Here is a 72,089-nt window from a genome sequence, read left to right as displayed (position 1 = left end):
TCCACACGCGAATAGCCTGGGCGCGTGTATTTCAGGGGTGCGCGGGAAGTCCCACACACGAATAGCCTGGGCGCGTATATTTCAGGGGTGTGCGGGAAGTTCCACACGCGAATAGCCTGGGCGCGTGAATTTGAGGGGTGCGCGGGAAGTTCCACACGCGAATAGCCTGGGCGTGTGTATTTCAGGGGTGCGCGGGAAGTTCCACACGCGAATAGCCTGGGCGCGTGTATTTCAGGGGTGCGCGGGGAGTTCCACACGCAAATAGCCTGGGTGCGTGTATTTCAGGGGTGCGCGGGAAGTTCCACACGCGAATAGCCTTGGCGCGTGTATTTCAGGGGTGCGCGGGAAGTTCCACACGCGAATAGCCTGGGCGCGTGTATTTCAGGGGTGCGCGGGAAGTTCCTCACGTGATCGGGCCTGGGGGAGCGGGCTACGTGTATTACAGGGGTTCACGTGAAGTTCCTCACGCGATCGGGCCTGGGGGAGCGTGCTACGTGTATTTCAGGGGTTCGCGTGAAGTTTCACACGCGATCGGGCCTGGGGGAGCGGGCTACGTGTATTACAGGCATTCGCGTGAAGTTCCTCATGCGATCCGGCCTTGGGGGAGCGGGCTACGTGTATTTCAGGGGTTCGCGTGAAGTTCCTCACGCGATCAGGCCTGGGGGAGCGGGCTACGTGAATTACAGGGGTTCGCGTGAAGTTCCTCACGCGATCGTGCCTGGGGGAGCGGGCTACGTGTATTACAGGCGTTCGCGTGAAGTTCCTCATGCGATCCGGCCTTGGGGGAGCGGGCTACGTGTATTTCAGGGGTTCGCGTGAAGTTCCTCACGCGATCGGGCCTGGGGGAGCGGGCTACGTGAATTACAGGGGTTCGCGTGAAGTTCCTCACGCGATCGGGCCTGGGGGAGCGGGCTACGTGTATTACAGGGGTTCGCGTGAAGTTCCTCACGCGATCGGGCCTGGGGGAGCGGGCTACGTGTATTACAGGGGTTCGCGTGAAGTTCCTCACGCGATCGGGCCTGGGGGAGCGGGCTACGTGTATTACAGGGGTTCGCGTGAAGTTCCTCACGCGATCGTGCCTGGGGGAGCGTGCTACGTGTATTTCAGGGGTTCGCGTGAAGTTTCACACGCGATCGGGCCTGGGGGAGCGGGCTACGTGTATTACAGGGGTGCGCGGGAAGTTTCACACGCGAATAGCCTGGGCGCGTGAATTTGAGGGGTGCGCGGGAAGTTCCACACGCGAATAGCCTGGGCGCGTGTATTTCAGGGGTGCGCGGGAAGTCCCACACGCGAATAGCCTGGGCGCGTGTATTTCAGGGGTGCGCGGGAAGTTCCACACGCGAATAGCCTGGGCGCGTGAATTTGAGGGGTGCGCGGGAAGTTCCACACGCGAATAGCCTGGGCATGTGTATTTCAGGGGTGCGCGGGAAGTTCCACACGCGAATAGCCTGGGCGCGTGTATTTCAGGGGTGCGCGGGGAGTTCCACACGCAAATAGCCTGGGTGCGTGTATTTCAGGGGTGCGCGGGAAGTTCCACACGCGAATAGCCTTGGCGCGTGTATTTCAGGGGTGCGCGGGAAGTTCCACACGCGAATAGCCTGGGCGCGTGTATTTCAGGGGTGCGCGGGAAGTTTTACACGCGATTTCTGCACGGTACGTGTATTTCAGGGGTGCCGGGGAGTCCCACATGTGATTTGACAGTGTGGGTCCTCCCAGGTGTACCCTGTACACCCTCCACAGCCCCTGCAGGCAGCCCACACCACAGGGGACTACCCTGCATCCCTGGTCATGTCCCGCAGGCAGCCCACCCAACATGGGCATGCCCCTCAGCAAAGGCACATGTCTCCTTTAACTAATGAACACCAACACATGTCCCCTTGCACCCCCACCCCCCAGCACTGTGGGGCACCTGCCAGCAGGCCCCCACCCATGTCCAACTCATGTCCCCCACCACCCCCACCCCCCAGCACTGTGGGGCACCTGCCAGTAGGCCCCCACCCATGTCCAACTCATGTCTCCCACCACCCCCACCCCCCAGCAGTGCAGGGGCAGCCTCCACCAGGCCCCCACTCATGTCTCCCACCACCCCCACACCCCAGCAGTGCAGGGGCACCCTCCACCAGGCCCCCACTCATGTCACCCACCACCCCCACCCCCCAGCCACCAGGGTCACCCTCCACCAGGCCCCCACTCATGTCTCCCACCACCCCCACACCCCAGCAGTGCAGGGGCACCCTCCACCAGGCCCCACTCATGTCACCCACCACCCCCACCCCCCAGCCACCAGGGTCAGCCTCCACCAGGCCCCCACTCATGTCTCCCACCACCCCCACACCCCAGCAGTGCAGGGGCAGCCTCCACCAGGCCCCCACTCATGTCACCCACCACCCCCACCCCCCAGCCACCAGGGGCACCCTCCACCAGGGCCCCACTCATGTCTCCCACCACCCCCACACCCCAGCAGTGCAGGGGCACCCTCCACCAGGCCCCCACTCATGTCTCCCACCACCCCCACACCCCAGCAGTGCAGGGGCAGCCTCCACCAGGCCCCCACTCATGTCTCCCACCACCCCCACACCCCAGCAGTGCAGGGTCACCCTCCACCTGGCCCCCACTCATGTCTCCCACCACACCCCAGCAGTGCAGGGGCACCCTCCACCAGGCCCCCACTCATGTCCCCTATCACCCCCACCCCCCAGCAACCAGGGTCACCCTCCACCAGGCCCCCACTCATGTCTCCCACCACCCCCACACCCCAGCAGTGCAGGGGCACCCTCCACCAGGCCCCCACTCATGTCTCCCACCACCCCCACCCCCCAGCAGTGCAGGGGCAGCCTCCACCAGGCCCCCACACATGTCACCCACCACCCCCACCCCCCAGCGACCAGGGACACCCTCCACCAGGCCCCCACTCATGTCTCCCACCACCCCCACCCCCCAGCCACCAGGGGCACCCTCCACCAGGCCTCCACCCATGTCCCCTATCACCCCCACCCCCCAGCAGTGCAGGGGCACCCTCCACCAGGCCCCCACTCATGTCTCCCACCACCCCCACCCCCCCAGTCACCAGGGGCAGCCTCCACCAGGCACCCACTCATGTCTCCCACCACCCCCACCCCCCCAGTCACCAGGGGCAGCCTCCACCAGGCCCCCACCCATGTCCCCCTGCCCACAGGTCCTGACGATACACAATCATGGCAGTAATGGGCAGCATACCCAGCACAAACACCCAGGCAAGGATTGCATCCACCCACATAGTGAATGCAATTACATGACACAACCCCAATGGCAAGTATGTAAATGAACACATGTCCGTCACACACACATACACAATGGCTGCAAGTGAATGTCAAAACCCATATCATGACATGTATGAAACCAAAGACAAAATAACACAAGTGGAAGTAAAAATTAAAAATGTATTAAAGATTAAAAATAAGTAAACAAATAAAACATACAACTATGTGGATAACAAAATAAATGGTCCATGTTGGAGAACAAAAGTAAAAATCAAAAAACGAAAAAGGAATACAAAAACAAATGTTGACCAAAGCAATATCAAGTAGAAGCAAAAGAATGAAAAACCATTTCCACATGGTGAACACAATAATGAAAAAAAGAAAATGTTCCTTCAAAAAACAAACTAAATACAGGAATGTACCAGGGTCCATGAGCCCAACACCATAAAGGAAACCTACTACTACCTAATGAAAAAAATATATACAAAAAAGTGGCCATTGTCCGAGTGGTCCAAAATAATAAAAACAAATAAAGGAAACCTAACACTAACTAACTATATAACTATATACAAAGGCAGCGGGCAAGTCCTGCGGCTCACTTGTTGATGTTGCTGGCCAGGGCATCATCGAACTCCATGTCGATGTCCTGGAGGCGGGACTCTGTCCTGGCCCCGAGGTCTCGCAGGGATAACCCCATGTCCAGCTCAAACTCCCTGCGAGCTTCCTCGAGGCACTCAGCCCGCCTCAACGCCTGACGCATGGAGAACTCCGCCCTGACCATGGCGAGCCGCTCCTCTTCCGCCCGCTGCCGCTCCGCACCTATCCGCTGGACCAACTGCTCCCACACGGAAGACACCACCATCCCAGGGTTGCCCTGCCCTCCGGCCGATGCCTGCCCCTCTGATCTTGATGGCCCCGAGCCATGATGCCTCCCACGTCGAGCCCGCTGCTGCCTCCGACGCCACTGCCTCTGCCAGCACGACGGCATCCAGGCTGATGGAAACCACCGACGCCGTCGTGCACGTGCCCTGCCTGATGATGCTGTCACATCTTCCATCTGCTGGGGTCCAGTTGCTGTGTTGTCCACCCCTGCTGGACCTCCGACTCCCAACTGTGGCAGGAATGGGATCCCCACCGAGCTGGCTGCATTGGTCGGGGCAGGTCCACAGGGGGCCATGGTGGCATCTGGGCTGGAAGACGGCAAGGAGAACGACTGGTGGATAGCCTGCACAGAGGAGGAGAGGGCCGCCACATTGGCCAACACATGCAGGAAACCCCCGAACATGGCCGATCCCAATTGGGCCACGTCGGCACGGTGCACTTCGTGATGACGTGCGTGCTCCTCCCGGGAAGCACGCACGGCATCACGAATCACAGCCGTGCGCATCGCGACCCCAATCAGGACCTTCTCCGCACGGCCAGGGGTTCCCACGTCCGCAGGTGGAGGGGAGTCAGGTGACATGGACATCCCCTCTACCTGCGGATGGGCCTAGGACGGGGCATCCCTGCTGGTGCATGGTGGTGCACTCACAGGGTCAGGGACAGCGACATGCACAGGCCCCTCCACGGTGACCTGTGCTGCCTCCTGCCCCTGGCCCTGGACTGCACCACTTGCACCAGCAGGGATGCCCCCACCAGGCCCCATGTGTGCCCCAGTGGCGGCCTCCTCCTCCTCTGTGCAAACCACCAACCTGGATGGCTCCTCACCGTCTCCCACCATAGCAGGCCCCTGTGGGGGCTCACCCACCCCTTCCGCTGCAGCCGTGGGGGCATCCCCGCCGCCTTGCTCCACAGCGCCGTCTCCGCCCTCTTCTTCACTAGCCGCTGCGTAGAGGGAGACAAAGAACACAAGCATCAGGGCACTGTACAATGGTCCCCTAGACAGGAAGCAATAGCAGATGAGCACCACTGTCAAAGTACACTTCCATCATGTCCCTCCACAACACATGGGTCAGTCCAGGCAAAACACACACAGTAACAGGCATGGTGCATGCCATGGACATTTCCATGCATGTCCAATGGACTCTTGAAACATTCAATGATATGTAACTCACATGCATCATGGCTCATGCCTATCACATGCACACACTTCACCTCAGTCACATCCATCTGGCCCCAAACACACCAAACACAGCGGATACAAGGGTAATTTGGCTGCTTCACTGAATCTGTGCATTGTCACACACATGTGTCATGCATCCATGGCATGCACAAGTCACAGACACGCAGGTCAGGCACACAGACATGGCTACCATATATGTACCTGGCATCAGCACCCATCCCTCACCCCCACCCATGTCCAGGTACAGAGACTGGCATGCTCTCATGTTCAAAATCTGCATAGGGGTCCCCATGCGGCATTTGAACACATGCAACAACCATGTGGGTCACACATAACTGGTCGCACATGCATTACCATGATGTCCCTGCACACATACATGCACACATGGCCTAGGGCACACATACAGGCAAGTATCATAGAACCAGCACACCGCAACATGCCCTGTCTCACACAGTAATGCTTGGACACTTACCGCTCAACTCCAGATGGGCCTCCCTCTCAAGGATCTGGGCGTGGAGCGCTGGGCGTACGCGTTCCAGGACCCTCATCTGGATGGAACTCATGCGGCCCCGGCCCCCCTCCACGAGGCGCCGGGCCTTCACAAGGGTCCTGGACCTCAAGTCCTCCCAGCGCTTCTTGATCTTCAGGACGTCGCGGGTTGCCACCCCCTCCGCGTTGATGGCAACCACACAGTCGGCCCAGATCCTCTGCCGTCCTTCCTTGCTGGCGCGGGACGATCCAAAGAGGGCATCATACTGCCCCAGGACATGCTCCACCAGGACACCAACTTCGGTGGCAGTGAAGCTGGTGCCCCTCTGCCCCTCTGGCCTGGGGTTGCAACTGGTGCCAGATGTGGAAGTGCCCGACATGGCAACCCCAGAGGCAGGTGTGGGTGGGCAACTGGGTCCTGGGGCTGGGCTGTGGAGCGATGTAATCCCAGTCGGGAGTCTTGAGTTCCAGCAGGGGTGGACACAGCAACTGGACCCCTGCAGATGGCTGATGTGCAGGCACCAAATGGCAGGGCACAGTGGCAGCAGACAGGCAGGCAGGCAGCAGCAGATGGCACGTGGGAGGCTGCTCGGGGCACTGGGGGGCAGTAACTCGGCCTTCTGGGCAGGAGCGTGGTCTTCCGTGTGTTTTCGCGTGGCCAGCTTGATACGGAGTGATTTGGCACGTGAAAATCCTGCATGTCAGCGTGAAATCCGAGGAAAGGCCCTTAGCGCGTAAGCGCGTCAGCACGCATACGCGATTCTATTGGACCAGAGTCCCTCAGCGCGTAAGCGCGTCTGTGACGTGACCCGCACGGGTGTTCCCCACTCAGTACGTGATGACGGGGCACACATGGAAATACTGCACGTCAGAGTGTCATCGCGTGTAATTGGACAAAAGTGCGCGTACACGCGATTGGCCTATGTACGTGTATTTAATGGGTGCGCGGGCACTTACACACGCAAGTACGTCAGCGAACCTGTATCCCGTGGTGCGTGTGAATTTCCACACGCTATTGGACTGGGAACTGGATTCCAGGGGTGCGCGGGTCACACGCTGTATCCCGTGGTGCGTGTGAATTTCCACACGCTATTGGACTGGGAACTGGATTCCAGGGGTGCGCGGGTCACACGCTGTATCCCGTGGTGCGTGTGAATTTCCACACGCTATTGGACTGGGAACTGGATTCCAGGGGTGCGCGGGTCACACGCTGTATCCCGTGGTGCGTGTGATTTTCCACACGCTATTGGACTGGGAACTGGATTCCAGGGGGGCGCGGGTCACACGCTCGCCTAGAACACGCGCAAAGCATAAATTTGCGGACTTTAACAATAACAAGCTCAGACGCCAGGATGAACATACCGTTCCTAGCAGCAGTGGCAGTGGGCTACCAAAGGAGGAGGAGGAGGATAGTCAGGGCCAGAATATTCACACCCAGAACCAGCCTTTTCGGGATGCCTGATGACCAGGTGTATGGGAGGTACAGGTTTCCACCACACATTATACTGGACCTGGTGAGTGAGTGGGAGGATGACCTCACATCACCCACCCTGTGCTCCCAAGCACTCAGCCCCCTGGAGAAGGTCCTCAATGTACTGCACTTCTTAGCCACTGGATCATTTCAGCGGACAAGTGCCATAGTGGGTGGGGTGTCACAGGCCACCCAGTCACGCTGCCTACACCAGGTCTTGAACATCATCACTGCACGCCCATCAGTCCGCAGGCACATATACCTGCCCAGAACACCTGCAGAAAGGCATGCTGCCGCCCTGGATTTTTACGCTGTGGCACGATTCCCCAAATTGCTAGGTGCCATCGACTGCACCCATGTGGCTCTACGTCCCCCCAGGGCATCTGAGCACATCTATAGGAACCGCAAGCACTGGCATTCCATCAACGTGCAGGTAGCATGTAATGCCAAGGGAATCATCACCTCAGTATATGCCAACTATCCCGGCTCCACCCACGACAGCTTCATTTACCAAATGTCCACCCTAAGCCGGGACCTAGAAGCTGGGCGGCATGGCGATACATGGCTGCTTGGTGAGTATGTATGCCACTGCACATGCATGCATGTTGGATACTGAGCAAGGTCACAACCCCACCAATGATACCAATCACCACCTCCACAGGGGACAGTGCCTACCCTCTCAGCCCCCACATGATGACGCCAATTCGGAACCCCACCACGCCACCCCAGGTAAGATATAACACAGCCCACATTACAACCAGGGGCATAGTGGAGCGCACATTCGGAGTGCTAAAGTCACGCTTTCGCTCCCTTGACCGTTCTGGCGGGCAGCTGTTATACGCTCCCCCAGTAGTGTGCAGGATCATAGTGGCAGCATGTGTCCTGCACAACGTTGCAACACGCCGGGGCCTGGCCGTGGACATGGTGGTGGCCCCACATCCCCAACCACATGCACAGCCGCTGCGCATGGGAGGGGAAAGGGCACGGGGGGAGGCAGCCCGTACACAGCTAGTGGCTAATTACTTCACATAGAAATCACACCCCGGTGGAGTGCACACTGCCCTGGCACATTCCATCTGACAATCAATGATGACTCAACCTGACACTGATCCTGAATGTCTGGAGAATGAACCGTGAATACCATATCAGCCTGAGATTGTTCACCTGGAAGTGTCACAATGTGTGCATCCCTACCCACACAGACACCACCAATGCAGTTTTGTGAAGTTACACATTCAAGCAGCTAAAATGATTACCCACTTGCAAAATGCAACAAGAGGACAGTGCCATGTCAGCCAACCCAACCCCAGCACCGCCACACGACACACCGTGCCATGTCATGCTAATTGCAGGTAAACAAAGTAATCCCCACAACATGACATCAGTCTCACTATGTACAGTGTCCCTATTAGAAACCTGCAACACCTGAAATGCTCACAGCAATGCCGGACCAACAACATACTTGAGCACGTACTACCATTAACATGACATCACAAATGTTACATATTAGTAGTCTCACCACCTGGAAATGCCTGCACTCCCACCACTACCAACTGTGCAGTGTTGGCGCCATGTAGAGTTGTAGGTGCACTGCTGCCAACATGGACCCCATCTCCAGACTAGAGGTCCTTGTGTGGACATGAGGAAGGGACCTGCAAATTGGGAGGTAGACACAGAAGAAGAGTTACACATCAATGCAACATGCAGTGTACAACACAACAGCAATATGCACTAGGAATGTATACACAGTATTGACTACAGACTGCCCACACAGCTCATGGGAGTCCAACGTCACTGTGTAATTCACTGTCACTTGGGCACACCCTTTGCAAGCCCATGGAAACGGGAAGCAGGAGGGGTGTGTGTGACTCAAACTCAAGCATCGGAGCCAAATACATTACAAGCCTGCATGTGCCCAGCCACAATGCAGCGTATGCCCACAGGAACCACGGAAGCCAACAGATCATCCCAAAAAAATTGGGAATAAAAGAAATCAAAATAAAAATAAAAATAAGAAACAATCAAAAATGGCCATTGATGGGCCCGGGGGGGTTGGGGAGGCCACCCAGGAGGTCCGAGGACAGGATGCACACCAGAACCCACCTGCGTGGATCCTGGGAAGATAAAACACCTCCATGGGCTCATGGCCCACACGGCTACCCTATTGTGGGAGTATCACTGCTGTCGCTATTATCACCCTGTGCAGCTGCATCCGGAGGTGGTTGCACTATGGGAGGCAGCCCACGCAAGGCCCTAGTCTGCTCCTCCATGGCTGCAAGCATGCGGGTGTGGTAGGTCTGGTTCTGGAGGATGAGTGTGCGGAGGTCCCCATGCAACAACTCACGGGATGCCCGGACCTCCGCCCTCGTTGCCTGCATCTCAGCTGAGAGCGTACGGGTGAGACACTCCAGCTGCTGTTCTGTCCTTTGGTGTGTTGAAGCCTCAAGCTCAACAAGAGTCGTCCTGAGGTGAAGGAGCTCCTGCCTCAGGGCTTCCCTGTGGCCCTGGGACTCAATGGAGATGGCCTCCTGCAGAGTCTCCAGTGCCGCCCGCCTGTCCCTGTTGGACCCCAACATGTCCTCCCTGTGTGACTGGCAGATGGAGTCGGTTGCCTGCTCTAGTCGCTCCATCAGCCTTTCTGGGGGGACAATGGAAGTGGCCACCCTATCCATGGCCTGAGCCATCATCTCGGATGATGCAGCCTGTTGGGTTGCCATACCGTAAATGGATTGCTCCCATGCGGTATTGCCGGGTGGCGTACGGCCACCACGTCGGCAGGCACCACACCTGTCTGGGGCAAGGCGAACTGCGCCTTGCTGTGCCGGCACTGCCTGAGGCTGCAGGACTGCATTCCCCCTCTGATCTGCTGGCCCAGGAACAGGATCAGATGTCGCGGAGTGTGACCCTGCATCCGTAACCACCGAAGGCGTAGCTGCCAACACTGACATCCCCATGGAGGGTTCTGACCCTGGTGCAGGTGGGTGAGACAGAACAGAATCCCTCCCTGGAACACTCACCTGCGACGGCACGTAGGTCTCATCCGAATCAACACCTGAGTACAGCTCGGGGGAGGTGCAGCCAGAGACACCCCTTGAGAGCACGACCTGCAGCACTTGTGGGTTCTCCCCCACCACCACACCACGTCCCTCACTGGTGGTTGGTCGGCCCTCGGACCCCTCCTGGGTCTGCACCATCTCCACAACCCCAGCAGTATCAGGTGCGTCTTCCCCTGCAAAGACATGAAAACAAAGAAATGGAAACATGCATTAGCACCATGGCACACAATGAGTGCTGAGAAGCAAGAGAACCAGTACTTGATTGACACATATCCCACATGGCTTAAACCCTCCCATGCATGCACCCTCACTGCGTATGAAGTGCAGGCAAATGGCACACACTGATGACACCAAGATGGAAGATGAACACATTTTCTGCATGCTGCCTGGCAGTGGCATCACACATTGGCCTGTGATTGCCAGGTGAAACACACATGCCATCACACAGATGGCATGTACCATTGCTATTGAGTGAAGATGGAGAGGAGGGCAGCACCTATTCATTCAGTCCAGTTCCCGCATGTAATTGCTTTTCTAATTCTAACAGGTCAGATTTTTCACCTGGAGCTGCCAGTCTGAAATGGTCCAATTGCACAGGGACATGTGTGTACAAATGATATCCAGGTAACAAAGTCACTCCACTTTACCATACCCATGTCGGACATGTGACTAGTGGACAGCGACATGCCTAGTGAAAGTGGTGGAATGCAAACAAACTGACTGAATGAACAGTGAAAAATAAGCAAATATGTTGTGGCAAGGTGACACTTCAAGGGCAACTGGCGTGCAGTTGGGCTAGATGTCTACTGTTGGCAGAAGGGATACTGCTATGGCCAAATGCAGCTGCGCAGGAAGGATTGCATGAAGCACATGGCTGACCCATACGACTCAGGCGCACACACTCTCACCTGGCACACAAACAGAAGCCCTCACACACACACCATGCACATGGATGACACACACATGCATGTGCACTCACCGGACAATGCCTCGTAATCAGCCAGATCTCCCACGCCTTGGATCTGTTCCTCCGTGACGTAGGTCCCAGCGACTGACTCATGTGGAGTGAGTTCCATGTCTAATACTGGAGACCCACCTCCAGTCACTAGAGTTGCGGCATGACTTGAGGCCAGCTTACCCTTTGCCCTGCGCTTTAGGTCATTCCAGCGCTTATAGCAATCATTGGCTGTGCGCCTCACGATTCCAAGGGCACTTACGATGTCCGCAACGGTCTGCCAGTGTGCCTGGCGTTGTGCAGGTGTGGTCTTGGATCCTGCAACAATGACCATCTCGTTGTCATGTCCGGACACATACTCGACAAGTGCATTCAGTTCGTCATCCGTGAAGCTGGGCTTCCTGGACGGGCCGGACTGTGTAGCCGTGTCTGGGGCATCAGCCTGTGCCGGACGAGCACTCTTCCTCTTCCGCTTGGAAGGTGGTGGTGATCCTGAGTGTCCTGCGCCGCTCTGGACACTAGGGGCAGGAGCCCTGGTGGACTCTGTATCAGGAGTGTGGGATTGCACACTCAGCATGGGAGTTGGTGCAGGCATTGGCTCTAGTGTGATGGTGTCAGGGGGAATGTCAGCAGCATGGACTAGGACCGACACTGTCCTTGCTGGGTGTGTGAGGGCTGGGGTGGATGGAGCCGCAGCTGCCCCTGCAGCCTCTCCGCCCTGCCTCCTTGGTGCAGCAGATGACCTTGCTGCCCCAGATCCACGTGGCATGATGGCATCAACGTGCACCAGCGCACGTGTCGTAGCCCTGCTGAACTGGAAGTCAGCCATGGAGTCAGCCAGGTCTGGTGCCACAATGGACTGGTCCAACAAGGGCTGAGCATGGATGGTGTCAGCCACATCAGCCTCAATGGGAGAGGGGGGAGGGGGGGGATTATGGGTGCCCGTGACTGGTCCTCCACACATGGGGGGACAGGCTCACCCTGCAAGTTACGACCACGTCCCCTACCGGATCCACCACGGCCACCACTTGTGGCTCTTCCACCTTTGCCACCCTTACGGAATCCTCGCCTCCCAGCCATGGCACTGATGTTAATGTGCGTATGGGAGTGGATGTAGACTATTGTCCTGGGCAATTGGGGGTCAAAGGGGTTGGGTACCAGATGGTAATTGTACCCTAGTGCTCTAGCAAGGCTGAATGTAACCCCTGGGGAAAGATGACGGGTCACGCAACGCACAGGAGGCCCAAAAAAGGGAGATGACGTGCACGCAACCCCTCCTAGACCACGTGTGCAGAAAGAAAAACCTGCACTACGCTGTGGCACCCAGTAACACAAGAATGAACGTATGCGTGTCACACGCAGCCTAGAATGACCTCTGAAGGGGTAGGCTACACACGGGGCAAGCACTGATGTTAGATACGTGCGTGACTCACCGTCTGCCTGGTAAACGAGCGTGTAAAGGGAGCACGTTTGGTTGGCAACACCCCCGCCAAAAGAAGATTTGTACGCTGCCTGAGGAGACAGGACAACAGTAGAAGGGAACACTGTTTGAGGGAACAGGCCCAGGTAAACCAGTAAAAGAGAAAAAAGAGAAAAAGCTGTCAGAGGTAACAGGGAATACGAACTTGAAACGCCGTGAAGTAAATCGCGTGTGAAACGACAAGAAGTACAGAATTCACCCACTCGCTCTCCACGAAAAGCACGTGCAAGGAAAACGTGTTCTACACGTACCTTTTATACAGGCCCACACGTCCAGCGTCACTTACGCGGCGTGTACGCGCTAGGGCCATTTCCACCTATTACATGCTTTGTCACTTCTGCGTGTAGGGCCATTTCCACCAATTACACGCTTTGTCACTTCTGCGTGTAGGGCCATTTCCACCAATCACACGCTTTGTCACTTCTGCGTGTAGGGCCATTTCCACCAATCACACGCGATTACACTCTGACGTGCAGTCTTTCCACGTGTGCTCTGTCATCACGTGCTGTGTGGGAAACACCTGTGCGGGTCACGTCACAGACGTGCTTACGCGCTTTGGGCCTTTCCTCAGTTTTCACGCTGACGTGCAGGATTTTCACGTGCAAAATCACTCCGTACCAAGCTGGCCATGCGTACGCACACGGAATACCACGCTCCTGCCCGGAAGGCCGAACTACTGCCCCCCAGAGCCCGAGCACGCTCCCACCTGCTGCTGCCTGACTGCCTGCTGCCCCTGCACTGCTGAGGGGTGGGGGTGGTGGGAGACATGGGTGGGGGCCTGGTGGAGGGTGCCCCTGGTGACTGGGGGGGTGGGGGTGATAGGGGACATGAGTGGGGGCCTGGTGGGGGCTGCCCCTGGTGACTGGGGGGGTGGGGGTGGTGGGAGACATGAGTGGGGCCTGGTGGAGGGTGCCCCTGGTGACTGGGGGGGTGGGGGTGATAGGGGACATGAGTGGGGGCCTGGTGGGGGCTGCCCCTGGTGACTGGGGGGGTGGGGGTGGTGGGAGAAATGAGTGGGGGCCTGGTGGAGGGTGCCCCTGGTGACTGGGGGGGTGGGGGTGATAGGGGACATGAGTGGGGGCCTGGTGGGGGCTGCCCCTGGTGACTGGGGGGGTGGGGGTGGTGGGGACATGAGTGGGGGCCTGGTGGAGGGTGCCCCTGGTGACTGGGGGAGTGGGGGTGATAGGGGACATGAGTGGGGACCTGGTGGGGGCTGCCCCTGGTGACTGGGGTGGTGGGGGTGGTGGGAGACATGAGTGGGGGCCTGGTGGAGGGTGCCCCTGGTGACTGGGGGGGTGGGGGTGATAGGGGACATGAGTGGGGGCCTGGTGGGGGCTGCCCCTGCACTGCTGGGGGGTGGTGGTGGTGGGAGACATGGGTGGGGGCCTGGTGGAGGCTGCCCCTGCACTGCTGGGGGGTGGGGGTGGTGGGAGACATGAGTGGGGGCCTGGTGGAGGGTGCCCCTGGTGACTGGGGGGGTGGGGGTGATAGGGGACATGAGTGGGGGCCTGGTGGGGGCTGCCCCTGGTGACTGGGGGGGTGGGGGTGGTGGGAGACATGAGTGGGGGCCTGGTGGAGGGTGCCCCTGGTGACTGGGGGGGTGGGGGTGATAGGGGACATGAGTGGGGGCCTGGTGGGGGCTGCCCCTGCACTGCTGGGGGGTGGTGGTGGTGGGAGACATGGGTGGGGGCCTGGTGGAGGCTGCCCCTGCACTGCTGGGGGGTGGGGGTGGTGGGAGACATGAGTGGGGGCCTGGTGGAGGGTGCCCCTGGTGACTGGGGGGGTGGGGGTGATAGGGGACATGAGTGGGGGCCTGGTGGGGGCTGCCCCTGGTGACTGGGGGGGGTGGGGGTGGTGGGGGTGGTGGGAGACATGAGTGGGGGCCTGGTGGTGGGTGCCCCTGGTGGCTGGGGGGTGGGGGTGCAGGGGGACATGAGCAGGTGTGCAGGGTAGTCCCCTGTTTTGTGGGCTGCCTGCAGGGGCTGTGGAGGATGTACAGGGAACACCTGTGAGGACCCACCCAGCCTAATCGCGTGTGATAATTCCCACGCACCCCTGTAATACACGTAGCCAGCAAATTGGCGTGTGATATTTCCCACGCACCCCTGTAATTCGCGTACCCTGCCAAATCGCGTGTGATAATTCCCGCGTACCCCTGTATTACACGTGCCCTGGCTAATCGCATGTAAGACTTCCCGCGTACCCCTGTAATACACGTTCCCTGGACAATCGCGTGTTGAACTTCCCGCGTACCCCTGTAATACACGTTCCCTGGACAATCGCGTGTTGAACTTCCCGCGTACCCCTGTAATTCACGTTCCCTGGACTATCGCGTGTTGAACTTCCCGCGTACCCCTGTAATACACGTTCCCTGGACAATCGCGTGTTGAACTTCCCGCGTACCCCTGTAATTCACGTTCCCTGGACTATCGCGTGTTGAACTTCCCGCGTACCCCTGTAATACACGTTCCCTGGACTATCGCGTGTTGAACTTCCCGCGCACCCCTGAAATACACGTACCCTGGCACCCTGGCTAATCGCGTGTATAACTTCACGCGTACCCCTGATATGCACGTTACCCGCTTTGCGTTCCTTGTTTGGCAGCCCTGTAAACTGGTCCAGGGTTAGCGCAGCCCTTTGCGATGATTCAGCGATTTTGATGGCTTTTCCTTGCGCGAGGGCGTTCTTGGGGGCGTTACTGGCGCTGCTGCAGGGTCGCTGCGATACTCTGCGCCACGGCTGGTTTGGGAGCCTAAAATCCATGAATACGCTGTGCGCGGAAATCGGTTTTAGCGCACGTGCCTGGCGCAGACAATCGCACACGGACACTCTGCGCCAGCCGCTTGCGACACTTTTCTGCGAAATTCTATGAATTACCCTGTTAGTCTGCAGCAGCACCAAAAAACTGTCTGAGATACGTAGTTTTCTTGGAATGATAAAGCACTGCAGACGGTTCATTCCATACCATACAACATTATATGAGCCGCCATATCATTTTACGAGGGCAGCAAAGCTGCGGCAGTGGAACAAACCACAGCAAGACGCTTTTGAGGTACCTAAATAAACATGCACTGACTGATGACATTAACATGTATAATTTAGATCCCAGGAGACTGACGGACTGTTAGTTGATGCCAACCCCCATGGCCGGAGCGCTGTTCTGATTTAATATATGGCGGACAGCGCGGTTCTGCCTATCGTTTTCATGAGTCGAGACCTAACTTCACCTGCGTCCAGATACTCTCAAATTAAAAAGAAGGCAATTTTGGTTCTTTCGGGCTGTTGCCACCATATGGAAGTCCCTTCAAAGTATTTACTAACCACAAGCCACTAATCCCAATGTTTAATGTTTCCTTTCTGCGTCTGCCCCCTCGAATTGAGAAGTGGACTCTGCAATGGCAGGAGTTTGATTTCATCATGAATCATCGCCCTGGAGCAGGCAATCTGGCTGATTTCAACTCATGTCACCCCAGACCTGCGATACCTAGTGAATTGAGGTTGGCAGCGAAATCGGAACTCCACGTGAAATTGGTTTAGGTGGGCCAGGTCCCAAAAGCACTGACCCTTCAGGAGATCCAGACAACCCCGAAGGCTGATGACTGTTTTCAAGTATCATGTCGGCAATGTTTTCCGGTCACTGGAAGAATTGTGTGAACAATAATCAACATAGGACCGAGTCGGCCCAACATCGCCACATTAGTCTTTTCCACAGAAAAGGGGAGTTGTCAGTGATGGAGAATGGACTCCTTCTAAGGGGATCAAAGATAGTAATCTTGGCTTCACTCACAAATAGAGTTGTAAAGGTAGACCACATGGGCCACCAAAACATCAGCAAGACAAAGTCCTGCCTGAAAGGAAAGGATCTCATTACGGCGGGTTACCGTCAGATTCGCCGTACCGTTACTGTTGCCGGATATCCTGGTGTTACAGGGATATTAATGACACAGTTCCCATTTCATGGAGTCCTATAGGACTCCATGTAAACCACTGAAGGACTGGCACCGTTGTTAACGGTGGCGGTGCTTCAGTGATTTCTCTGCCGGTAGGGGCCTGAACTCCTTGCAGGTTGCCGGTAGTTCACTGCCCCTACCAGTAGACGCAAAGTGAGCCAGTATGGTAACAAGGCCGGAGATGGTCGTATTGGCATTCTTTCTGGCATTATTACCAGACCAAAGTCTGGTTCCAGGCTTGGAACCTGCTGTTCAGTCGATAATTCTGCATTGCATCCCATGCCAGTCTTCAGGCCTAGCTAAAGCCCTGACACCCATACAATCCATGGCCAGAGAAGGAAAACACTGGGAGTGTGTGAGTACTGATTGTGGTTCCTTTCCCAATGGAATCTATACGTTGAAAGTAATAGAGGAATACTCACATTATCCGGAAGTCAAAGTAGTTGTTCCCTGCAGCGTCAAAAGTGATACCCAAGCCTCTGGGAACACGTCTGTCAGCTAAGACTTGTGGTCTGTAGCTTCTGTTGCACAAGCCTACTGTGTGACCAGCAGTTTTAAGCCGGCGAGTACACCGGTGCAGTCTGTAGAGAGACGACACTTGAGAGCTGCGAGATGCAGAAAACGCTGCAGTAGCAGTATGAACATAGCAGAGCCGAGCAAGCAGGCTGACAGCAGTCCGCCCTCATCTTCATTCAACAGAATTATGAATTGTGAATTGTGGATGGTAGTGACCTTCACAAAGCACAGGGGTAAATACAAGTCGTTAGCCAAATGTGGCTTCTATTGGGTTGCAAGAATATAACCATGAAAATGATATTTGTCCACTCCACCAAACAATATTTCTTGCCCTGAAGAAGGCCGGGCTCTTTGGAAAAAAACCCAGGCCTGGGCTGAAACTCGAGTTGACATCAACCACTGGCATTAATAACTGTGCTATGTGCCAGTAACTCTTGGTTACAAATTGTTCTTCTATAAATTAATATGTTTGTAACATGAACATTGCCACAAGAAACATAATGGCACTGATGGGCAGCAATTCCCTGTCATGTTTTTTAATAGGATTGATGGATTTTATGTCTGAGGTACTTGCAGCTTTTGTCGGATGATTGGAGTTAGAATGTGGATAGATATTTGATATAACGGTTTTGGTGGGTCGTTTGGAAGAGGGAACATGTATTTACCCCAACATTTTGTAATCATTGTTTATACCAAATTCTTGTGTGAGTGTGCCTTCATTAATATTTTGCATACGTTAATACATGTTGTATTAATACCTTTTGTTTGTATATTGATTCTTGTCCAATTGCTCAGGCGTGTGAGTGGTACATGGGTTTTTCTTTGTTGGTTTACACATGGCCCACAAAAGCATCAGCAAGACAAGTCCTGCCTGAGGGAGAAAGTCTGGGTTCCAGGCTTGTAACTTACTGTTGAGTCGATAATTCCACGCTGCATCCCGTGCAAGTCTTCAGGCCTAGCTAAAGCCCTAACACCCACACAGTCCATGGCCAGAGGTGGAAAACCCTGGAAGTTTGTGAGTGCTGATTTTGCTTCCTTTTCCAATGGAATAAATATGTTGAAGGTAATAGATGAATAGTCACAATATTCGGAAGTCAAAATAGCTGTGTCCAAGGCGGCGTCACGTGTGACCCCAAGCTGGAAAAGATGTTTGCTACTCATGACCTCTTGGAAGTAATTACGACAGATAACAGCCAGCCATTCCAAGGGTCTGACTTTAAAGCATTCTTTGATGGACTTGGAGTGAAACACAGTAGGATCCTGCTGGCCCCAGGCAAAGGGGGGTGCAGGCATTTTATGAGGATTCTCAATAAAACCCTTCAGATTGACTCTGAAGAACAGGAAGATGTTTAAAGGGCTATCCTCTATTTCCTCCGAGAATACCTCTCAACACCCCATGCAATCATAGGAGTTGCCCCAGCACCCATCCTTCTAGGAAGAGCACCCAGAATGACCATTCCCATGGTGCCCGAGAGGAGGCGTCTGACGTTTGATGTCCAGTCATACACTGCCAAACGGGCGAGGTGGAATGAGGAAGAGAAACCAAGAAGAGGAGCCCTATCACCTTTCATTGAGGTGGGTGATGAAGTATTGGTGAAGAACTCAAGACCTCATAACAAATTCTCCTTGCCCTTCAATGCAAAATACCTCTGGTGGTGAATGCTATGAGACAAGAATGATAACCGCCCAGCGAGGGTCATCGTATATCACCTGAGAGTCATCTCACCTTAAGTTGACCACAGGTATCAATGACATGATGGAGCCCCTGGTCACGCTGGAAGTCAGACAACACAACATTTTATCACAAGCAGTACACATCAGAGGTGAAGATCAGAAGAAACTGGAGGTAGATATCCCGGTAGAAGATGATGTGCCAGTATACCATGACCTGGTGCCATCGCCTGAAACCCGCAAGTAACCATCAAAAAGACTACTCGACCTCCTGCGAAACTCAAGAACTTTGCTAGGGAGTAACAATCCTAAAGTTGGTTTAATCATGTGTTTGTTGTAGACGAAAAGGGATGTGAGAGAGCAACGTGCTCTGAGTGTCACACAGCTGCGCTATACTTACTGTGAGCCACGAGTAGACACTCCTGCATGCACACATATGTGGGCATGGGGGAAGCATCACCATGAGATATAGACAGATCCTTGGTGCACGTGCTAGAGGACTCTGGGCATCCAACCACCATGCCTGTGAGTCCAGTTATTAGCAGCGGAACCGCTAGCATGATTAAATGGCCTGCAACCCAGCATACAGATGACATTATCATTGTCCTGACATAATCCTCACTACCAGGAGCTGGTGTGAAATTCTGAGGCCCAGCAGCTAGGTGAGGAATATCGATCGAGCTCCTGTGACCCCGGTTGGATATAACATAATGTACACAAAGCTGTTCAAATCTGACCGAACGTCGAGCCATGTAGACTTTGCTCCAGTGAGTTCATGGAGCTCTGCAGCTCTATGATCTACAATCCATCGGACTGTAACACCCACAGACCGAGGATCCTCTCAGAACAAGTTGATGTCAATCTGTTTTTGACGGACCAATTGAGGCACAGACTTTGCAGACCCGATGGTGTTGTGTTCCTTGGGATGTCTGCCCAGGAGCGCTCTAGATTCGTGTTGTCACCCGTGTACCAGAGAGTGACCCCTCTGTCCAACATCTGCAGTGCAGTTGGGTTGAGCTGGAGCAGAGCTTGACAGAGCCCTGCACCCTTGTTATGAGTTGGCTTTCCTGGTGGCATGTTAATGTTTTCTGGCGCGCCAATCACACCCGGAGGTGGGCTGGCGGCTGGGCCGGTTTGCTGATCCCTGAGATTGAGAGGGGAGAGGCGTTCCAGTCCCTTCTTTTACCCCACCCCGCTGGCATCCTGCTTTTAGAGGACGTAATTCGATTGCAGTGGAGCACGCCGGCATGGGGTTCTGCCCCTCTCCGCTGGTATTCAGTGTGCTGAGAAGTCTGATGCCTTGATTTACCGTCCCAAGAGCTTAAAAGTAATATCGACAAACATAACAGAAAATGTGCAAGATAGGTTAACAAGGAACGTTGGGGGTTCCATGTGTTAATATCTCTGCAAAAATATCGGCATACAAGAATGGCGATTATTTTTGTGGTGATATTAACCCATGTAACCTGTGGGGGACATCCCCACAACCCCCATATTTTTTTAAAGGGAGTGGGGGACACCCATTTACCCCATAAATGATGCCCATAAATAATATCACCTATGCCGTTTCCCAGCGACCATATATATGGCGATAATATTTAAGGGGATAATATTTCCTGATACCACTTTGGGGCTAAGAGTTTCTGGAACTTAACTGCATAACACACCCACTTTCAACTCCAATGCTACCTGCTTAGGGGTCGCATGGTATGATCACACCTCCTTTGTGGGATTATTAATGGACCGTCCATAGCACAGGGAAAGCCCCAATGTGCATTGGGTTGCACATTCATGCAAGAATGCTTAGAGGGCAATTTACAAAGGCATAGTCCAGTGGCGTGTTCCAATAACCTCCTAAATAAGGAGATGCACACACCAAAGCTCTTGCATCATCTGAGCACCCGCACTTTTTCAAGAAGTAATTGTACTCATCTCTGGGCCCTCATGGCAAAGGCACCAGGAAGGCAGGCGGCCAAAAGGGCACTGCCTCTGAAAATCTCAAAACCATGACACAAGCTCTGGGGCAGGTGAAAAAAACAACCCCCTGCATCTAATTGCACACATTCATATGTCCGTGAACCTCAGAGCCAGCAGCAGTCCACCTCCACAAGGATCGATTTGCAGAATATGCTTAGAGAATTAACAGAACGATTTCAAAATACTGAGGAGAATCTTTCTAAATCAATGGCTGATCAGGCCAAACATGTCATGGATGCTGAAACACAAAATAGAAAGCACTCTGTGTGAGCAAGCACAGAAGGAGGCAGAGATATCCGAAAGAACCGATTAGCCTAAGGCGAAACTGGAGGCCATTGTTGAGAAACAGGAAGATGCAGGAAATCCCTTCTGCCAAAATAACATTAGTTGTTAGGGGGATTCCAAAGCATGTGCAGGGCCACGACTTAGAGGAATGTGTGCAGCGCCTCTTTGATGAAGCAACGCTCACCTTGGAACACACACAAAGGATATTCTCAACATTTCACCAACAAAAGAATCGCACTCCGGATATATTGTCTCATGTGCATTTCTCCTGGCAAAAGGAGCAGGCGAAGGCTGCGGCCACGAAAAATAAAGACATTATTTTCAGAGATGCAAAGATTACCGCTATAGCACCACCTGGCATAGCCATACTTAATACAAGGAAATGATTGAGGGCTGTGACCAGCTGGCATTAACACAATAACAGTACATTTGGATTGGTTTTCTTGCAAACCTCTCTTCACCTACAAGAGACAGGCTCAAATGTGTTTTCAAGGAAGACGACACGTCTGCCCTGATGACTGGAGATTTGGAGGACCCACCCAAGGCATAGTTGCCAACATGACTGATTCCAATCTGTAGGTGCTTATCCAGTCCTGTTTTTTTTCTTTGCATTCTGGGACTTGTAGTCCGAGTTTTATAATGGGAAAAGTGGAACTACAGGTCTCCGAATAGAAAGGAAACAACACCGGACTGGATGATCACTTACAGATTGGAATGGGTCAATCTGACAACCATGGAAAGGGCACTGAAGGGGTGGATGCCAGAGCCCACTAAGACCAAGAAACGTGGAAGAGGTGGATGGTTCGGGAGTTGTGGAAGGGAGAGGAGAAGTCATGTTCCGGACCGCAGTGGGAAGAGAAGCCTCAAAAGAGTCACTAACGTTCCTTGATACTTAGGGCCTAGTTCATGGAACTTTCAGCATGGTGCAAAGAGTACTTTGCAGTGCAAAGTCACTTTGCCCAACACATATACACTTTGCGCCGCTCTGTGAATCTGGGCCGGTTCAACGTGCTTGTTGGCAGTGCAAAGTCACTTTGTACAACACAGTAAGTTCCATGAATTAGGCCCTTTGTTTTGTACTTGGAGGTTACTCACTCCGGTGCTCCTATGCGTTGTTACATGCATGATCAATATCAGGGATCTGCATTGCCCTGTCATTGGGACCTATGGAGTTGTGTGCCAGGAAGTTAAGACATGTTCATGTTTTCTTTTGAGTTGAATTCGCGGGATTGTGTGTTATGGGCAGGGACCCTTTAGTGGACCGGACTATGCTAGAAATCTTTATCCTGTGTTCTCAAGTTATGATGCAGAATGGGTATGTTTCTATTATTGCAGCTTATGGTAAATAGCTTTGTGTTATTCTCCTACGTATACAATCTAACTTCTTGTTATTATGTTTTACTGTTTTATGTTCAATTCTAGACGGGTTCCCAGCTGGGTGGGGGGGAGGGGGTCTCTAAACATAAAGGCTAGATTGCACCTTGGCGCTCTCAGGAGTCTCTAGACGGGTGATCTACAAACACAGGCTCTGAATGTCCAGGCTCTTAAATAGCCCATCAAGTTGAGACCTATTATTGTTTTGGTGTAATGGACCCCCACGGTCACTCTTTTGACAGACACTTTCCAAGGTGAATGCAGAATGGTAAGCAGAGATTTCCCGTTGCTGTACTTTAGTGGTTAGCAAGTGGTGCTAAAAGGCGTGCTGTGGCTATTGCATAAACTGGCTATATAAATGGCAAGCTATTATTATTGTTTTTCATGAAGTAACTAATTTCATCAAAAACGTGCTACTAAGAGGGTAAGTACCTAGTACTTAAAAAATGATCTGTGCTCTAAAAGAAGCCAGGAATGAATTATCAAGAACATTCTCATCGTGTTGAGTTCCTTCGCAGAGAGTTTGGTGGGAGATGACTTTAATTGTGTTTTAGACCCTCAAATGTATAAGACACTATCGCCTGCTCAAGCTGATGACCAAAATCCTCATGCAGTTGCTCGAAACCTAAGAGATCTTGCGTTGATAGAAGCATAAGGATTCCTACAGCAGGGGAAGACAATTGGACCCATTATGCCTGTGTCCGTAAAGGTGTTTAAGGATTGATGTGATATTGAAATCCCTGATATTCAAGATGTCCTCCGTAGAAATAGGTTTTATATTGTAGTCTTGTCTTGTTACTGGCCTGGAGTGCTTGCTATCAGAATGTTGATGTATGAATGAGCAGCTCAGTAGAATGTTGTGTGGATCTGTGAGTGAATGTTCTCGGAATGTCAGTTGGGGCCTGAGCTGGGTATGGTAGAATGGCCGGTGGGTCTGCTCCCTTGTATGTAGTGCATTTACCCATCTCTGTCCCTGTCCAAGCGTCAATGTCACTGTATATACTTGAGAGTAACAGGATTATGTACATACTGTACATTATGTATAATAAAGCTCTACCTGGACCAATCTGAGACTCTACAGCTGGTCTGTGTCTGAGTGCTGAGCTGACTGACTACAGAGAGACTTTATAACAATAGGCCAGAGACACCTCTCTGATAATGCTCTGGTTACTTTTACGTCACATGTTTTAGCCCCTAATCCCCCATATTGGGCAGAGTGGAGGTTGAAAGACCTGTTTCCAATGAATAATCTCATTAGAATAGATCACATGAAAGCCAGAACTAGTTACTTTCAAGAGAATGATATGGTGTCAATGGACCCGATAAAGGTCTGGGATGCTGGGAAGCATTGATGAGAGAGGAGATCATTAGCAAAACAGACATGTTTGTAAAATACAGTGAGTGAACATGCCAAGCTCTGGAGGTAGCGGTATGGGCAAAAGAAGAAGATCATATGCAAAAAATGTCATTCAAAGCCTTTCGGGGACTAAGATCACCCAGTGGGCATTTAAAAGAACACCTGGATGGGCACTCTAAGCAAATGTATCATTTCCAAGGAAATAAAGCTAATAACCTACGAGCGGACAAACTATGGAAAATGAAGATGCATCTTTGGATTCGAGTCTCACAGATTCTAGTGGGTACCGATGCCGCTGCCAGGATAGGGATTGAAGCATCCCATAAAGCGTCTGAGGAGTAACTCTCCCTTAATCCCACTAAACCAAGCGATTTTTAATCTTCTGGTTAGCTGCCCAAACTCACTTACATGACTATAAATGACCTCGAAACACTCATCATTCCTGAGGAGGTTGAATTGGCAATCAGATGCCCGCCAAACCATAACGCACCAGCCCTTGTTTTACAAATCCTTTCTTTAAACAAAACTACAAATATATTTTAGCCCCCACTCCTATCGAAACTATTTAACTCAATGCTGCTTTTGAGCTCAGTCATGTGCTCAAGGGAAGGCTCTTTGACAACTCAAATCAAAGGGACCTTTATTTATTTATTTATTTTGACACTTGTAAAGCGCACCGAACCCGGAGGCATCTGGGCGCCTTTATTGCCTAATCAAACTCCTCAATAGTGATGCAAAAATATTCACAGAATAGTAGGCACACCGTTAATGAAGGTCTTCCAACAAATCCAGACAAGGTTTATTACAAAGCATAATAAGCACGACAACATCAGGCAGGTGGAAGCTCCCGTAGATTGGGGAACACACACAAATCAAAAGCTTGCATGGCTGGCACTAGACGTCATAAACTGGGCATACATAAGAGAAATAGTGCCCGCTTTGGCTGTGGTCCAACTTTCAGAAACTCAGGTTGCAGAATTTTCCAATCCCTTTCACAGGGATTATGGTAAATAATGTTTTCACAAATCTCATTAAGATAGCTAAAGGTATATGTCAAGAGTGGACCCTTTTGCCTTTCATTTTTGCCCTGGGTGTAGAACCCTTCACACAGGCTGTTCATAAAAATGCAAAGACATTGCAAAGTTCACTGCCCTAAAACAGTCCAGTTATCTTGTAGGCCCATTTTAGACTGGTTTCTTAACCTTGTGGTAAAGTTGGTGCAAGATGTGGGGCAGAATCCCAACAAATTACCGCTGCCTAACTTCTCTTTCCAATGGTGCGAGAATGAAAGTGTGCCTTCATTATTGGGATAGAGTCTGCTGTTTGGTGGACTGCCCTCTGCTTCGGCCTTTTCACTCCAATTGGGAATAACCCCGATTTCTCTTAGCGGATGCATAGGGGGAGTTTTAAAGCAAAACCAACCCTAAATCTCACTCTCTGATTTGGTCCCATTCACTTACTAGTTCTCCTTATACTTCTTCCAAGAACTGCTCTAAATGGCCGCCATTTTATTAAGCCTTCTCCTGCAGATCCAACCACGAGTCCCCCTTTACATAATGCGGATGAACTTCAGACTTAATTTGCCAAAGGTTCGTCCGAGCTTCGTCTTTGTTGATTCACCCAAAATATGAGTGGTTTGGATTTGTTGTGGGAAAGTTTATACAGGCCTACTTGTGAGGTAAGTTAACTAATGGTCTGCCAATCTTGGGCAATGAAGAAATCCGTTGGGCGAAGTGGAATTCAATGATTGATGGAGTTTCTGGGGGATCCCATACTGTTCTGACCAGTCATTTATATTTTCTACGTTAGATAAGTTATTTTTCATTGGTTTTATCAATATTACTGCTCAGGTTGATTTCATTATAATTTGACACAGTGTTATGTATGTGTTTCAAAAGGTAATGGTTAAAAAATAAAGTTGTAGTAAAAAAAGAATTGCTTACAAATTCTATATGCAACCATTTCTTTTTCACCCTTCACTCAATCAGAAAATGCGGGAGATCATTTCTACGTAATATGCATCTGCCATTTTATGCTTGCCTGCTCGTTGAGCACATCACATAGTGTGGCTTACTCAGGGAAGAAATTGCTCTAGGCTAGCCCCAGGACACTCCTACTAGATATTCTTTTATTTTTTTTTATTTGCCTTTTTAAAGCGCTCGCACAGCCTGGGAGCATCAAGGCGCTTTTACAGGAATATGTCTTAGTTGCGTATTTATAACACACTCAATACCCAGAGGTTTCTAAGCGCAGACCCGGGGATCGAACCTGTGTTGCTTCATGTCGTCTTGTTTCCAAGGCGAGCACGTTGCCGCTCAGCTATCCTCCCAGGACTATTAGCACATACTTACTAAAACCCTGTCGAAGTAGGATCCTGTCTTCCAAGGAATGTTTTGCCATGGCCTCTCTAGTTGTTTGCATTGTATGTAGAAGTTTAGTACCCCAGCCTGTTACATTGTGCATCCATACTGGTGGATCTCTGAAATGTATCACTTGGTAATTGTGAGAGTTTTACCAATATCATCGGCCTCCTGGTAGTCTCTGATAACCTCAATGGGCTCATCTGCCAACCACCCTCCATCTTTCAGCTTCCGCCCAATGGCTGGAGAGCACATCATCCCTGGCCTGGCCATCTCCATTCCCTCCCTACTGGGCGACCTGATCCAATTCTCCAGCCCACTGCTTGGTCCTCCCCCATTTTTCCCTGGCTACGTCTCTTCCACCTGGTGCCACAGGCCCCATAAACATCCACTTAATGTCAGTCTTCTATTAAACTTGCCACACACCAGTCACCTCTCACCAAAGTGCTGAAATTAGTTCCCCAGGATGCCATGTTGCTTGTCCCATGATAGTAATCGTTATTAACCCCACTTCCGAGTTATATATTGCCAGGACCCGGCTCCCTAGACCTCTGTCATCACTCCAGCCCACACTTGTCAATGTACTAATCTCCCCACCACAGCACAACATTCCACATTTGCATTTTGTTCTGCCTTTTTCCCCTCTGCACTACATTTCAATGCTGTTATTATTCTTACCGTCTCCGCTAGCACCATTGTACAGAACTGTCAATGCCAAAGCCAACTTGCCTTCCACGGTATGCTCACTGCCTATGGGTGCCCCACTCTTTTCCTCCACCACACAACTTTTCATGTCTCCCAATGTCTCAGACTTCTACTGTGCAATGGCATGCTCCACCTTGTCATAGGCCCAGCCTTCATGTCCTCAGCACCACCTTCCATACACATGCATGGGAACAAACCACATATCAATATTCCATGTTCCTCATCTGCCGTACCACATTCTAGACCATTAAGCACCTTTTGCTGTGGGCCTGGAGGCGTAGAAGGGTCGGTTGCCCCCCTGAGTTGCCCCTTGTGCCCCGTTCGCCCCCTTGGCTCCAGCAGTGCTGGCACTCTGCTCTGAGCATCAACCCGAATCAGGACACCCGATTATTCCCACTTGGTAACATAAATGGGTGCACATCGGCATCTGTGGTGAAAATGCAGAGCTTGCCAGAGGTTGCTTAACAACCACATTGTGGTATTCAATGTGGCACCGGCACATCCCGGGTGTTCAACAACCTCTGGGGAATACCACTGTGCACCTGAATGAATTCATTCCCACTGCCTCCTGCCTGCAAAGAGAAGAGAAGACTCATGGTAAATGTGTGTTTTGTTTATGTGTATGCATACTTGTGTGTGTGTTCAAATGTAATGCACAGGCGTGTTTGAATGTAATGCTTGGTGTGTGCATGTCTATAAGACTGGTTGAGTGTGTGTAGCTGCACATGTATGTGCACATGTGTGTCTGTCTGGTGTGGGGTGAGTGTGTGTGCCGGAGCACAGCTTACACTGTAATATGGAGGCGTGAGTTTGATATTTCCCAACATGCACTGGTGCGGACCCAACTAAAAAGCAGAACTGTTTCTACACAATATTACACAGAGGGTGAAACAGCAGGATCCACCTCTCACTACCCTGCATTACGCTCCTCCTGAGCATTATTAAATCTGTGCAACTTAAATAATGTTTTATTGACTGTGACGAATGGAGGTCATTTCTCACTTCTCCTCAAGAGGGAGCCTTCCTCTTTGAGGCTAGGGTAGAGAGCCTGCTACGCAAGACCCTCCCTAGGGGTCAGGCAAGTGGGACCTCAAAGGGAGAGACTCCTCGTAGGGGACAAGGACTCCCTTTCCGCTGAGGAACTCCCTAAACCAGTCCCCATGATGGCATACATGGGCCAATCTTATATGCAAAGCACAACCACATTCAGAACATTGGCTGAAGGTGAGAATAAAGAATGTCACTTTCATCAAGAGAGAGGCTCTGTCAATTTAAGAGAAAACCTCCAATGGCCTGTAATAAGGAGGTTGAAGAGAGAGCACATGCCAAATGAAGGACAATGAGATAGACGCATATGCCAGCAGGAGAGGCTCCATGTAAGCATAACACCTGACGGAGGTGGAACCAAGCAGAGCCGCCGAGCCCACAAAGTTCAAATTGACTCTAAATGTTAGAAACAGACACTCTAAAACCTGCACATGCCAGCGTAGAGAGGCCGAGAGAAGGATAACCCAGGTATCGGTGATGGAGTGACCACGGCAACTCTGTGGTGGGTAGGCCGCCCAAACAACGGCACCGACACAACCCAGTTGAGAGTGCAGCAACCTGTCCAGGTAGCAGAAGGAATACCGGGACCCCGAGCGGAATCAGAAAAGTAGGCCGGCGGCGAGAGCAAGCCAACAAAGAAGTCGAAGGGAAGGATGGTCTTGAGCGACTGCAGACCCCAGAGACAGTCCCCTGTAAGGATAAAGGTAATGGGGAAAACGGAAGGACTGGGAGGCCACAGGGGACTCGATATAAAGGGAAAGAAACTTGCCCCAGTGAAATTGACAAAACCCTAAAATTGAGAGAATCTCATCACAGTGAAATAGACAAATCCCTGTATATAAAATTGAAAAAAACTTGTCCCAGTATGATTGACGAAACACTGAACATAAAATTGATGAACTTGAACTATAATAATATCAGAAGGATAACACTACCATTGGAAGAGAGAAAATACAGTAAAGTCAAGGCAAGAGAAGCCTATGAGATAAATGGTATAGAAGAGACACCACTGCTGATAAGGGGCAACATTAATTACCCCCAAAAGATCTCCCACCTAAGAGAGTATAACTTACAAGAATACCCAAGGCCCAATAGCCTGGACCAAAGGATCAAACTAAGTTCAAGAAAGGACTTGTGGAGGACAGTCCACAAAGATAGGGGACACACCACAAACCCCTGTGAGAAAGTTAAATGAGTTGGTACAGAAGGTGTTCAGGGACTATCTGAAAATTGGTTACTAAGAGGAACTTACTGAAGACCAGTAAACCATCAGGAGGAGGGAGTCATTCACCTGACCTTAGTTTGTTAGATTAGTGGTAGTGTCATTTAGGACTAGGGTTTTGGACAACAGACTTTTTCATTTGGACATTTCCTCATGACTGAGGTATGTTATAATGCTAGGGAAAGATAGGCCTTATTCATATTATTTAATGAACACATATTGGAAATATCATCACAGTGTCTGCGTCCTTCTAATCTGCCACATGACCCATACTAAAAATGTATAAGCAGACAACAACCTATAAAGCAATATTACAAACCCGAACACATTTTTGTTATCACAGGCTTATGTTAATTATTATCTACATGAAGGGCATTCTTGGTGCTGCATTATTTCTCCAACTTTTTCGCACTCAATCTAAATGGTAACGAAAGCCAACAGCTTTCCTTAGTTGGATCAAAGGAAGCATGGAACATGGATGTGGAATAAACGGATACACAGAGTAGGTGGTGGGGTATAAGGGGGCAGTTCCCAGCTATAGTAAGTTAGGTTAGGTTAGGCTACAAAGAGCGCCTTTAAGGTGATTCAATGCCCTATTGGAAAAGACAAACTGAGCCCATGAGCGTTTAATGGCACAATATGCCATATATGGAAGGTAGTTGTATAAGTTTTCATTTTCTTAAACCAATTCACCATAAATTAAATCGGACTCAAGGATGTCCATATCTAGAAAATGGCATTGACTACTTATCCATGTGATGGCAATAATGGTGTGAGGGCCTGAGCATACAATGATAATTCTGGAAATTAGTTTCATGCGGATGGATAGCTCATGTGCAACATGCTCATTTCAGGAATGGGACGATGCCATGCAACAAGTTCAAAACCTGGCTGGGCGAACTAAGCCTTTCATGCTTCTGCGGGTGATTAATCAAGTACCATCAGTGAGTAATAACATTGATTGACTATTAAAGAGCATAGAAGCAGTCCATCTCCCTGAAGCGCTATAAAAGTCAACACAATATAATTATATGCTGGAAGTGTAAGGCCAACAAGTTGAATAACCTAGTAAATTGTGTGAGCTTCTGTTGTCTATTGCAAAAGCTGACAAATTGTGTGAGCACCTGGTAATGCAAGCATATTGCTGTATGATGAAAATATCTTTAATATGTTGCGAGTTTGTGAAGATACCCTGGCACAACCTAGCAAATTATGGTTACTTGGACATGCAATTTCAACACCAGGCATATTGTGAGGGTATGGGCATGTGCTCTCAATGTCTACAATGGTAACAAAGAAAACATTTTCACTACACACAAGACAAAACTATTGGGTTTCTTAATGTTTGCTTTCAACCTTTGCATATATACAATGAACAGTCAATCACACACACACACACACACAAAAATCCAAATAAATCTCAGTGGTGTCCAGATGACATGGACTCACTCATTTGATCAACCTAAAACCTCCTAGTAACCTGCTACAAGACCGTACATGATTGTCAATTCTTCCCCTCCTCATATAGTAAGTCTTCCTTTGGCTATTTACTTTGGTTTTCCACCACTGCCATCACAACCTCCTACTTCTGCAGACAGCCCCTTGCCCTTGATTAAGCAAGTAAAACAGGCCTTTTAGTGGACCATACGCCCCTAACCCATTCTGGAATGCCAGTGCTATGCAGCAATTATCACACTGCCTGTGGTTATGGGGCAGTTTAGTTTGTTAGGTTTCACAAAGAGATGCTTATGTGGGAGGGTGTGAAATTAAGCATTTGGCTGCACTGTGTGGGGTAGATAGATATGGGCAGGCTATTGTCACTTGCTTATGTCTGTGTTTTACTGCTGTCTGTTGATATTGAAATGCCTTGACCCAAAGCATCCCTTTTACCAGCCATCCACGCCAACTACAGGCCAATCACCACTTTCCCCTTCCTCCTAAAAACTTTGGACCGAGCTGTCGGCCTACAAGTTCAGCAGTTCCTGGGGGACAATAACATCCTAGGGATCCGTCAGTCTGGATTGCACCCATGGCACGGCACAGAATCTGCCCTGCTCGATCTAAAAAATCTATTAGATAAGATAAGGGACGAAGGCAAGTCTGCACTGCTCCTAGACTTATTTGCAGCATTTGACCTGGTCAACCACCAGATCACCTGCCACCACCCACGCCCATTTCTCCCCCTCAGCCACTGCCAGTATAGCATCTTTCCTTACTGGAAGAGTGATGAGAGTCTTCTCAGAGACTGCCAATGCTTCTCCCTCTCCTATCACCTCTGGTGTGCCACAAGGATCATGCATCACCCCTACGCTGTACAATATCTTTGCCAGGCCCCTATTCCACATTTTAGATTCACTCGGCATAGCTTACACTAACTATGCTGTTGACACACAAATCCTGATCCCCCACTCAGGCAACTACAGCGCTGCGATGCCTCCGGGCTGTTTGCGTGGTATATAAATGCAAATAAATAAATAAACAAAATAGAAGACTTCAACACCCTCAACATAATATATTTCACAATTCAGACCTGGATGGCAGCCAATCACCTCTGTCTCAACAGCGATGTAGAGAGGGAACCAAGTACCCCCACCTCAAGCATTGCGCCCATGTTGCCTACATGTTCTGAACCAGAATGTGAACGACGTGCAGTGAAGATACCAATACCAAGGAGAATCCAAAACTATACCTGCATATACGACAATATGACGGCCATTTGAATGAAATACCAGAATAAGTGTGAAAAGTGAGCAAAAGAGCAGATTGGTGAAGTCACACGAAGCAAGACTGACGCACCCAGAAGAGATGCAGAGACAAGAAAACATAGATATTCTATAGGCATCAAGAAAGTATAAAAGACCAGTAACATTTTGGGATCGAGATGAAGAAGGTTATGTTACAAAAAACGATGAAGATATCAAGTCATTTTACATGTGTACAGATGCAAGGAAACGCAAGTAAACTAAGTATTCTTAAGGCTAGCTATGTAGTAAATAGCTTGCGGCATGCGCCAATACATATATATATATATATATATATATATATATATATATATATATATATATATATATATAAAGGAAGGCTTTTCCAGTGTGTCACAGCTGATAAGCAATCAAATAGCAGAAATGAAACAAAGAAGGGCGAGGCTGGACCAGCCCCAAGAAACCTAGGCCGCTCTGGGCCACTCCTGTTCAGAAAACGGGCATGAAAACAATGGAGACATCAGAGGTTCATTAAATAATAGTATTTTAAATACACTAAAAGTCCAAAACCATGGTCTTCAGTCATGTGGATGGCTGAAAATTGACAATCGTGACGTGCAAGGAGATGGCATGAAGAACAAACTCAAGGCCAATCTTCAAAGGGCTAATTGACTGGCATACAGCAGTGTGATGATGGCTAGTGTACTAATTGGTGGGAAGCTATGGTCAAGACCAACCCACCAGCACCTGGAGGCCAGCCTGCGTGCTGCTGGCGTATGTGGAAAAGTACTGACGGATGTAAGGGTGCCAACCAATTATAGAGGGCCACGTGGTAATGAGCCCTATAGTTTGTGTAACCAATGGGACGTTGTGTATTTGATGACGTTCATAGTGACCTGTTTGAGGGGAGGGCTTAGTTGCTGCACCTGATATTAGGAACCCTATCACTCTCTTAGACAAGTATGGAACTTATACCTAGATGCTCCCTTAGACCCATCAATTTCTCCAATAGGTTTTTGTAGTTTCCCACATGGAATGACGTCAGCATTGATGAGTTTTTACTATATAAGATTCTTTTTTTATAAGATTTATTGAGAGAGAGCGAGAAGATCGAACAAATGTTGTTGCTGATGTTCATTGTAACTCCCTGTTTTAGACAATTGCAAATAAAACAGCTTTGATTTGCCAACTTCCTGAGTTAGTTTGATTATTGATGTTTGAGTATCTTCTGCATCCCCATTCATCTCAAAGTATTGCTGCCTCGTCTTAAAGAGTTGGGTCACGAATCCTGGTTCAGCGACAAGACAGAAATTCTAATAATTGGCTGCCCAAGCACCCCTAAAGACCCTCAATGATCAATACTCAGCCTTCACAATTGACAATTGCTCGATTCCTGTCTCTAACACTGTAAAGACCCTAGGGGTCTACCTAGACGCACCACTCACTATGACTAGACAAGTAAGAACCATTGCCTCATCAGCAGCCTACGCCACCAAGGTCCTTAATGCACCCAGACCCTTCCTCTCTAAGAACAATTGCCTAACCATTGCCCGGGCCATCATAAGCTGAAAGATTGATTATTGTAACGTCCTATTCAATGGCACCTCTTCCAGAAACATACTCAAACTTCAAGTAATCCAGAACAACGCCCTCAGAGCTGCCATTAACATCCCAAAAAGAGAGCACATCTCAAGAGCTAGAAGAGATGCACACTGGCTTCCCATCCAAGAGCGGATCATTTTCAAAACACTCTCCATCGCCCACAAATGCCTATCCAACACAGCACCACCTTACCTCTCCAATAGAATTGCCAAAGCCCATTCTTCCAGACCCACGAGGACACCATACGCAGACAGACTCATGGTGCCCAAAGTAAAAAGATGCAAAGCCGGAGGCTCCAGCTTCCCTTACCTTGCTGCGAAGCTCTGGAATAACCTCCCACCCGCCCTGAGGTCAGAGAAATTCTACTGGATCTTCTACAAAGCATTAAAAACTCAGCTTTTTACCTAAACCTGAAATCCCACTTTCAAGCCTTTACCCAGGAACCTTTCTGTCCAACCGCCCATCACCCGGCTTTGTAGGATTATTGCCATTTAGTGTTATTCCTATGTATGATTCTGTATGTTTCCTATTATAACTGCCGTTGGATCACACCTTTGTCACCTTGGACATGTATGAAACTGTGCCTGCATTACACTAGCTTGTCTAGCACCTTGTACCTGCAACAGTGCCTCAAAGCCTACGGGTTGTATGTGCGCTTTACAAATGAAATAAATACATTTAATAAATTAATGCAAAGGCTTGTATGTGCCCCAGGTGGGAGACGTACAGCCCTCTCCCTCTATGCCCCTTCCCCCATCTGTGCCAGAGGCTGTTGCACTGTTTGCCCGCCCCTAGAAATGGCCCAGCTAAGAAGGATATTGCAATGAGTCAGAACCAGCAAATTTGTATCCACTCTTAAACTGAATAGTAACAGCAATCGGCTAATTGTTGCACATTTTGAAAATAAATTGTTCACTTCCAAGCATTTTTTTAAATGTTGCTAATAATGAAAGTTTTCATATGTTTTAATGTACCTTTTGTTCTACAAATTAACCAGCTGAGGGTGTGGTAGATATCTTGTTTGAAAATGTATATTGCCCTTCACTCAGTGACAATTATCACTTCTTCAGGAAGTTTTGTACTTTAACTGACGATGACTATGACCGTGCAGGAATTTCCCATTAATTGCTGCCTCGGGCGGTAGTGGCGTACAGGCAACCACATTAACGTTGCAGTCAAGACTGGAGATAAGCCATAGATAAGTTCACTCACAGCCAAGCACAGCCTCCCAAACCCAATGGAAAACAGGAATCCTGCCTAGGCTCCACAGTTGAGGTATGTCCCCCCCAAACCTCCACACACATACACACATTTCTATGGAAGCTACAGCCCTGAGTGTGCTTGCGTGTGTTTGTGTGGTGGGGTTGGAGATTGGGGACGGGGGGAGGGGCATAGAGTATTGCTGGTTATTGTTGGCTTTCATGCTATTACTGGCATAGATAGGTTGCGCAGTAGCCTTCAATCATGCGTGTGATTTACAGTGACCATTACTGGCATGTAGAGATTCGGGTAGCAGCTTCGTGAGCATCCTGCAAAGTGCTTCTGCGTAGTGCACTGCTGGTGAATTGTCAATTACTGGATCTTTTCAGGAGTTACCCTAGAGAACCAACTGTAAATTGTATGGCTTTTAAAACATTTTATCTCTGGTGGAGCATCCCCCTCGCCCCTAAATTCTCTGAATTATTTTGGGTTCCCTCGCTAGTTTGGTCGCTAGTGCGTATTTAGGGAAATATTGACACCCCTCTACTGAAAATATTCACCAGACGTGACTGCCCGTAAATCATAAAAGTTCCTGGTTTTATTTTTCATGTGTTTCCCTAGAGAACCAACTGTAAATTGTACAACATTGTACCCCCTTTATCTCAAAAATAATGTGCAAAATACAGAATATTTTTTACACATTATTTGAAACATTTTTCTATGGGGGTCACACCCCTTCCCGAACCCCTCTTAATTATTTAGTCGCTCCTGCACTGAAAACATTTACGACTCTTCATTATTTTAGGCTCCCATGATGCGCTTCTCCATTGCGCGTGATAATTTGAGGAAATATTTAAGCCCCTGCACAGAAAAAATGCACCACCTTTGAGGATTTGCCTGTGAATCATTTAGAATCTTGATACCCCCTCAGGAGATATCCGCCCCCCTGCCCCCTGGAACCTCTGCCACTGTTCTGCCCTTCCACACCATATGCAAAGCCATGGCTACCGATGTAACAGATTCCTCCCACCCACACCATGCACACCACCTTCCAATCCCTCAGCCCCCGCCCCAGTCACACGACACTTCAACATTTGCTCTGAAAAACTGACCACGTACAACTATTTAGCTTTCAGTAATGGAAACGCCTTGAGCACAGCCTCTCTTTACCACTTGCAAACTAATGGGCTGGACCGAAAGACTCATTCAGTGAATGTGACTCAGCACTGCCATGCCCCCTCCCTGCTCTCCATCACAGCAATGATCCTCTGACTGTGTACAGAGCATGTCAGGAATGCACACTTTGGACTACCTGTGTTGAAATGCATGTTTCTTCTAGCCCAATCCACACCTCCGAATCTCCCCACACCCTGCTTGCTAGCTACCTTGGAGTGAGTTGTTTTGCATGTTGGCAATGTGCAAATTACCCATAAACTCAAATAAAAATAATTCCAAAAATGATCCCCACAACTTGCACCTGTTTTCAATACCTGCTCCCAATTATACAGCCATTATTAAATAATAATAATAATAATATTAATAATGCTAATAATACAAATGTGTGTTCGTACATAGTGCTTAATGCTGGACTCGTCCTGCTTCTAAGGGCTGTAGTAGAAATTGCTATTATAACCCAATGTAATGGTATTTTATTTATAGACCTCAGAAGGATGAAGGGCAGGGTGGGCTCTGCCATGGGATTCGAGGTAGCGAAGTGTAGGCTGGACCCGTATCGGCGGAGAACACACATTCCCTTCTGCACCCTCTCATGATCATGGCTAATATGCTTTCAAAGTGCCCCGAAGCTCCATCAGCTTTCAGGAGTGTTGTTAATAAAACCAAATAAATATTAAAAAACACACCCTCAAGCTTGTCATTTTTATAATAGTATTTATATTGCTGAACCAAATAGTATTTGTATGCATGTGTGAATGGTGTTTTATGGCGACGTTAAAAAATATTGACTGCACAATACATTAGCATGAAGTATTAGACGCCCATGAGGTGACACCCGAGAGCTTCCCTGCCAGTCAGGGAGCTCAGAATCTAGGCATTACCCCATGGCGTTGTCTGCCTTCCGCGAACCCTGAGCAGTGGGGTGCTTCCAGTTCCCTCGCAAGGATCCAGCCTTCAGTCGCCCCCGCCTTACTGAATCCCCCCTTATCAGTGATAGGGGGGTGGATTCAATCACCCGCTCCCCCACCACAACCAAGCACACACTATCCCCTGCCCTGCCTCTTCGTGGACCTCTGCACTCGCCTGAAACCCTGCTGGTCTACCTGTAACCCTCCCACTCCAATACCCATCATGGAAAGTGAGAAGGGACTAGGAATAGTTCCCTTCTCCGTTCACCCATGGTGGTCATTTTCCGTGTAGAGTTTTTTAAAACCTGTAAAATGACCACATCACCACGGCAGGGCAATGAAAAGAAATCTATAAGCGCCACGGATACAATGCTGGGTGCTAATAACTATCACTTCCCCTGCCTGTGGGGGGATTTACTGGTAGGTAATAGTGCCAGGGTCCTCATTAAAACTCTCGCTTTGCTCAGGTCTGTATATTGGGTCCTGGGCCATTACCTTCTGGTAATGCCCCCTATTTTAGCAGCTATTGCTTAAATATGAACCGCAATTGGTTTTCCTGACATGCCTGTAATATTGACTGCTGGAGGACAGGGAGGACAAGATGCGGTTTCTTTCAGGTTGGTGACTTTATTTGTAGACACCAGGAAAGCCAGTAGAGATGTTATGTTCTGTTACATTATGTTAAAGGCTCTTTTACCGTGCAATGTTGCTAAAATGGAAACACGTTCAGACCTGCAGTTCCTCAGTCTGCATTTCTTATGGGTCATGCAAGACTGGGGAAGCAAAACCCATCCAGCGTTGCATGGTCCATTGGACATGTGCACTGGGTAACAGAAACTCTCAAAAGGAAACCACGTTTCCCTTTGACTGTTTAAGCTGCGTCTCCTCCATAATGGGCGTGGGTACTGGCAGGTCAGCATCCCTCACCCATTGTGGACGAGTCACCCCTGGTTTTTATTGTGGGGAAACATGATCACACTCAGTAATTTGTAATGTTAATTTAATGAAATGGAACTAGTAACAATGAACTTCACACATTTTGTATTTCATTGCTGTTTGTTAATTTGGGGAGTTGAACTGTTCATGCTCCTCTCTGCCTTTACATAGCCGAAGACCAGTGCTGGCATTAGGCCCTATTGGATTCAGCCTTTAATTGGTTTAGGGTTTTTCTGACTGCCTTAAAGCGTGTGCTTTAAAGTGTGCCTACTGTGAGAAACCCGAAGATGTCTCACTTACTAGTCCCCGGGGATCTGTCATCCAGGTGGTCCATCGCTTTTGGATCCAGTTCCTGGGGGTGTACCAGTGGGGGAGGATCACCTGGATGAGGGGGTCTTCGTGGAGCGGAAGTGGAACGCTGACGGACGAGACACGGTAAGCCATTCCCTGTATTGACTTTTCCCCATCCAACTCTGGAGGATATGTAAAAACTCCACCCCTCCCTTTTTCGACATGAAGACTTTCTTTCACGGTAACAGATGATGAATAATACCAGAGCCATTTACCTGACATGTCCCAGTACACGGGTCAGGCAGAGTCAGGCAATTGACAATAACCATGCACATCTGACGACCCTTTACTTTCCCTACAGGGATAAAAGTAAGAGCAAAAAAGCACACGACGAGCAAGGCCAGATAAACAAGGACACAGATATACCGGACCAGCAGTTCAAATGGAGGAGAAAGGCAGTGAGACCTGGAAGGACGACGAAGGGGGAACTGCCCTTGCCCTTTTGAACTCAGACCTGCGAAGCCTCCGAGAGGGAATTCATAACATCAGGAGTTACAGCTGGCGTGTGGAGGAGCAGATGTCACCGGTGCACGGGGCCTCCTGCATTGATAGCACCGGCAGGGAGGCGTGCTGGCTGCCGTGGTACCGTCCTTGACAACAGAGGCAAGACAAGCCAACGGGTTCAACACAGCCAGTGAGTCTGAAGAAGCTGATAGCAAACTTATGTGTGTTGAGCCCAAGGTAGCAGTGGAAGCATTAGATGAATGCAGGAACCTGAAACAAAGAACTTGTGTGTGTTTGGACTTTTGTGAAAGCCTAGCGAAGGGCCAGCTGCAGAGTGGTCAGGCGCTGTAGTAGTGCTCGGTCGAAGGACTCTTGCTGGCCCCTTTTGTGTTGAAAGCTACAAGTACCAGAAGGCCTTAGGAAAGTGCAATGTAAGTTGTCAGAGTGGTCCTACAAAGGTCATGTCAAATCCTTTGTACAACCAAAAGTCTCTGACTCATGGTTAAGAGAAAGCTAGGGGAAGAGAACCACGCTTTCTGATAAGATTGTGAACTGTGAAATAAAGCAAGTGTGAACCTGACAGATGGATGCCAAAAGAAAGCTAGGAGAAGGGAACCCATGCTTTCTGATGAAATTGAGCGAATCATGAACTGTGTCAACGATAGCTATGTGCCCCTGACGGAGGGATGCCAAGGGGAAAGCTACTGAGAGTGAATCATGCATTGAGATAAAACAGAGTAAACTGTATATTGGGCAAATGTGAACCCAACAGAGGGATGCCTGTGAGTTGGGGTGAAGAGTAATACACCCAGGAACATTGTGTCAACGAGAGTGCGCCCCAGTTGAGGGTTGTCCACAGTGGTGTTTGTTTAAAAAGACATTAAAACTCCTGAATATTATGAACTGTATTTGTAAGGCCGTAGTGAATCCGACGGGGAGTGGCCCACTTTGCAAGGAGGATCCGAGCCCGACAGAAGGAGGTCCTAGGGGCGAGGAGCCATCTCCCAAGGTGCAAGACACCGAAGGAACTTTTGTTTGTTTGCTGTTTTGAACCAGCAGCCCTTCTATGGTTAGAGACTTTGAGGAAGGCGACTTAGCCCCTGAAGGTTCTGGTATTGTTGAACTGGAATTGTGAGCCTCGTGCTGTAGCGGCCCAGGATTGTGCTGTGCTCAGGAGTTCTGCCTTGTCCTGTGCTTGAAACTAGGGCAAGGGAGACCCAGTCATGCCATCCTGAATTATCATTTTGAGAACACTTCTTTCTTTTCTGGTGAACCTTATCCCACACTCTTTTTTGTAACTTAGTGGTAAGGATTGGCAATAGTTTATTTTTAGTATAGGCCCTTTTATTTTGACAAGACACTACTAGGACTGGTTTTATTATTTGATGGTCGTAGCTTGCTCCCATCTTAGCTTTAGGTTTAGATTAGCCATTTTCTCACCCCTGCATACAGTTTAATAAACACCCTTGAACTTTGATATTTTGTGTGTGTCTTTACTGTTGCCACCATGAGTTTCTTACACTACCCACAAGACCACTTTGACGAGGATGCCGGTGAAATCTCTTGGAATCTCTTGTTATAATTGCACTGTGAAGGGACTATATGAATACTGCTTTTTAGGCTTAAAAAGTGTGCACCTTTTAGACTTTGCCAGCAACATTACTATTTATTGTGAGATTCCACCAGCAGTGGGGAAGGGATGAGGAGGGGCGAGGAATTTTTCTCACCTCCCCATAAACATTTGACTCGCAGAAGAGTAATCATGAGCACCTGGAAAGTAGTTCAAGAGAGGAGCTTTTACTGTATTAGCACCCAGCGGGGGGTTAGGGGTGGTGACAGCTTCCTAGCCAATGAGGAGTCTTGGAACGGGCAATTACCACATTGTAATCCCTCCACAACGAGCATCCTCAGGGCTGGTGGCCGCTATATTCCATTACCGGGGATTCAGGTAAGTGCTCCACTCCCTCCTCCCCTCCACCCCTCCACAGTTTTCCATTCCCTTCCCCCTTCCCTCCACTTACCTTATTTTTTGCTCCTGTTCGAGAGCAGACGCGCTGGACAAACTTCTGTCTCCAGCGCGTCCGCTCCTGATCTGTGACAGGCTGCCATGGAAAGGAAGAAGCGACTACCTTCCCCCTTTCCATGGCAGCCATTTTGTTTGTTTACTTTTTTCCTATTTTTTGAATGGCCGCCATGGTAAGGGAGAAGGGACTAACTTCTTCCTTTCCAAGGCAGCCATTTTGTTTTACTTTTTAAATTATTTTCAATGGCCGCCATGGAAATGGAAAACAGACTTCATTTTCCCTTCCTCAGTGGCCATTTGTTTCCTTTTTTTTCTTCCTTTCCAAAACGCTGTAGCGTTTCGCAAAGGAATAAGCAAGCTTTTAGTACCCCGGTCCAACGGGCCAGGGTACTAATAGCAATAATCCCCTTGCTGTGGGGGGCATTACCGAGTCAGGTAATGCCCCGGGGCCTTCATTAAGAACTATGGGTCCGGGGTATTACCTGACTCGGTAATGCACCCCCGGCTGGGGGCTCAGGGATTATTGCTTAATTAATTTGCAGTACTGCTAAAGACAATTGTTTCTGTGCTGCTTGTCAGTCTGTTGTTTAAATTAGAAAACTTAGAAAGGTGTCTACGCCCGAAATTATAGGCAGCATTCTGAACAGTCTAAATATGTGACTTATATGTATAAAAAGCAATTTGATTTAGTGAGCATTTTCTGAAATGCAGATCTGTAAATTCATTTATGCTATAAGTAAGAGTGTGGAGGGGCGTGGCTACGAGGGCCATGTAGGAGGACGCGATCTGGAGGAGCTCCCGAGATCCTGAAATGATCCTGGCGAAATAGTGCATAACAACGTGCCTATGACCGCTGAAAACACACATGTTGGTGTATGAACGGACTGACTGCGCTTAGTGAACTTTTGGAATGCGTGGGAGGAATGGCGGTGGAGTTTTGTGTGAAAAAGATAAGGAGCGCCGGAGACGGAAGACGAAACAAAATGGCCGATCAACGACCGGAACAAAGGAAGGAGCAGGCCGCACGGTGGTCGGGCGACAGGAGCGGACTGTGTGCGTATTTGTAACTTGCGCAGAACGCAGGTCCCCTATGTTGGGATACTAACGCGAATCGGCCTGTATTTCTAGAGTGTTCTACTACTGGCGTAGGCCTTTGGGCATGTGATAGAGGGCTGAGGCCGCACTACGACGCATCAAAGTAGCGAGATACTGTGCATGGAAAGCTCGGCGTGAGAAGCTCACAGAGTTTGTGGACTGTGCGCCCCCCCCCGTGGAGCTGCCGGAGTGGGGCTTATGCGTCTGCATGGGAAAGCATGACCCATGGTAGCGGACAGGTCTCGCCTGGGGGTGTCTCGAGAGTGGCCCCCTGGAACGTGCCCAGCGGCTGCAGAATCATGTCTAATAGAACCGTGAGACCGAAGGCGATGCAGCCCACGTTGGACGCCTTTGCCAAGACGTCCCCTGGTCCGGAAAGTTCCAAGAGCAAGGATAAGTCCCCTGCAGGCGGCATGTCTGTGACGGGCACTAACCAGGAGGCCCTGGCTGCGATTGCGGACCTGAAGGCGGCCTGTGAGGCTAAACTTTAACTGGCCGTTACTGAGCTGAAAATGGCATTGGACCTTAAGGTCGGTGAGGTGCAGTGAGACCCTCGAGAAAGAGGTGAGCCCGAACACCGCGGATTGTGCCTCCCATAAGGCTGAATTGCACGCCCTGGTGCAGAGAGTGGGCAACTTGGAGAACAGGGCGGAGGAGGCGGAAGGACGCGCCCGACGGAATAACATTCGCAACGTGGGCCTGCCAGAAGGATCAGAGGGCCACGATCCCACAGAGTTCATCGAATCTATGCTGTTGCAGGAGATACCCGGAGGAGCTTTATCTCAGGGATTTGTGGTGGAACGTGCGCATAGAGCTCTGACAAGGAAGCCGCCGCCGGGAAACCCACCTAGGCCAGTAATCGCCAAAATCCTTAATTTACGGGGCTCGGGAGAGGATACTAGACCACTTTCCCAAGGGTGGAACGATTAAACGAGGGGCGGCAAACATAACGGCCTACCCGGACTATACCCTGATTGTGCAGCGTAGTCGTATGAACTTTGGGACAGTAAAGCGGAGATTGAGAGAGGCGGGCCATAAATACATGTTGCTGTATCCGGCGAAATTGAACGTTTTTCATAAACACAGGACTTTGTTTTTTGAGACTCCAGAAGACGCCATGGGATGGCTCGACGCGCAGGGATGCCCCCAGGAGCCTGACGTTCGGACGGGAAGAGGAGATGGAGGAGATAAGTAGTGCATGAGGAGGGCGCTACAAGATGGCTCGGAATAGGACTCTGGGACTTGATTATAGTCATTTGAGCGGCCTTAGGCAGAGAAGGCCAGACCGTTAAACAACATGTTATGAGCTCTGTGACTATTGCTGTTTTTAGGGGAGCCTTGCAGAGCGGATCTCTTTACCCCATTTAGTAACCTCAGTTAAGTGGCTATTAGGGTGACTTCACCCTACTGAGCTCTGGGCATTGGTTGGTGCTTGCAGGGCTAGATGTGGGGGTGCCTGAGTTCCATGGATGGAGCTGGGCAGCAGTTGGGGAGTGTGGTGTTGGAGAAGGGATGGGTGGAGGGTGGGGAGGGAAGTGGGGAGTTTGGGGTGTACATAGTTATGGGGAGTTCGAGTTTGTACATGAGGCTACAAGAAAGAGCTAGAGGGTTGTATCTGTATCGCATGGGCAGGTGGGATTGGCTGCACGGAAGGGGGGAGGATACTTATGAGCTATGGGGGATCTTAAGATCGTAACATGGAATGTCAGGGGACTCAATAGTTACTTAAAGAGGAACAAGGTCATGATGTATTTGAAAAGACAGAAGATTGGTATTGCACTGTTGCAGGAGACGCATCTGACGTGGGAAAAGTTGGAGCTGGTGGGGAAGAAGTGGAGAGGTATTGTAGTGGGTTCTTCGTATTCTGCCTACGCTAGGGGAGTGTTGGTCTGGGTGGCACCGCACGTCCCGCTCCAATTAATTAAACCCTTTACCTTAAAAAAACTGCATTAGATTTTATTTTAGACGCTTTTTTTAGACGGTAAGGCATTCAATGCTATGACTAGATACCCCCAATCATACGTGTATGTGCCGCTTCAATGCAGTACAGTGCACTTGCTCTTAGTGACTCTACTTTGTGAGGGAGAATGATTGTTCTTTATATGTGCATTGCATTTGGGATTGAAATCCTGAGTGAAGTGCTTGCCTCTTGCATAAATCCATTCCCATTTTACAAGTTCGAATCCCAAAAGGACCAACTGAGCCCTTCATCCGTCCAGGTGGTAATAATAACACCTAGTATCACAGTGCTTAGAAGTGTGAGGAATCCGGCACACAACACCATATAAAAAGTGTGATCTTCTAACTGCATTAATAGTTCATTCTTTCTATTTCACACAAGGGGTACATTGGCGTGCCAGACTTCCAATACACTATGTTGTCAGCATTAAAATGTATGTTCTCGGGCCCGGGCAGAGTTGCATCACTCCGTCGTGTGCTATCAAGTGACCCACTACACACTAGACTGTTCTTTGCTTACTTTAAATGGTGAAATATTAGGAAGTTATTCTTATGAGGTTATTCTTAAATTGAAACATGAAGAAGCCCCTGCTCACGCACAATGAGCAGGAACTTCTTTGTGTTTCAATATTGTCTATTGAACAAAGTCTTTCTGTGTTCCTAGCTCCTGCTTCAGGCTGTATCTTTTGCAAAAATGAATTACTTAACAGAACTTTGTGCGGAAATGTAAGATTTTTCGGATTGAAGAGGCGCGTATAATTCTGAAACATGTTCAAGAAACGAAGTAGACATTAATCACAACTGAAAAACGTGAGAATATTGTTAGATCTTTATAAAGGTTGCTACGGAGAGAGCTTAACCTCAAGTTGAATGCTAGTACTTTAGTACAATTTTATGAAGTTAAAAGGATTCCGACGGGTCTTAGAATCCAGTTGCAGCTCACATTGCGTAAGCAGAATAAAGATTTCCTAGAGAGATGGAGGAACATTCTTAATAAATGTTCATTTGATCTTATTTTGTTAACAATTGAGGAATTGGATAAACCCCCCTGCAGATTACAAGTCGAAATTGTTGAATTGAGGGAACAATTAAATTCCTTAATCTCGAAAGAGGATTTGGGGAATGTTGCGGATGATATAAACCGTTAACTGGACAAATACAGAATAGCATTAGAACAGAAGAACTTGTGAAAATTCAAAAAGAATACTTTGGACAATAAACCTGATATAGCTTATAACTGGCAGGAGTACTATCATACTAAAAGAACATAACCAGTGCAACAACTGGGTTCTTCTTCGGCCCTCAGTTCATCTAGTTCTAGTTCTTTACCAGATAATAGTGGTGGGAGGAATATTACCACTTTAGTTTTAAGAATCCGTGATCTATTGTATAACACATTCTCACATATAGGAGAGAAACAAGAGGCTCCTTTTTTAGGAAAAGGTACAGGAAAACCAAGAGATTAAAGAAGAAAGATCCTCCCAAATTCCCAAAAGCTCCATTGAAGGAGACTTTATTGTTAATATCTCAGGAATCAAATTGTCAAAGTTTTAATACTCTTCAATTAGGCCTTTCTTTTGTTCCAAAGTTCAACTCCTCACTATTTGAGGAAAGAGTCAATTTGTTTAAATACATTAAAACATTTTTTTGTATAACTTATTTTTATTATTTTCAGCGTAGGAGGAACAACATCACATGTACATACATAGTATTCGCTATAGCGATACACAACTTACAAGCTTAATGAGTCCCCTGTACCAAACCCCTCCGGTGTCCAACTGTCCACATCACCTGCTTTTGTATCGCCCTCCATTTTCCCCATTCTTGTCCAAATAAAGTCTCACCAGACGTGGTTTACAGTGCAGGCCCGGGAATGATTGATCGAGTTCGAGTAGGGGTGTCCAAACCGCCTGAAATTGAAGCAACCTCCCCTCTTTTGCAGCCGATACCCTCACAGCCACTAAAATGTCCCAAATCTTAACCCACCAGCACCCTATGTCCGGATCCTCAACCGTTTTCCAACAACGGGCCGTGGTGATACATGCTGCCAGCAACAGGCGAGTCATTAGCTTTGCCCGAGCACCCGAGTTTGGATATACCCCCTCACATGGAGCACGCAGCAATATCGTTTTCGTGCACAACGCTAATCGGCTACCTGTTATATCATGGATCAGTTGTAGTATATTCTCCCAGAAGGCCTGCATCAGTGGGCATTCCACCCACAAATGGAAGTACGAACCCTGGGCCCCACAGTTTCGCCAGCAGTTAGGGGGGAACAGGGCCTGGAAATGATGGATCTGTACTGGCGGGTAATACCACCGGAATAGCAGTTTCAACGCACACTCATTATCTGTCACACATTTGGAGGAGGCGTGGGCTCTAGCCCATATCTCCAACCAGGCTGCATCATCGAGCGTGCCCAAGTCTGTCTCCTGGCGGGACATGCATTCTGGGCGACGCAGCGACAGGAAGTCCTCTCGCAGCAGTCTGTATAGTTTTGATATCCCCCTTATCTACGATTTCCCCCATATTAAGTTCAAGTGGGCTCAGGGGTTGTGTGGCCTTCTCCCATGTCTCGGGGTGCGTCATCCAGTTACAGATTTGGGCATATGAGTACCTGTGCCTCTCTGTGAGTTTGAAGTCTTTTTTACACTCCTCAAACATGCGTGACTGCCCTCTGCAAATAACTGCCACAGCGTAAGAAGCCCTCCTTCCTTCCAGCTCCTGAACGCTCCTGGCGGGATACCCGGAGCAAAGTCGGGGTTACCAAAGCCCGGCGAGAGTGGACCCATTCCCCTAGCTATCTTCTTCCTCTGCAGGACCCCATCCCATACCTTCAGCGTGAGTTTCGTTGCGGAGAGGAGACCAGCCCATTGCTAACATGCTAGGTGCGGGATAAAAGGTAGAAAGCGCAGGGGCAAGGGGCTTAATGCTTGCTCTATCTCTATCCAACTTTGGAGGCTCGGTTGCCCACTGAAACAGATGCATCAGTTGGGGTGCCTCCGCGTATTTCAGTATGTCAGGGACCCCTAAAGCACCAAGTCCAGAGCCCCCCATCATCACCCTCTTCGGGATTCTGGATTTTTTCCCCCGCCAAATAAAGCCCAGCACTTTACATTGTAGCTTTTCAAATAGGGATTTTGGGACTTCCACTGGAAGGGATGAACGATAATATAACATGCGGGGAAGGAGATTCATCTTGACAGCAGTGATTCGACCCATTAGCGAAATTTCTTGGCCCGCCCACCTTTCCAAACCCTGTTCAAGAGACCTAACCAGTGGAGGGGAATTGGCCCCATAGAGGTCCTTCGGTACAGCCGTTAGGTGAATCCCTAGATAAGCATAAGAGGTTGTGTCCCAGCAGATCAGACAGACAGTCTGAATGGCCCCTAACTCTTGCGAGGGGCAAAGTCTGTGGGCGCGATCCAGCTGAAGTTGCGATTTTTCAAGATTCGGAAGGAGAGACTGAAACAAGTGACCGGCACATTCTGCCAAGCTGTGGTCAAGAACCGTAGAGGGAACTCCCCTGATACGTAGATTATTTCTTCGTGCCCTGTTTTCCAAGTCCTCCTGCTTCTATTCTAGGATTTCATTTCTTTCAGTTAGGGCCTGAATCTTACGTCGTACTTCTAGCAACAACGCTGAGTGCTCTCGAGTCAGGTCCTCTACCTCTCCCAGCCTTTGCTCTGCTTCCATCACGCGTTGGTCAGTGTGCTCAAGTTTGGTGGTGAGTTCCGACATACAGGATCGAAATTCAGCTTTGATGTCCAACATGAATGCTTGGATTTCCTCTCTGGTGGCTAACTGGCCTATTCCCTATGGAGTAGCTTGTGGGGATGATTTCATTGACTCAAGTTTTTCCCCCTGTCTCCAGTAAGTAGCATGGCTGAGATGTCCCCACTCTTTGGGGTCTTAAGGTGCTTGCACATGATTGCGGACGGCCCCACTGTATTCAGGGGTCCCAATTGTCACAGCCGGTGCTGGAGGCCGCTTTTTCCTCCCTGCAGTTGCTCGTTCCGGTCACTTCTGTCCGAATGGGTGTCCCTCTTCTGGGTTTGGATTTCAAAGGGGGGGCCTGCTAGGCTGTGCTGGAATTCTCCTGTTTTCGTCTCTTTTGTGGATATAGAGATTAGGATCCACCCACTTCCAACGTATTATTGTGGAGACTACAGTCTTTTAGCACCCGTGGGTGGATGGTATCTGCTGTTTCGTCGGTGTAGTGGGCAACTCAGGAGGGGTTGCCTCGAGTATGCAGGGTGGCAGGTGCAATGACAGTGAAGGGACCCTCTTCAGGTGAGAGACCACATACTTAGAGCCTGCTGCTCTGCAGTGGCGCCCAGCTTGTTTTTCTCCATGTTGTCCTGCTCAACCAGGCTCTCTGCGGCTCATCCAGGGACACCTTCCCCTCACCACCTCTAGCTGGGAGAGGGCTAACTCACCTCTGCAGCCACCAGGTCTCCTTGCGGCGTAGTATGGAGAGACTGAGGAGCTCCCGTCACGGCTCACTGTCATCAAAAGAAGGATGCAGTAGGGCCAGCAGGGCTCTTGTTGCTGGGGAACTGTGCGGCAAGTTCACTGCTTCAGCTTAGCTGTTGGGATACCTGGTCAGCAGTATCTCGTTCCTTTCCTGGGGCTCGCTGGGGTCATGTAGATATTCCAGACTCTTCACGCTCATACAACGTGGGCCAATACTGTGTGGTCGTCCTGCGGTGGGAGCTCGCAGCACATTTATGATGGCTCTCTCGGGGCTGCCCGGTGCTGGTAAGGGCCTCCCAGTCGGGGTGTCACTGCAGCTTGCTCCGGACTGTTTACCTCAATGCTCGCTTTCATGCACCGGGTCCCAACAGCGGACCAGCATGGAGGAGAGGAGGAGCCAGGCGTTTATCGCTCACCACCGAATCCGCTCCTGTGTCTTCTCTGCTCACGCCAGCCACTTGCTTCTTCTCACCCCAGGCAGGTCCATGGAGTCGGGCAGCCACACTCGTTCTCCACCTGGGCTAGGCAAGCCGTGTGGGTTTCTCTGCACGTCTTGTCACAATGGGGTCGCGCCATCTGCTTTCCTCCTCACTATGGCCATCCGCCATCTTGGCTCATTGGTGTCGGCGTCGCAGGTCCACTCACGGATATTTCGCTCCATAGGAGCCTGTCAGCGCACCCAGTCAGTTCAATCAGTGCTCCGCTGCTTCCAATCCCTGCTTATCACTTCATCTGCTTCGGGGAATTGCGGAAACCGTCTGTTTCCTCCAAGGCTCTGGGCTATACACGGCGGCCATCAGGAGAGCTGCCACATCGGCTACACCCTTAACACATTTTTTTAAGGAATTCTCCTATACCAACAATGTATCCTGAATATTGGGAATGTATTCTCCTAGTACATTTTATCCTCAGATTAATAACGTTTTAGTTAGTTCATTTGAAAAATTGGTGTTACAGGATCTACAGAGGAACTCTTTCAAAATGAAAAAGAGTAATCAAATGAAGACTATCAAGGACCTTTCCACTAATTCCGCTATTGTTATTAAACCTGCAGATAAGGGAGAGGCTCTAGTGATTGTGATTAAAGCTGAAAATGCCAATGAGTGCAGGAGACAAATATCGGATGAATCAAGCTATATTGAATTGTATTCAGATAAGATAAGTGAATACAAATTGGCTTTTGACAAAGGACTTAGAGATGCATTGGACAAAGGTTAAAAATGTGGAAAAAAGAGGACGTCCAATAGTAGCTAGTACAAATAGTATGCTTGAATAATTGTTAATGAGGATTATATAGAAATGAATAAGGTCTTCCAATTACAATTAGTACATATTGATATATATAAAACAACTTTTATTCGATTTCACAAAAAAATCTTTTTACCGACATCAGCCACTTCAATAGGGGCCCCATAGTGCCTAGTTATGCTATTGCCTTCATGACTAATCTTGAAATAACTCATGCACTACAGAATGTGTTATGACTTAGGAAATTGAAAACATGGCGTCGATATATTGACAATGCCTTTGATGTTTCGATGAGTTCCTTAGAAGAATTTCAAATTATTTGCTTTTTTGAATACCAGATATCCAGGCATTACATTTACAGCAGTTGTGTACAATGAGGGAATTCACTACTTGGATATTTTGTTGAAATGTGACAACAGTCAGCTTTGCACCATGATTTATCGTAAATCAGCAGATGGAAATGATATTCTACATTTTCATTCACTACATGTGTTGAAGACTCTTCCATATTCACATTTTCTGCAACTCAAAAGAATTGTTCTGATCACTCTGTTTTAGATTCTAAAATTGCTACGTTGCATAAGGATTTCTCATATAGAGCTTATGCAAGTAATCTTCTTGGTAATGCTAAGGAGAAGATTTAATCTGTCTCCAGAGAAAGCATGTTGGTTAATAATCCAGATAAAATGGTTTGTGTAATGAACTATTCCTGTCACAGTAACAGCATTAGGAACAGCATTAGGAACAGCATTAGAAACAGCATTAGAAAACAATGGAAGTTGTTGGCACTTGGATTCTGTGAAGTCATGATGAGGAAGGGCACATACAACAGATTCAGAATTCAAAACAAATGGTTTTATTAACGCAAATGTCAGGATGGACATTTGCCCTATACTAAGGTGGCATTTCATCCACCTATATAAAACAAAGTCTGAGTCAAAGAGTTCAACTGAACAATCTGTCTGCATCCAAAACCTATACTTGCCCTAACAACTAATCTATACAATCTATAAAATGTGTAGGGATGCCGAAATAGTGTCCTAGCCTCTTCCAGCTCGCAGCTTCCTTTCAGCTCCCTTCCCCAAGCATAAAACAGTTTTAGCAAAAGTCTCAAAGTTACCTCTCTTGAACTTAGAATAAAGTCGTTTTCATCAGTGTTCGGGGTTCCCTACCCCAAGTTCCAAGTAACACATATCCAAGTACCAATGAATCTTAAGACTTCGTCCTCAAGTAGATAAACGATTCAAGTCTTAGGGCACACTTACCCCAAGACTTAAGTTCAACACAATACAAAAAGTAGAAATAGTTCTAGCCTCAGGGTTCCCTTCCCAAGACTTAAGTTTAGCAACAGCAAAATTGTCTTTTGTCTCTGTAAAGGTCTTTGCCACTCGTGAGCCTTCTTTTTATAGGTAATGGATCCAGTATAATTTGTTATTATACTCAAAAGCAACTTCAAAGTCTTAATTAGTTCTGCTTTCAAGGTAATTCTCGATGATATGCAGTTTTTGGCTTCACTTGAAATGTTAAATTTAACATAGAGTTCAGCACTTAATAGTCCTTAGATTTCACTCAGTTCGTTATTCAATAAAATGTTAAATTGTACTTGTTGAGGTTTTGTTTAGTTTAGGATTCACTGGACAGGGGTTGCAACACACCTTCCCTTTTTACCTGTGATGTGAGTTCAGTGTTCAACAGGTGCGGGTTAAACTCAAAACATATTTTCTGTTTAGTCTGCTGTGTAATTCCTCTTTAATTACTTCAAAATGAAATGTCCAATGCTCTGAGACTTTTGAGAACGTGTTTGCTCTCACAGCCGACCCTTCCAATAAAATGTATTCCTCTAAGATATCTTTATTCAGTTCAAAATGGAATGTCCAATGCTCAAAGACTTTCTAGAATGTGCTTTCTCTCACACGCGACCACTGCAATACAATTTATTAATCTCAGAAAGTTCAAACGCTTGCATACCAATTTTCTCCTTTGCTAGAAACTCACTGGTTATGTTTAAGGACTTCACAGAAGTGCAGAGCTCTCGGCCCTTTGCTTTCCACATCAGGGTTCCAATTCCTGCCCCTAAGGCACTCCTGTGTCACCATCTGAACATAGGGGAACGAGCACTTTGAATTCCATGAAAAGGGACACCTCTCCACACAGCTCTCTTTCCAGTGCCGGAACTGCTCCAAAGGGCTTCAGCTCTCACACCATGCTTCCAGAGTTCCATTTCCCTCAGCAGATCTCAGCGTCTCAGTCTGCCTCTCTGCCACGGTTCTCTGTGGTTTTTCTTGGCCTCTCTGTTGCTGCTGCTGCTTCGACTCCATCTCTGCTTCCACCTTCTTCCTCACACCTTGAATTGGGATCCTTTTATACACCTGCAGCCCTTTAACAGGCTGCAGGTGTGAATGTTCAATTAGCCCTGCCTGCCCACAATTAAAGGGACATGCCTGACCTTACAACTCTCAGCAAGCATCTTCCTCGTCCCAGTATCAGAGTGGTATAGTATTCATTGCTCTTAGTTGCTGCTTCTTCATCCGCGTACTGTCAATTGTTATGTGTGAAGGAATAAGGGGAACTGACTCACAATATCCCATGAAGTTTGGGGAACGGTTGGGTTGGTTGTCACTAGGGAATGGGGGATACCATATCTCGCCTTTCTTATATCTAACCATTTACCCTCTCTTTCTGGTATGTTTGGGTCAATGGTATCTCATACCCTTTTCCTGTTCACTAGGACATGTATGACAATACCTCATTACTACCCTTGGGAAAGAGTTCCTCTTGGAAGGGACGGGGGAATACTATGTCTTGCCTGAGTATATCTTGCCTCCAATCCCCAAAGACCCTCCACCCAGGTGATCCTCCCTCGCTTCTTCACCCATAGGGTCAGGATCCCTCAGGTTTTTCACAATTCTCAGTTATGTACTTTGTTTCCAAAATCTAAAAAAAAAACATATGAGACATGTTAGTAAGAGCTAGTGTTTCTTTACCCAATTGTTCTGACCCTATTAGAAAAGGTACATTTCCTTGTCTATCATGTGGCAACTGCAATAGCCTAATTAAAGGAGAATTGTTTCATAACCCATTTCCGAGGGAGAAGATTTATCTTCATGGTTCTACAAGCTGTAACACTAACAATGTCATCTGTGGCATTAATTGCCCTTCTGTAAAAATGTATGTGGGCATGACCACCCAAAAAGCTAAAGTCTGTTAGAATGAGTGTAAAAGCAATGTAAGGACAGCAAATTTGAATTCACCAGTGGCACGCCACTTTGTTGAACATAAGCACATTATGTCACAGATGCAATTGATTGCCCTTGTCAGAGTTGGACAGAGAGGGAATCCCAAACAGAAAGTGCTCCAATGTGAGGCATTTTCGATACATAAATTGGACTCCATTTTCCCAAAACAGATACATGAAATGTTGCCCTTGCATTGCTTTATATAAAAATAGGACTGTCTAAGTTTGATTAGTGTTTTCAATCTCTGTAAATTACATTCTCTTTATAAATCACAGCAATTTGTTTTTGACACTATCATATAATTCTTCGTCGTGATAGATTGAGACTATAAAGATTGCAGTACATGTATGTGTCTGCTGTTCAAGTTCTTTTGCGTATCTGAATGTATCCCCTTATTTTTCTTGTATGACTTGAATTGTTATATGTTCTCCCAATACTTATTTTTCAAGGAATTGTTGAATTTTGCACCTATAGAACGATTTTATAACAGTTATGTGGTTCATAGAAGTCTATGTTGAGATATGGTGAGTCTAGATGGGCTGCTGTTTATTCGTGTATTCTTTGTTCAAGTACTCTGATGTATTTGACTGTACCAATATTTTTTGTATGACCTATTTTGTGTTACGTCCTTTCGAGTTTGATTTTTCAAAAGAGAGTTACATTTTGTACTTCGGCGGATTCAGGACAGAATATGGATACACACTGTATACTTTATATGAATACGTTTTGATGTAAATATTTTTCCTCTATGCATATTTGTGGGCATGGCACACAGACCCTAATGTGCAGCAAATACAGAATCCCATTGACTAACTCCATTGTTCGCATTTGTCACTCGGCTTTTTTAAGTGCCACAAATGCAGACAGAGTACATTGGAAAACTAGTTATAGTGGAGACTATGTTTGTCTTCATCTGCTCATCATTCAGTGAATTGAGGTTATATTATTTCGGATGCCATTTTTATTTGATGATTTTTGATTTCTTTTGTGTGTTGCAGAAGTTCATGCTTACCGTTGCATTACACATTACATTTAAGGTGTTTGTTTTAACACATCGTTTTTAGTGTTCTCCTACTTTTTAGCGTGTAAAGTGTGGAAAGGCTAATATGAGTCTGCTGATTCTTTCATATTTATTAGGTTACACATTGACTGGCATTGTCAAGGCAGCTGCACCGCCGCAGACCCAACAGCACCATCTGACCTTCCCGTTGTGACACTCACCATCTCCCTCAGTGTGTCATCTACCTCTGGTTCTACTTCCAGAATCAGAAGAGTCTGAAGAGACCGGAGCAAAGGCCTGTAGCACGCGTGGATTTTCACATTGCTGTACACCACGACCTCGACTGGTAGACTGACGTACCATCACCTCTTCTTCAACCTCCTCCTCCTCCCTATCCGCTGCATCATCACCTGCACATGGACAGAGATTGACATTTTTAGTCATGTGTGTCCTGGCAAACATGCACATGTGCATCAAAGGGCAGACAGACACAAAACAGTAGGACACACGTGCATCTGACATCGTGACTTGGCACAGTCTGAGCTGTAAAACACAGATATATGGCCTTTGCTGACATGCAGCACCACCCCGCCTCTGGTCCAGTCCATGCCGTTAGTGAACACATAGACATACTAAAGTGGCAGACACAATGATGCACGCAATAAGGTATGTGTTTGTCAGTCATCGACTGAAAGGCACATACAGGGCTATCATGTTAGACAGGTGGTACTATTTTGAACTATATGAACACATTTGTAAATAGACCATGCACCTACCGGACATGCAACACAGACATGCGCACTCATTGGCATTATTCATGCCACTAACTTTTTGCACGGGATGTCTACAGTCATTTATATTGGAGTATACCTGACTGCTAACCTTGCCATGATGACCCACCATCAGCTATTTTGCACCATGTTTTGTCTAGTTTTGCCCCTTGCATTACACATGTCAAGTTGCATATTCAAATGGCCTGCTACACAGGGCCGTGGTCTATGAGCACTAATTCCACAGCAGGCTGGTCACACCACACAGTGTCATGACAGGAAGCTCGAATATGCATCCTGACAAGGCATCCGTAAGAGCAGGTGACAATGCCAACATTAAACTCTGCAGCAAATGATGTGTGTAGTCGACATATATATCATGTACTTGATTTACACTACAATGAGACAGGCACCAAAACTGTGTCAGTGAATGATACATGTGGATGTGGCATTTTCTGGAATGACACAGAGGTCTGCCCTGTGGGTGATCTGTGTGCCTGCCAAGGGTGCACGTCATGTCGTATTGCAATTTGCACATGTGTTGAACATTCCAAACCTGCATGCAAGTACTGGCACGGCTATGTGGGCCAGCAGACAGCGATGTGAAAAGTCACGCTAACATGTGCCACACATGTGGACTACACAGGAAAATCACTGAACATAGGCCATGTGAAAGAAGTGCACACGGTAGCAAACATGCATTGCCCAAAGATGGCTAAGAACTGCAGCCAGCTGTACTGCTACACAAATATGGGTAGGTCAACCATGATTGTCCAAATATACGATGCACACAAATGCCACTCACAGGATGTGTCCTCATGGCTCTACACACCTCCCACGCCTTGCAGCTGCTCAATGCTGATGAGTTCACTCATGGCCTCTTTGATTGGAGGAAGTTCCTCCTCTGCTGGCCCCCCTCCAGTCGCCAGTGCCGAGGGCAGGTTGGCGATGAGCTAATGCTTGGTCCTCCGCGTGGGATCATTCCACTGCTTTTGGACATGTTCATCTTTGTGGCATTTCCACACCTAAGGCATTGATGAGCTCACTGACACGCCACCAATGCACCAATTGGTGCTCGGTTACATATCCAATAAGGATCTGAAATTCCTCATCAGTGAAGCGCCTCTTCCTGTGGATCCGTTTCCTGTGCCATGACGTCGGTTGAAGCCTCTTCCTTCTCTGCAGGGCATCCCTTCTTGCCCCTAGTGGCCATAGGTGGTGCTGCATCCTCTATCTGGGATGGGATCCACCACGTCCTACTGGGGCTGGGGCAGATGTGTCCCCTCACCACCTCCCCGATCCTGACCCTGTCTGCTCTATTTCCCTTTTGGGGCATTTCTACTCATGTTTCAGATGTAAAGGAGAAATGGAAGGCCCACCAAGATATTGCTCTGGGCAATATGAGGAAGGGAACAGTTTATTTGATGTGCGACGTAGATGTGTGGTCCAGCAAGGCTCCAAAGTACCCAAGAATCAAAACAATGCATACGCGATATGCAGAGGCACCCCGAAACAGAAAATTGCATACGCGATACCCGAAAAGCATCCGAAAGGTGAAAAATGTGGTACTTGATATGCAGAGGCACCTCGAAACAGAAAACTACATACACGACACTCCGTAGGCCTCAATATGGAAAAAACTACATGCGCATATGCGCAGAGGCAACCCCCAAAAAAGAAAATACGGTACGCGTTACCTGAAGGAAACTGCTTGCGTAGCACCCCCAAATACGTGTATGCGATGCTCGTCCATCTCGGACCCTCGCGCACACAACCAGTGATGTGCGTCATAAACCTTATATCACAGCATCATTTCTGAGAGCTGCATAGGCACGCCATGTAGGTGTGCTGTGTCCAGCGCACTTACTCTGTTTAGGACCTTACTCTGTTTTCGGGTGCTACTGATGAGAGATGCGCATCAGAGTTCCTCCTGCACGCCAACTTCTCATTTTGCCTCCTCCGGCCCTGCTTTGCCTCACTCACTCCTTACCTGCTCCCTGCTTGAGTGTGAGGACCTGCTTGCAACAAGCACAGTCTCATAGTGCCAGCGGTCCTACAATTGTCTGTACTCCTGTGTTGGGTCTGTGACCATCTCTTCTGTATTTGGGACTTCCACCTCTCCCTGTCAACACCACCACAGCTCCACAGCACCTATCCAGGACCCCGCAAAGCCATACCTGCCTCGGGGGTGTCATGTCTGGACTGTCAACATCCTCCGAAAAGTGCAGCAACCCTCCGTCAGCAAGGCAGAGGGCTGCCAACTTCATCTCCACTGAAATTGGCATCCTGGTGGATCGGGTCCTGGGAGCCTTTGATGCCCTCTACAACCCAGCAACTCAGCTTGGCAATGACGCAAGACAACAGATCTGGGACAACATCACGGCTGCCATCAACGCGGGGGGGATGGCAGACCGTCCAACGAAGAAAGTCTGGAAACGTTGGGATGACCTCAAGGACCATAGCCATTCCAAGGTGGTGGAAGCCCTCGCCAAGGAGCCCACCATGGAGGTGTACCATGGGGCCTGCCACTGGTTCTCCCAGGTAGAGCGGCAGGTCCTTGAGAGGTTCTAGCTAGACCTTCACACCCAGATATGTGCATGGAGAAATCGTCCAAAAGCTGCCGGTGAGTAACCATGTGGATCAATGCTCTACAGTTTATGTGTGGCATGCATGTTTGCAGATGTCCCATTCTCTTTGCAGATTGTGTGTAGGTGTGAAACTCAGCAGCTTGCTGCCTCATGCCAATGCTGGGCGTATGTGGCAACATATATTGTATACTGGCATGGTTATTGGCTGCATGTTTCCTCAGTAACTTGTTGGACTCAGGCACATGCTGTGTGAGATCATTGACCAAGTTCAGGGACAGTACGGACGCAGGCATGCTGTGTTGTGGACATGTGAGGCATGTGCATGATTGACACCTCCATGTGCGGCACACCTGCAAGTGCATCCATGCAGACACATCTGCTGCGAGTGACACATGTGCATGGATGTCTGTGAGAGGCAAGTTGTTGCATTGACATCTCCGGGACAGGGACGTGAGGTCCCATCCCACTGCATTTGGAGCACAAGTGTATGTGTGTACATGCAATATGTGTATGCTGGACCACACAACATGAGCAATTGATTCCCAGATATCTGTGGCAGTACATGTTGCTTGCTTGCTGATCATGCTGTCACATATGCATGTTTTTGAATGTGTTTGTGTGGGCAGGTGCCCTGGTGCAGTTCCCATGCCCCTGGCTGCATGTCATACTTCTGTTGGTTGGTCATTGGTATGGTTGCATGTTGTTTGTGTTGTATTTGAGGTCACACAAGAATTTGCTGTGTTGACTTGTGCATGTGTCATGACTGTGAATCATCCTTCATGCTACACTCATGCGGCAGTTGACAAGCAGTTTGCATGGGCACATCCATGTGTGTGTGCATTGTGTGTGCGTCAGTTCCTAGTTGCAACATGTTGCATGATTGGTTATGTTAATGTTGTCTATGTCACACATGCATTGATGACAATAACTGATGTCAATTTCTTCTGTCACATTTTCCACAGTTGCTGCAGCTTGTGAAGAGAGAGAAGGCATCAGTGTGGAGCAAAATGGCAGGGGCGGGCCACCAGACCCAAGCACACAGCCCGGCCAGCCACCATTGAGACCACCTCATCTGAGGGAGAATTGGCTGGGGGAGCACAAGTAACATCAGGCAGAGCTGCTGGGGGTACATCCCAGGAGGTTGTTGTGGTGGCGGACTACTCAGTGGCTGTGGACCAATGTGAAGCGACAGCAGGGCCTTCCAGGGAGGAATGCTCTAGGGAGTGATCCAGGAGGATGGAGGTGGTGGTAGAGCATGAAGCAAGTGAAGGCCAGAACATGGGGTTTGGTGGGGGCATCCAGGTGTTCAGGCTGCACCCCTGGGCCAGGGACACTGGGATGTGAAGTGCACCGTGGAGGTAGCTGCACAACATTCTGTGCCTGGTCCATTTGCTGAAGCAGTGCCCACCTTCATGGATGCCTCCACCCAGACCAAGCCCCCCCCCTTGTGACTGAGGAGACCAGCCCTGAGTTGGTGCATGCCCTGCTGGCTGGTCTGGCAAGGCGGACAGGCACGATTTGTGATGTTGTGATAGCTACTCATGATGAGCTGGCACAGCATCACGATTTGATTTGCCTCTACCTGGGTCTGATGACAGGTGCACTATTCTTGGGTGGTCTCTGTGCGCTGGCACATTCATTTGCTCCCTCTTCCACTGCATCCTCTGTGCCCCAGTTGTCCTCTGAGGAGCCTTCATTGCCAGTTCCCATCAAGGCCCCCTCTACACCACTCCCACCCACACCACCCAGTCTGGTGGCAAGCATGTCCCTGTTTTTGATCGTTGGACTTTTCCCCCTTCCACATAGTTGTTTTATGTAGTGTACAAATTCTGAATACCGATTTAAGTTTCTTGATCTCATGTGCTGAATTTGGTTCACTGTCTTTTTGGAATGCATTTGTTCAGTGACTGTCACATGGGTTGGGGGCCTCACTGTGGATGTGTGGGATACACTCATCACTTGTGCAGTCGTTGTTCGGTAGGTGCGTCCCTTCCAATGCATAGCCACCCACCTGCACACATAAGCTATCACCAAGAAGATGCTCTCATGTCATGCTGCACATCTTCCAATCAAATGCTACATATTTACATGAACGTTTTTGAAGTCTGGATTTACACACCATCCATCTGCTCGGCTCACACACTCTCAGGTAGCCTTCACAACACCCAAACGCATGCCTGTTCTACTTGTGTTACTTGCAGGGGCTTTGACAGTTATGCCTTCCTACCTGACTCTCTTCATTCATTGATTTGTACATGCTACTATGCACACACACATTATCTGTGACTTTGTCCTATCAGTGAATGCTTGGACTTCTGTCCTCCAAGGTCATTCACCTACAGCACCTTGAAGCCATTGCAATGGCACATGTGAACAATGATATGTCACATTGCATTACAATTGCTTTACTATGTCACATGTACATGGTGCGTTCACAGTGCAGCTGGTGCTACATTCTGCTGTCCTGTTGCTGTGCAAGTGAGTGTGATGTGGATTCTGCAGCAGTGGCCCTGTGCACCCAGTTGTTCAGGCTAGGGGATGATATGTGGCCAGTGTGCTTCATGTTGGCGGCGGGCCAGTGGAGTAAAGGTAAGCTGTTCGTCAACATTGGGTTGGTAGGGGTATAATGTGCCAGGGCCAGGCTGGGGTAGTGTTGGAGGTTAGGGGGGCTGGTGGGTAGTGTCAGGACCTGAGGGGCTGTCTGTGGGTGGTGTCGGAGGTGAGGGGAGATGGTGGGTGGTGGCAGGGCTGCCTAGGGTTGTGTCGGAGGTGAGGGAGGATGGTGGGTGATGTCAGGGCTGCCTGGGGGTGGTGTCAGAGGTCAGGGGGGCTGGTGGGTTTTGTCAGGGCCGCCTGGTGTAGTGTCAGACATGAGGGGAGCTGGGGGCTGGGGTGTGAGGACCTGAGGGGCTGCCTGGGGATGGTGCCTGAGATGAGGGGGGCTGGTGGGTGGTGTCAGGGCTGCCTGAGGTAGTTTCAGAGATGAAGGGGGCTGGTGGGTGGTGTCATGACCTGAGGGGCTGCCTGGGGTGGTGTTGGAGGTAATGGGGCTGGCGGGTGGTGTCAGGGCTGCCTGGAGGTTGTGTCAGACATGAGGGGGCTGGTGGATGATTTCAGGATCTGAGGGGGTCCCTGGGGGTAGTGTCAAGAGGTGAGGGGGGATGGTGGGTGGTGTCTGAGCTTGAGGGGACAGCTTTGTAGTAAGGGTATATGACAACAGTTTGGGTCTGTTGGGAGTAGAGGGAACGGTTCGCAGTTTCGCGGGGTGCAGCCGTCACTTATGGGTAGCTTGCACAGTTTCACAAGGGTGCAGGCTTTCCTTATTGAGGACCTTGTGCAGATTCGCAGGGATGCAGCTGTTACTTACAGGGGACCTCATGCAGAATCGCAGGGGTGCAGCCATTACTTACTTGCCACCTTGCACAGTTTAGCAGGGGGTGCAGTCTTTACTTACAGGGGACCTTGCACAGTTTAGCTGGGGTGTAGCCGTTATTTACGGGGACCTCGCACAGAACTGCAGGGGTGCAGCTCTACTTACGTGGGACCTCGCACAGAATCGCAGGGGTATTCTCGTTACTTACGTGGGACATTGCGCAGGTCAGCTGTGATGCAGCCTTTACTTACAGGGGACCTTGTGCAAGTTAGCTGTGGTGCCGTCTTTACTTACGGGGGACCTCACACAGTGTTGCGGAGTGCTGGATGTTGGGCCGGAGGTGGACATGGAGGTTTGTGGAAAGGTTGGTCTATGGCTATGGTTTACGTTTGCGTGGGGTCGTGTTGTTGCCGTTCCTCGCGCAGCTCGGTTTTCTTTGCAGGTGGGGTTGCGTTGTGATTTGGATTCCATGCATACACGGACTGTGCATTGGGAACTTTGCACGTAGGGTCGCGCAGAGTCATTTTCAGCATGGGGACTTTGCGGGATCAATGCAGACTTTTCTGTGAATCTGGCCCTTTATGTGTACTACCTGACTGATTTGTGGACTTAATGGGTTAATTGTTTGGGCTGGGGAACCTTGCAATGCCAGTTGCATTCCACATAGAAGAATATGTATTCCCATCCTTAAGGCGTCATCCTTGCCTTATGTGATGTGAACTTTTTAGGTCAACTTCCCAGTGGGCACAATCCACCAACTAGTTTGGGATTGCTTGGACCGCTTTGTGGTATTTGGAGCAAAGAGGCAAGGAATGAATGAGCATGGGAAGCATCAAACACTGGCATGCACACACTAGTATACACTACCAGACAATATCGGGTTACTTACACACAGTAAGGTTGCTTGGTACCCTCAGAGTCTCCTCGGGTACCAGACTCTTCCATGACCAGTCTTCCTTGCACTGCCTCCAGGCCCACCGTGCACTTAGGGGCTGTAACTGTAGCCCCTGCAGCCCCCTGCCTCCTTGCACTTACCCAACCCACACTTCCCCTTTCCCTCTACCTTGCACTTCCCCCTTACCTCCTCCCCGCTGCGCTTCGTGTTGTCGTACTTGCATGGTACGAATGGCACAATGCCTAGTATGATCATTTGTCCTGTCTTGCCTCCGTCTTGCCCCCTTGTCTTGTGGCGCCTAGAAGCACTTGTGTACAGGCGCGTTATAAATGCCATATCATATCAGAGCAAGCTATGTTAGAGGTGGTGGGTTTGAACCTTCAAACACCTGAAGGAAACTGAGTTAACTTGTAGCCATTGCCCTAGTTGTGTAACACTGAGTCACGTGTACTTCTAAAATTCTGAAAAGAATGGCTGACTTCCACCACCCCTTCCCCCGTTCCTATCTGCCTGGCATCATTGTATGCATGCCGCTTGATTTCTTCACTTGGATTGCTCTTTATTCATCACCTGTTTATTTATTGGTATGCATTTGGCAGACACACTGCACAAGGTTATTTCTCTTTTACATAACAGTGCAAGCGTAAGGTAGTTGAGGCGTAATAAATGTAATAGCCAGATTAGTGATGTCAAAGTTTTACCTTGCCCTTGGTCAGACCATAGCTTTATTTCCTTCACCCTTGTAATTCCATCATGGATCAAGAGGGTGAAACCAGTGAGGGCCACTATGGTATCGAGGAATTCACGCAAACTCTCTCCTGAATCCATGGGTCCTTTTTTCTATTCTCTTGTTCAGAAGATGCCAAATCTCGAGTCTGCCGATGATATGTATTGCTCATGGTTACCAGAAGAGTCTTTCTGACGCTGTTCATCATCGTGCCCTTTTGAAATCTCACTTCTTGCCGCCTAAAAGGCAGAATAATTCATGAATTAAAAATCAGTAAAAGAAAATGTTTTAATTAATGGCTTCAATCTAGATCAGATTAATTTAAAGCCGTTTATACCATAGTAGCATAAAATCATAATGTGGCAATTATTGATGCTACAAAATCTAATTATAATGCCAGAATTTTGAACTCTGGTTCTAATACTTGGGACCTTTTAAGAGTCTTGAGAGAACTTGAGAATCCATGTACCAGCGAGTCAAATTAAATTGTTAAGGGCAGTACCTGATGTTCTTGGATCCAGGAGGCCATGTTCAGGAAGCTAGGTAATATCAGGGAGCGCATTGATTCCAAGAAGAAAGTGTCTGCAGTGAATAGAACATGTAGGGATATGGGCGCACCTATCGCAGTTAGATTTTCATTTTTGAGGAAGGCTTACTTGCCTTTTGAATTTAGGCCAATTACGGAGGCTGGAATGCCAGATATCACTATGCAGCTTAAGCCGACTAGTTGTAAGGGGGATGTCTGCCCAGCAGTAGTTGTGAAGGACCCGCTTGCCGTTGTTAATACCATCAATAACAACATTTGTTAACCAGTCATTTACAGAGTGTCATATTCCTGACTCTATTAAGCAGTCCTGGATATCGCCATTGCTAAAAAAAAAACAAGCTTGACCCTTCTGTACCTACTAACTATGGGCCGATTATCAACATGCCCTTCCTTCTTACAATCTTGGACAGGGTCACCTATTTGCAGGCGCAGGATCATCTCATTACCAATAACACCTTGGGAAAAAGGCAGTCTGGGTTTCATGCAGCACATGGCACTGAATCAGCTCTATTAGATTGGAAATCTAACATTTTACGCTGAATGGACAAAGGGCAATCCGGTTTGTTTATGTTATTAGACCTCTCTACAGTATTTGACTTCTTTGACCATGCCCTTCTCGTAGACTATCGCAGGTAGCAGGCTTTTCTTCATCAGCCTGGCCCAATTCCTGTCTGAAGAATAGATCTGCAAGAGTCTTCTGCGGGGATGTGGCAGCGGATTTGGTTAAGATCCAGTATGGTGTCCCTCAAGAGTTGTGCTTGTCACCTACACTGTACAATGTGTACACCTTACCTTTGTTTCAACTATTAGATGGCAAAGGCATTAGTTATACCAACTACGCTGATGATACACAGTGCCTAATTCCTCTGTCCAGTGTATATCATAAAGATCTTCAGGTGATAAACTTGACTTAGTCTCTGATACAGCATTGGATGATGTCCAATGTTTTGGCATTAAAGGGATGGTCTAGTAAAACATTTTATTAAAAAAATAGATAGGCAACATAAAAAAAAATACTAGCATTCTCCGTTTTAAAACTTCCTATGTAAAATTTTGAGCTATTCAAGCTCAAAATTCGCAAAAGCAAGCACATGGGCGCATCCATTTTGTGAAATGGAGGCCCTCCTGTGCTGGCTTTTGCTTTTGCGGCACTAATGAAGGAAAAGCCAGCCAGCTGTATTAAACAAAGGCTACCGCTGGGTGGCTTTCCCTTCATTAGTGCTGTAGGCGGAGGGCGGGGACCAGAGACCAGAGCAGGAAAGCTGCAGCTGAATCTCGGTAAGTACTATTTATTTTATTTTTAAAAATAAGCACTAGCTGCGTTTTTTTTCTAAGTTTTCCAGGCTGGAGGAGCCACAGCTTTAAAAACGTTGTATTTATGTTTGCGGTCGCTTTTGAAGCGACCGCAAACATAAATGCAACGTTATTGTGTTGGAAGCCTGAGAAACTTGGAAAGAAAAACCGCAGCGTTTTCCAACACAACCGCGTGTGTTTCTGCCTGCTGTGGCTATCACTTTGGGTCTCCGGTGCGAGCACCGGAGACCCAAAGTGAAAGCCACAGCAGGCAGAAACACACGCGGTTATGTTTACATGCCGCGTAGTGTTTCTACCTGCAGCTGATTTCCCATTTGGGGCTCTCGGGCTCCCCGGGGGGAGCCCGAGAGACCCAAATGGGAAATGCTAAATGCTGCGTTGTGTCTGCCTAAATCTGCTTTACCATTTGGGGCTCTCGGGCTCCCCGTGGGGAGCCCGAGAGCCCCAAATGGGAAAGCAGATTCAGGCAGAAACAATGCGGTTGTTTTCCGCAATGCCGCGTTGTTTCTGCCTGAATCTGCTTTACCATTTGGGGCTCTCGGGCTCCCCGTGGGGAGCCCGAGGGCCCCAAATGGTAAAGCAGATTCAGGCAGAAACAATGCGGTTGTTTTCCGCAATGCCGCGTTGTTTCTGCCTGAATCTGCTTTACCATTTGGGGCTCTCGGGCTCCCCGTGGGGAGCCCGAGAGCCCCAAATGGTAAAGCAGATTCAGGCAGAAACAATGCGGTTGTTTTCCGCAATGCCGCGTTGTTTCTGCCTGAATCTGCTTTACCATTTGGGGCTCTCGGGCTTCCCGTGGGGAGCCCGAGAGCCCCAAATGGTAAAGCAGATTCAAGCAGAAACAACGCGGCATTGCGGAAAACGCTGCGGTTTTTCTTTCCGAGTTTCTCGGGCTTCTCTGAGCCGGAGTAGCCTGAGAAACTTGGAAAGAAAAACCGCAGCGTTTTCCAACACAATAACGTTGTATTTATGTTTGCGGACGCTTCAAAAGCGACCGCAAACATAAATACAACGTTTTTAAAGCTGCGGTTTTATTTCTAAGTTTTCCGGGCTCCTCCAGCCCGGAAAACGTAGAAAAAAAACCGCAGCTAGTGCTTATTTTAAAAAAAATAAAATAGCACTTACCGAGATTCAGCTGCAGCTTTCCTGCTCTGGTCTCCGGTCCCCGTCCTCCGCCTACAGCACTAATGAAGGGAAAGCCACCCAGCGGTAGCCTTTGTTTACTACAGCTGGCTGGCTTTTCCTTCATTAGTGCCGCAAAAGCAAAAGCCAGCACAGGAGGGCCTCCATTTCACAAAATGGATGCGTCCATGTGCTTGCTTTTGCGAATTTTGAGCTCGAATAGCTCAAAATATTACATAGGAAGTTTTAAAACGGAGAATGCTAGTATTTTTTTTTTATGTTGCCTATCTATTTTTTAAATAAAAATGTTTACTAGACCATCCCTTTAAACAGTGTAAAAGGAACACCTTATCAAAAGTCAAGACCTTGTGGGTCATTTTTTATCAGCGCATACATATGAGATCTCAAGTTAATTCAGCAGCTTATTACAGTCAAATTCACCCATTTATCACCAAGCAGAATCGTGCAGTGATTGCCAGGGCCATTATTGGCCACAAACCTGACTACTGTGGTAGTTTTCTGTTTGACATCTGCAAGAGTGCTATGAACAGGCTTCAGGTACTTCAGAACAGTGCTGCGCGGGTGGTAGCAGGGCTGTGGGGGTGAATCATGTGTGGCAAGCGAGAAGAGAGCTGCATTGGCTACTAGAATTGCTTTCCAGCTTCTGACTATAACACACTTGGCATCAGCCCTGCATACTTATCTGGCTCTCAAAGCGAAGAACGCTGCAACCCAACAACAGCAATCTTCTGGTGGTTCCCAGGACCAAACTGACTTTGATCACCAAAAGTGACTTTTTTGTTGCTGCTCCCTTGCTTTGGAATGCACTGCCTCCTGATTTAAGAAGCATTTCTTCGCCAGATATCTTTATACATTCACAGAAAACCCATGTTTTTACATGAGCTGCTTGTCTTTCTCAGCTTTGATCTTAATGATGCTGTTTCTTATCTCTGTGATCTGTATTGTGTGAGCGCTCCTAAGCCTATAGGTCTTTTCTGAGTATGACGTTAATTTGTCCCCCGTTTTTATTTTCGCTGCACTTTTTGCTGACATTTTAGGGATGAAAAAACATCGAAAAATATGGGGGGGTGGGAATATAAAGGGTATGGTGGGGTGGTGTATATGGATAAATAATAGGGGTGCGTGCCCACCAAATAAAAATTAAAAAATAGATGATTTTTTTCAGCAAAACACTTTTCTGGTAATATACAACTACCTAAATAAATAAATAAATAAATAAATGTAACTTCTAATTTTCTACCTTGGTTTTCCAAATGACAACACCACTTTACCTGAGCAGGGAATCTACTGTACGATTGTGTGGGTAATATGGTTTCACCAAGAGTCCCTATAATGCAGTCTCAGCTGGACCCCATACAAGGTGTCTTCATGCCATTGTCATTGCTTTTTTGAAAAATTCCCTTCTTCTGGCCACTGCAAAGAACATCACTGACCGGTTGCAAATTACTATGTGATTTCAACATCTTCATCACAGTAATAAGAACTACACAGAAGCAAATGAGACATAAAAAACTGTCAATGGCCCCAGAATTATTTAACAAAAAGGAATTATAAATGGTGAATGCTATGAACAAATAAAGGGCTTGTGACTTTAAACAAGGATTGAGATAAGAAATGAGAACAATCCCTAGAATACTGTGTGTGATAAACTGGGAATTTGAGATTGGAAGCCATCTCCTTCATTTTGGCCACTTGTCTTGTATTTTCTTCTATTTCTCAGTTATGCATTTCAATGTGTATACTGGTTGTTTGAATTAATTTGGTTGTGTTTTTTTAATGGTGTGTCTCGTTCATGAGTTAGTGAGCTGTGTGGATTGTAGCGTTGATGTGGGAATGAGCATGCTTTCCGGGGTGCTAATAGTGTGTAGAGAAATGCTGTGGTTGCCGTTTCTCCACTTAAAAAACCACACAACAAAATGGCCACCTTCTCCCTTTCTATGGTGACCATTGCCACGGCGGGGAATCGCTGCAACAGAGAGGGTACCTGGAGCCAGCAAGGGACATATCAGCCACAGGTAAGAGGAGGAGCGGTTGGAGGGGGTGGGAGGAGTGTGCCTGAAGACTGAACAGTATTGAAGATGGCGGGTTACCGCCTAGGAGGAGTCTCAGAAAGCAGGCATTGGGGGTCATTCCGAGGTTGGAGGTAAGGAATTACCAGCACCGGTAAGAGTGCCGATGCTGGTAATCCCTTACCTCCGTATTCCGAGGTCACTTTGCGGGTCCTTCCTTACCTCCTGCTTTTAGCAGGAGTTAAGTACGGGACCCGCAAAGGTACTGTGGAGGTAATTACGGTACCGTAATTTACGGTGCCGTAATTACCTCCTTCCCCATTGCCATTGAGCCCTATGGGGCAGAAATGGGAATGGGGAAGGGCAAAAGGTGAATGGGGAATTACCGGTCCCTCCAACCCTGGAATGGACCGGTAATTACTCCATTCACCATGCCGGATTTGGGACCGTTTCGGAGGCAGCATGGAGCTAATTACTGAATGGTTAGCTCCAAACCCGGAATGAGGCCCAATGCCATGAGGTATAGGCAGCATTCCAAGCTCACTGGTTGGCCGGGACTGGCACTGACCTCCCTTGCTGGGTGTTAATGTGGAATCTGGAGTTTTCGTGGACACGTCCTGAAGCTTTTGTTACTTTCATGGGCTGTTTTCCTTCCCGCACCTCTGTGTGGGACAGACTCAGGATGAGAGGAAGATACAAGAAAATGGTTCTATGGTCATTCTTCGCCCGTTTTTTTTTTTTTTACTGCACTTTTTGCCGAAAATGTTTTGCTGAAAAACACAATCGCATGTTTGTATTTTATTTGGGGGGTGTCCCCCCAAACCACCTGCCCTGTTATTTATTCCGTATACACCACCCCACCCTACCCCTTATATTCACTCTCCACCCCAAATGTTTCAATGTTTTTTTTCAACAAAAACCTTTTTCTGCAAAAAAAAAACGGGGGATGAATGAACGTTGTACCACAAAAAGAATGCTCCAGAAAGGGATACCAAAGAGTTCACGCCACTTGAACCTCTAACTGGTGGTGACTGCATGTCTCATGTGAGTAATCAAAGGGTGGCGAGTGGCATAACTCTTGGCTTATGGCCCATGGTTCATTCTGAATAGCTTGTGGAGTGGCAAATGCGCTGCTTTTTAATTGGCCAGAGAATGCTGCCAGTGCGTATTTGCGTTCCAGTTACCCCGCTGGCAAGGGGCAAAGAGCATGTGTGCACGCACTGCTGCACAGTCTTTAGTGCTTTACTCAAGATTATGCCTGGGCATAGATTGTTTGCCTACTTCTACATCCTGAGGGTGTCAGAGAGTCAAGTGAATGCAATCATTTCCTGTGACTCACCAATGGCACATGCGTTCTGCCCTTGTTTTTGTTGTGTGGAAATGGGTGCAATGCCATTCTGCAAAGATTTCAAACTGTGCCCAATCACCACCAAAGGGGCATCAAAAGGCCTAGGCTTGTCCGAAAGTTGACATTTTATATCGCTGCCTTTGAAACACTTGCCTGTGTGTAGGCGCTTTATACATAAACAATACCATACCATAACATGTAGTTGGAGAACAAATGGGTAGCAAGGATTGCAATGGACCAACTGACGAATTCCTGCATGTGTTGGATGCCTGGCACCCTTAAGTGTGATGTGGTTGAGCCATTGTTTCCACCACCACCTGTAGTATTAACTCCAAAGTAACTTGTTAAGATGCTATCTCACAGAACATGTGTCCAATAAAGTAATAGGATTTTCACAAGATAAGTGGCATTGCTGTTTGCTAATGAAAACATGTCTGCAAACTGTACATATAATGTTATGTTGAAATGCACCTGCACTGTGCTTAGTTTGCACCAAGCCCCCACTCAGGATGAACATATTATTGCGTGTGTGTAGGGGGGTGGGTAGGTAAAGTCAGGGGATAGGACAGGGAGGTTTGACTAGAGACAAATAGACCAACAATTGGAAAGGAACGAGGATGCAAAGGGGTAGGGGCATGGTTGAGAGAGTAGTGGTGCATGTGAAGTCATTGGTAATACATAAAACAAATGTTACTCCGGGAAAGAGGGAAGTGAGGAGGAGCAATTTTCCATGAAGGCAGTTTCTAGTATATTGAATGTGTGCCACTAGAATGAGTCAATGTTTGTGGTGTGTTAGACTAGCAATATGCTCAAGCTTACCCTTGAAGTGTGGGGGCTTCATGGCAAGGTAGCATTTATGAATGTCCTTGCTAGTAAGCAGGGAGCAGGGGCGGGCCGGCAATGGGGGCAAAAGGGCAATTGACCCCTGGGCTGGCTGGGCTGTTGCCACATGGGCCAGAGCTCCAAAATGTAAAGAAATCTTTGACAAAGACGAAACCCTTCTGGATTTAGCCTGCCCCAAAGGAACCAAGTTCTGCAAACGTCGTTCAGATTCTGTGTAAATGGGGCGAGGCATGCGCCTTGCTGTCAGCAAAGTTGTAGATGTGCCTGGATAGACCCCACTCATGGGAGTCCACAGTAAGTGAGAGGGAGAGGAGACTAGGCTGCAGGGGCATGTTCATACCACCCGATGGCAACGTATGCATTCCGTGATCTTGGATGGTAATTTTGACACCACTGATCCTCAAGCGTATTGATCTGTTACAATCCACTGCCGCTTATTACGACTCCTACTTGCCAAGGAAGTAAGGGCCATATTTTATTAGTGTTTGTCCTCTGGGAAGCACCCATTGATGTTATTTGTATAATGGTAATAGAAATAGCTGTTGGATTGTTTGTACTACTTACTTTTGGACCCAGTTGAAAAATACACATAGAAAAATGTAATGTTCAGGTATTATTTTTTAGGAGACTATAACCTGAGGGAGTTCATTCAGAATTGGCTGCATTTTTAAATACCACTGAAGAAAGTTACCAGCTCCAACTGTGCTATTTCTGATAATCTTCCCTACTCAAAGTGTATCACCAGCAGAGGTGGTATTTCTGCACTACCTCCACTGCTATTTCAGAAATACCATCTCCCATGGCGGTAATGTAAAAAGGATATTTCTTTTTTATAATCAACCATTTTCAGCATCAATGTGAAGGGGAGAAATGGATTATGTGCAGTAGAGGTTCCTCACTACTGTTGATTTTCTTTATGCAAAAAGGGTCCATTGAATGATTTATGTGCATAAAGTGGTGAGAGGAAGTCATTTTCTTTTTTTTTAATTGTATAACGATTAAACAAAATTAACCTTTAACAAAATGCACACTAATGAAAAGAAAATCATCTTATACAACTATTTAAATCTTGTCAAAACAAAAGATAAACACAATAAAAATACTGGACAACATATATTCAAAGGTTAAAAATGAACATCAGGCCATCAATCCCCGATATTACATTTTAATTTTTTTTTAAAAAGGGAGAAAAAGAAAAGAAAAGCCAGAAGTAAAAGGAAAAACAGGTGAGGAAGGACAACATATATCCTCAGGGAATAGGAAGACCCTCCTCTATTCTTAGAGTAGGCAATCAGAGATGATCCCCTCGATATGGCCAGCTTGTTTCACTCTATTGAAGAGATGCTATCTGTGCTTCTGTGTTGTATGGCAAAAAGAAAGATTTAAAACATGTGGGGCCAGTTTGAATTTTTTACCTTCACCAATACAGTGGAGGTAAAAATAGGTGGGTTTTCTGCGAAACGTCAGCCCAACATATCACTGCCTGTATTTTGATGAAATACCACAGATGGTATTTGATCAAACCTTCAACTGTGTGAACAGTAAAATCAACAGTATTTTTCAGCTACTCATGATTTTACTGTTACCACCCAACTCTGAAGGACCGGCCTAAGTGTGTGTTCGATTTTTATTGTCTTGTCCAGAACACTCTTCTCATATGTGACCAAAAACAGACACACATGCCAATGGACAGCCGATTCAGATATATCGATATAAAGTCACATGAACACACATACATCCTTCCATCTATATTTTACACTGTCACAAATACGCTCAAACACATTAACCCAGTCACAGACTCTGAAACACACCCACACACTTCACCTTATTTGAAAACACACATAAAAATAATAGGGTGCTCTAAATCCCCCTCCATCACCAGGTCGAAGGTGAATTCCCCTTGCAGTTCTTTGCTTTTCCTGAGTTGAAATATGCAGCTGACTTTACAGAAAATAGCAACTTGGTAGCACAAAAAAGCCATGTACCCTCGCTGTCTTTCAATCTTCATTATGCAAGTGCAGACCTTATAGCCACAATTATGAGCAAGACCCCTGCCACGGCTTCTTGTGACAAATCAAGGTGGTCCACTGTCTAACTGTAAGACAGGGCAACAGAAGGCAGTAAGGGGCAAGGAATGGGTTTGGTGTACGGGGCAATTAAACAGAGGCAGTGACAAGGAATTGGTGACTGAGGCAGGAGGGGGGACTCTGAAGACGAATGAGCCCCACTAGTGGCACCACCCACGTTTTCTAACAGTGGCATCGCATTTTTGCATTTTCTACTGACACTATCGACAAAGCCAATTCATTGGTGCAGTCACTGTCCATATGTTTTCCTACAGTGGGTACAGCAGTTATGCTGGTAATAGGCCCAAAGACAACATGTTATGCCTTCCAATGCAGTGGTGTTGTTCATTGGTACTGTTAGCATGCCCATATTTTCTTAGAGAGGGCATAGTATTTTTACTGTTATTATGGGCAAACCCTGCATTGGAGCAGCCAGTAAGAAATTTATTTTTTAATAATGACAAAGCATTATGAACAAAAGCAACAAACGTACGTTTTTAAATGGAGATACTGCATATGTTGGCAGAGCCAGCATACACATGTTTTCTTATAGTATCATTATTGGCATTATGGCAAAGCAAATATGAACACATTCTTATGTGGGACTACTGGCATATATTTGTGCTGCCAGTATACAAATGTATTGATCAAACAGCATGAAAAAGATTTTACATTGGCAAAATACTGGCATATATTGTGAGCAAAGGCAACATGAAAATGTGTTGGTCAATGCTCCACTAAGGCTTCTTTGCACTGTTGCTAATTTGCATCTAGGGGATTTTTTTTATGTGTTGCCTCACAAAAACAATTGTAAAATGCATTGCTTTTTACCCAATTTTTCACATCAAATGTGCTGTAAAATGCACCATTTTAACTATTTTTTTAAAGAAAATT

The sequence above is a fragment of the Ambystoma mexicanum genome, chromosome 2p (assembly GCF_040938575.1).
Source record: "Ambystoma mexicanum isolate Mex_15411 chromosome 2p, UKY_AmexF1_1, whole genome shotgun sequence".
NCBI classification, from domain to species: Eukaryota; Metazoa; Chordata; class Amphibia; order Caudata; family Ambystomatidae; genus Ambystoma; species Ambystoma mexicanum.
This window is presented reverse-complemented; position numbering follows the sequence as displayed.